At 48.8% G+C, this 72089-nt stretch overlaps 1 protein-coding gene across 1 annotated transcript; it reads right to left on the bottom strand.

Moving 5' to 3' along the window:
- Positions 1-13370: 13370 nt before the first annotated feature.
- On the bottom strand, positions 13371-54959 carry cebpg (CCAAT enhancer binding protein gamma). The gene is made up of 2 exons (XM_072517758.1): positions 54857-54959; positions 13371-15869 (listed from the first exon to the last, which is right to left on the bottom strand). Exon 2 carries the CDS (start codon positions 15743-15745, stop codon positions 15275-15277), a length of 471 nt encoding a protein of 156 aa, XP_072373859.1. The 5' UTR covers positions 15746-15869; positions 54857-54959; the 3' UTR covers positions 13371-15274.
- Between the last annotated feature and the right edge of the window lie 17130 nt (positions 54960-72089).

The raw sequence follows: 72089 nt of genomic DNA, 5'->3' as shown, positions 1-72089 counted from the left end.
ACCACTCGCTGTCTTCTTTCGGCCAGCCAATTCTGTATCCAGACAACCAAATTTCCCCGTATCCCATGCCCTCTAACTTTCTGAATGAGCCTACCATGGGGAACCTTATCAAATGCCTTACTGAAATCCATATACACCACATCCACTGCCCGACGGTCATCAATGTGTCTCGCCACATCCTCAAAGAATTCAATGAGGCTTGTGAGGCATGACCTGCCCCTCACAAAGCCATGCTGACTATCTTCAATCAAACTATGTTTTCTAAATAACCATAAATCCTATCTCTCAGAATCCTTTCCAATATTTTGCTCACCACAGACGTATGACTGATGGGTCTGTCATTCGAAGGGATTTCCCTATTCCCTTTCTTGAACAGGAGAACAACATTCGCCTCCCTCCAATCATCCGGTGCTACTCCAGTGGAGAGTGAGGACGCAAAGATCATCGCCAACGGAGCAGCAATCTCCTCCCTCGCTTCCCGTAGTAACCTTGGGTACATCCCGTCAGGCCCAGGGGACTGATCTATCCTGATGCTTTTCAAAATTTCCTGCACATCCTCCTTCTTAATATCAACCTGTTCGAGTCTATTAACCTGGTTCACGCTGTTCTCATGGGCAACAAGGTCCCTCTCTCTAGTGAATACTGAAGCAAAGTATTTATTTAGGGCCTCCCCCATCTCCTCAGACTCTAGGCACAAGTTCCCTCCGCTATCCCTGATCGGCCCTGATGTGTTATGTACTCTGGGATAACACAGGCTGCAACTGGATGCAGCTTTAACCAAAAGATACTCCAGACTTTGAAGTTAGTTCAATCTGATTTATTGAACCAGTAGCACAGTTAGCACAGTTCTCTATGAGTTCGACTCTCTGCTAACCTAAGTTGGTTACTCTGTCTGACTGAACCAGACTAGCTCTTAGCCACGTGCTGGAGGTGTGATACTGTACATACACCCTGACTCACTCTGTAGATGTTCATCAGTGGAAAGAGGCAGAGTGTGAGTGCCTCGTGCCTTTTATAGTGAGATACCACCGCTGAGTGTCCTGCCTGCTCATTGGTCATGTCCTGTTCTCTGTGTTCATTAGCTGCCTGTCTGCATATCATTATCTGCATGTCTGCATAGCATGACAGGCCCTACTCTCTCTGATCACCCTCTTATTTCTCAAATAAGTGTAGAATGCCTTGGGGTTTTCCCTAATCCTTCCCGCCAGGGCTTTCCTCAGTTCATTTTTGAGTTCCTTCCTGGCTACCTTGTAACCCGCTAGAGCCGAGTCAGATCCTTGCTTCCTCAACCTTATGTAAGCTTCCGTCTTCCTCTTGACTAGAAGTTCCACTTCTCTTGTCATCCAAGGCTCCTTCACCTTACCATTCCTTCCTCGTCTCAGTGGGACAAAACTATCCAGCACTCGCAGCAAGCGCTCCTTAAACAACCCCCACATTACTGTTGTGCATTTCCCTGAGAACAATTGTTCCCACTTTATGCTCCTCAGCTCCTGTCTAATAGCAGTATAATTTCCCCTGCCGCAATTAAATACCTTATCATACTGTGTGTTCCTATCCCTCTCCATGACTATGGTAAAGGTCAAGGAGTTGTGGTCACTGTCACCGAAATGCTCTCCCACCGAGACATCTGACACCTGGCCTGGTTCGTTGCCGAGCACCAAGTCCAATATGGCCTCCCCCTAATCGGCCTATCTACATATTGAGTCAGGAATCCTTCCTGTACACACCTGACAAAATCTGCTCCATCCAAACCATTTGCACTAAGGAGGTTCCAGTCAATATTACAGAAGTTGAAGTCACCCATGACAACAACTCTGTTACTTCTGCACTTTTCCAAGATCTGCCGCCCAATCTGTTCCTCCATCTCTCTGCTGCTATTGGGGGGTCTATAGAAAACTCCCAATAAAGTGACTGCTCCTTTCTTGTTTCTGGCTTCCAACCCACACTGACTCAGTCGACAAACCCTCCTCGACTACCTCCTTTTCTGCAGCTGTGTTCTTGATTCATAAGGGGATCAGGGATTTGGGGAGAAGGCAGGAGAATGGGGATGAGGAACATTTCAGGCATGATCGAATGGTGGAGCAGAGTCGATGGGATATAATGTGAATAAGTGTGGTTACTCCAAAGGAATGTGCGTGCTTGGTTGTGAGTCACTAAAAGCGAGCATGCAGGTGCAGCAAGCAAGTGGGAAGGTAAAAGACATGTTGGCCTTCATCCCGAGAGCAATGAAAACACGAGTAAGGATGTCTCGCTGCAGTAATACAAAGCCTTGGTGAGACTGCACCTGGAGTATGCACTGTTTTGGTTTCCTTATCGTGTACTTACCATAGACAGAGTCCATCAGAGGTTCACCAGACTAATCCCTGGGATTGTCCTATGAGGAGAGATTGAAGTGGTTGAGCCTATATTCTCTAGAGTTTTGACCTATGTACCACCTCCTGTGTGATGGTAAATTGGGGAACGGGGTGGACAGCAACGTTCTGTGGGGTGTAGATAATTTATGAGAGAGTGTGTTTATTCCAGCTCAGCACAACATGGGACATCTTAGTGGGATGCAGATGATGTAATTAATGGGAGGAGCCAGGTCTGTGTAATTTTGACGTCTGGTATAGGATTTTAAATTGAACAGCAATTTGCCATAGGATTTGAGTCTGACAAGACAGAAGGAATTTCAGGTTGTTACCGAAAGAGTCGGTCTCTCTCCAAAGGTCTGCACAGATAAGCAAGTAACCCCGATTGCTAACTTTATTTATAAGTGACATTTGAACTGTATTGGGGTGCCCGGTCAGAAGATTTACAGTGAAGGTGTAAGGCATAAGTTAGTTTGTCCTTTTATTTAAGAAATATTTAACGGTTAATTGTAAAGCTGTTTCTTTGATGTGGTTAATACTGTGTTTAAATTAAAGTTTGTTTGAACATAAAATATTCCTATTGGTCAGAGTCATTACTGCTGGGGTGAAGTATCCTTTCCTCAGTTTTACAAATTGAAAATTATTTTGGGTTCTCATCTGGAATCTAAACAGAAGTTAGGGTCTGCTCCGGTATCCGAACAAGTTGCATTGGAGGTAGTACAGTGAAGGTTCACTAGATTGGTTCCTTGGATGTGGGGGTGTCCCACGATGAGAGGCTGAGCAAATTGGGTCTATTTACTCTGGGTTTAGAAGAAACATACAAAATTCCGAAAGGTGGGCACAGAGATTGTTTCTGCTGGTCGGGGAATCTCGAACACGGGAGCGCAGTCTCAGCATTAGAGGCCAATCATTCAGAACTTCGATGAGTAGAATTTTCTTCACACAAATGACTGTGAATCTTTGGAATTCTCTATCCCAGAGAATATAGTGAAGGTCGCGGTAGACGTTTTTATCATCTCAGGTAATTAAGGACCCCAGGGAGTGGGGGGAAAATAAAATTGAAACCCAAGATATTGAATGGCAGAGCAGGCTCGATGGGCCGAATGGCCCACTCTTGATCCTATTTCTCGTGTCCTTGTGACCGGTCCATGCCAATGTTTATACTTCGCACATTCCTCTTCCTACCCCTCTTCATCCAACTTTATTAGAAAATCCTTCCATTTTTTTCCCTGATATGTTAATCCAGCTTCAAATTAAATACATCAATTTACCTCACCCACTCTTAGAATAGAATCATGGAATCTGACAGTGCAGGAGGCAATTCGGCCCATCGAGTCTGCATCGGCCCTCTGAGAGAACACTCTACCTGTACCCACTCCCCTGCCCCATCACCGTAACCCACCTAACCTTTTGAACACTAAGGGCAATTTATCATGGCCAATCCACCTAACCTGCACATCGTTGGACTGTGGAAGGAAACCGGAGCACCCGGAGGAAACCCACGCACACACGGGGAGAAATTCAATCATCCTCACTCAGCCGTTGAGGTCATGTGCAATCCTGTCACTTCTGGGATCTCACCATAACTTAGCCCATTCCCCACATCAAGAACACTCTTACCTCACACTCTCAAAAAACCTCATCCAGCTTTATAATTACCTCAAGGAATAACTTCTTGAAATTCCCCTTGTTGACCTTCCAACCTCCATTCTTCACAAACCTTGGGAATGACATTTCTGCAACTCAAAGTCCTTTCCTGGACCTAATTTTGAAGTCTTTTCCTCCGTCTCCCCATTCCAACTTACCCAAAAAGTCGACTCCCAGGTCGTTACCCCATTTGTATTGAGTAATCTCCAGGGTCACATCACGCAGATTACCCGTGTGGTACCCCAAAACCTTCCTTCACCATTGAAGACAAAATTCAGTCATTCTCTTCCTGTCCTTCTGAAACTCTCTTCCAAATTCACCGATGCCTTGCTCCCTCTCACCAGCAATCAGAGCCTCTTACAAATCTCAGCTCCTGGGCTGTGTCTTCAAACTTCTTATTCTATTCCTTTGCTTCTTGATGTTCACATGTCTCTGTAACGGGTTCCGAGAGTTATTGTGCTGGAGGAATAATATATAATTGCAGCTCCTTTCCTAAACAGAAATGCAGCACCGAATTCTTCACATTCTTCAGATTGTTTTTCTGAACAAGTAGAAGTTTGTGATTTTAATATCCAGATTACACCATATTGCAAAGAACAACACTGAACAGGAACAGGCCCTACGGCCTTCCAAGTCTGTACCGGCCATGATACCAACCATGGCCAAATCCCTCAGCATTTCCTTGTGCCGTATCCCTCGATACCCGTCCTATCCATGTGTTTGTCGAGATGCCTTTTGAACGCCGTTAATGTATCTGCTTCCACAGCCTCCCCTGGCAACGCGTTCCAGGCACTCACCACCCTCTGTGTAAAAAAACCTGCCTCGCACATCTCCTCTAAACTTTGCCCCACGGACCTTACACCTACGCCCCCTGGTGACTGACCCCTCCACCCTGGGAAAGAGTGCCTGCCCATCCACTCTATCCATGCCCCTCATAATCTTGTAGACCTTTATCAGGTCTCCCCATAACCTCCATTGTTCTAACAAAACAGTTTGAGCCTCTCCACATAGCTAACACCCTCCAGTCCAGGCAACATCCTCTGCACCTTCTCCAAAGCCTCCACATCCTTCTGGTAGTGTGGTGACCAGAATTGTGCGCAATATTCCAAGTGTGGCCTTACCAAGGTTCTATACAACTGCAGCATGATTTGCCAATTTTTATACTCAATGCCCCTTCCAATGAAGGCAAGCATTCCGTATGCTTTCTTGATTACCTTGTCCACTTGTGTTGCCACTTTCAAAGATCTGTGGACCTGCACGCCCAGATCTCTCTGACTATCGATATTCCTCAGAGTTTTGCCATTTACGGTATATTTCCCCTCTATGTTAGACCTACTAAAATGCATTACCTCACATTTGTCTGAATTAAACTCCATTTGCCATTTCTCTGCCCAAGTCTCCAATCTATGTCCTGCTGTATCCTCTGACAATCCTCAACACTATCTGCCACACCACCAACCTTGGTGTCATCCGCAAATTTACTAATCAGACCAGCTACATTTTGCTCCAAATCACTTATGTACAAACAACAGAGGCCCCAGCACAGATCCCTGTGGAACACCACTAGTCACAACCTTCCATTCAGAGAACACCCTTCTACTGCGACCCGCTGTCTTCTGTGACCAAGTCAGTTCTGTATCTGTATTGTAAACAAATCAAGACGTTTATGATGGCACCCAGGAGGTTCCTCAATCTGGCATCTCTATCAGCTTGGGGCAAAATAACTCAAATCCCTCTGCAAAACGTATAGAGCGGAGACTCCCAAGTGATGTCTCATCCTCGAATAGTATTGATAGGGTTGGAGCAAGCCAGGAGGCGTGGGTTAAAATTCCATCAAAGCTGTGGAACTGAGTTCAGTTTTCTAGTGATTTGTGGGATAGTATCTGATAAAGTGGATTGTAATGGAAAGCCCAATGGTTCCTAAATGGCCCCGGGGGTCAGGAATACCCAGTCTCACCCCTAGTTCCTCCCAATCTCCCCATGGCTACTCAGGATGGGTAATTAATGTTGGCTTGTCCACATTCCATGTCAGACAATAAAAACTCCTGATTATTTGTTGCCTGTGGATAATTCAATAAGATGGGTTCACCCACCCTGACTGATACTTTCACCCAATCAGATTTGAGGCAAGGGTGGCTATCTTGTTCATGCAGTGACCTCCCAGTCATGTACGCTGCCACTAAACCTACTCTCCAAACTCCAAGACTCCAATGTTCTCCCAGCCAGTCTCCCATCCTCTGTAAACCAGCCCACAAACACCAGGTCCCATTCACCCACCACACATCTGTAGCCTCCTTCATTAGCGCAGTGGTTAGCACTGTTGCTTCACAGCGCCAGGATCCCGGGTTCGATTCCCAGCTTGGGTCACTGTCTGTGTGGAGTCTGCACCTTCTCCCCGTGTCTGCCTGGGTTTCCTCCGGGTGCTCCGGTTTCCTCTCACAAGTCCCAAAAGACGTGCTTGTTAGGTGAATTGGACATTCTGAATTCTCCCTGTGTACCCAAACAGGCGCTGGAATGTGGCAACTAGGGGCTTTTCCAGTTAACTTCATTCAGTGTTAATGTAAGTTTACTTGTGACACTAATAAAGACCATAATCATTTTTTTAAGATCTCTGCGCTCTTGGGGAAATATGGCCTCTTGGGGAACCCCTAATTTCATCGCTTCACCGTTACTGGCCTGGGCTCCTGGATCTGACATTCCCTCCTTAAACATTTCCAACCTCCTTAAAACCACCTACTTCACCAAGCGTTTGGTCACCTGTCCAATGTCTCATTATGTGGCTCCATGTGAAATTTAGATTTGACTCACTCCCATCTATCACTTTAGCAGTTACTATATTATAGGGCAGCACGGTGACGCAGTGGTTAGCATTGCTGCTTCACGGCGCCGAGGTCCCAGGTTCGATCCCGGCTCTGGATTACTGTCAGTGTGGAGTTTGCACATTGTAGCCACCTGAGTTGGCCAACTCCCGATGTAAAATGGAGAACAGCAAAGGCTGAAGGGAAATTCAGCCAACACAGGCAGAAACCAGCAGGTGCAAGTTTACTGTGTATTTAACTCTGCAAAAGCCCAGACAGCATCGATACAAGCAGCCATCTGCATAATAATGTAGCAGCCATCTACATAGTAATGTGCGATCCCCGTAAACAATCGCAACATTTGGGATAAACAAAGCTAAGCCAGACTCCCCGGCGCCAGCAGGAATCAACACAAAAGAGGTTAACGGACACCTCAAGACCGCCCATCGATCAGGGAACCGCTCCAGTATTGGAGAAATCGAACCAAGTGATTGGAACAAAGTCCAATCACCTGGAACCAGGTACAGGGGCCGCCCCGAAAGGCGGGAAGCCCCTGGGGACTATAAAGTTAAGCCCCCAAGCTCAAATTGTTCTTCTTGACCGGGTCACTCAGCAACGCGAAGCAACCCCTGAGAGTGAACGGTCCAAGCTGCCGCATCACTGAAGTAAGTCTCAAGTCGACGCTCGCTACGAGATAGGCGCTCCTAGCTACCAGTCCATACCGGCTTTGAATCCCGCAGTTTCAGAATCCGAACGAAAGGCCATTTGTTCCCCTGACCGGGTGGGCCAGTCCAAAGCTAAGTATAGGCCTGTTAGTTGTAGAAGTAGCTTAGACGTAGAATTTATGCATGAGTAGCGATTTACTGTGTATAATAAATGTGCTTTGATTTGAATCTTACTAACTGGTGTGTTGAGTTATTGATCATTACTTGAACTTGAACCTCGTGGCCGTATCATAAAGATACCTGGCGACTCGAGAGCAAAGGTTATAAAACAGAGCCAATTGAACCAACCAAAAGTTAGCAACAACATTCTCCCCTTTTGCATGGGTTTCGTTCCCACAACCCAAAGATGTGAAGAGTAGGTGGATTGGCCACGCTAAATTGCCGCTGAATTGGAAAATAAATAAATTAGGTACTCTAAATTTATTTTTTAAAAGTTACTACATCATAGGTGGTATCTGAATATAAATTATTGTTGCAGACACCGTTGGTAGTGGCCACTGGTTTAGATGCCAGTACTTTGGATCATAATGCAATGTGTTAGCACAACCACACCATAAACAGCATCTGGCATACACCAAGCACAATACAATTGTGAAAGAATTCATATTTTAATCTCCATTCTTACAACTAAAGACTGCAGTATTGGCTTTTATGAGCACACAGTGTATAAAATAGAGTGTAAAGAGATTTAAATGTTTCAACATCAAATATCCTGAGCAGTTCATCCTAGTATTTAATATCACACATTGAAATTTCTGATTTTGATTGGGAGCCATTTACACAGCAAAGCATTTGGTTCTAACACAAGGTTTAAAACAACCCTCTTTTAAAAGGAGCACTTCCTGACTTCATTAAATAGGAAAGGATATCAGAGATTATCCTCACGAGGGAAGGGATAATTTAATAAAATGTTATATACAATTTGTTTTAGGTAGTACTGCCATAAGACTATTCCTGGGCGGCTGGGGGAGTTCAGAATGTTTATCAGAACTGAGATGAGTGAAATATTCATCATGATGGCCAAATAACCAGTAATGAGAAAATGTCATTTATTGAAAGAATCTAGCCTTGGTTTGACAATCCAGAGCTGGAATTTCTGGAGAATTCGGAGCAGATTAAATTGCTAGCTGGAATCGGTGATAGCAGAGCACCCAGGAGCCATGAGAGAAGCAGATTTGATGTCGTTAATGACTATCTCGGTCATCACTTGGTTGTTAGGTTGAATTGCTTCATTGACAAACTGGGACATCATCTTCCCCGTGGAATGGTGATTTTTATAGAATATGTAACATGCCCAGCAGTGTGTGAGGCAACATTTCTATCATCCGGGTAGGAAACTCCCTTCCGAGCTCCAATCCAAACTGGCTTACCTGTCCACAAAAAGGATACGTTGACATATTCAGGGCACTTTGACATGTTCAGGGCACATTCTCCTCCTCTGTCACTTCTGAATACTGCATTCTGGGGTTGGGAAATTCCTCTTGTAAAGCACTTAGCTCCAAACACAAAGTTTATCTGTTGTTCCTTACTACCCACATAACATGACCCTCTTCTTAACTTGACCTCCTCCTCTTTCCGCCTGTCCTGCTGATCACTGCGCCCTCCCTCTGCTTGCACCTGTTGTCCAATGCCCTCAACCCACAGGCTCAGTAGCTGTCAGGTACAGAGAGACGTACAAATTAAGGCTAACAGACCAGCAGACGGCAGGCAGGATTCAACCCCAGTGAACTGCAAGGACAGAAAGGAATCCAGTCACAGTCCATCAGTCACACTCTCTGGAGCCCAGCGCAGTGTGGACATGGCTAATGGCAGGGAGTGTTCAGTATTTTAAGATGCAGAAGCATTGTTAGTACAGTGAAGGCTGTCCAAAATTTGCAAACATCTTCAGAGTCCTTTTACCGTGAGCGTTAACTGCAACTGTCAAGCGTGTTTTTTCGGGAGTATCTGCTTCTACAAGTTTCACTCTACTCGCAGACATAATTGAACAAATCTCAGGTGTTCCTTCACAAAACAATTTTATAATATAATACAATTCGACAGCCCACATCTAGATTGACTAAAATCTATCACCAATCTGGATGTAGACAGGACATTTATAAAATATAAAATTAGCATTCAACAATTCTCTGTACAAAATATCATTCAACAACCACAACATAACCCCTCTTCAAATGCAGCAGAAATTATACAGATGTCTTTTCAACTAAAGTTTAAAAACCCTTTCAAAATATAGCAACATAATTTTATCACAGGGCCCCGTACAGAAGCATTTCATCTACACGTTATAAAGCTCATCATTCTCTCATTATAGACAAAATGTGCTCATTCCTAAAACTGAACTAAGAAGGATACAAAGTGCAGCAGTTTCACTGCTCATTCAGTAACAGATTGATTGAATCTGAATGCATTTACGCACAGTGGCTTGTTCAAACAAGGCCTCGGGATTTTAACTCTTTTGAGGTTCCAATGTCCTCTGCTGCTTTGACCACGTGAATTCACAAACATTCTGGAAAAATAGCACGCTGTAGATTTTTAAACTGACTTATTCCTGAAATGAACTATCCTCAATCTCTATTTTCCCTCTGCTCACCCCTAGCTATTGTCTTGTAGAGTTTTCTCGAATTGAGAATTATTCCGTTCAATTGGAAAATTGCACATGTCACTGTTACTGAAAAAGTGAGAGATTGAAACCAAGGAGATAGACAGGTGCTTCCCAACATCAGCTCTCCGGGGATTACACCCGTCTATTGGTGAAGCACAGGGCGACTGAACATCTGAGCTGATCACAGAGCCAGCACGGATTTGTAAAGGTGAGTTCATAACTGTCGAATTGGATTCTATTTGAAGAGGTCACTAAGGTAACAGATAGGTGAATGTCTGTGGATATTACCAATATTGATAAGGCATTTGATAAAGTCCCTCATAAGAGACTGTTCACCAAAATTGAAAGTCATGGGGTTAAAGGCAAATGATTCAACCGTTTGGGAAATTGGCTGAGAGGCAGGAGACAGGGAGTAGGGATAATGGGCAGGGATTCTCATTGGCTGGATGTGTCCTGCAAGGATCTAGGTCGAGACCGTGACTATTCACTGTATTCATTAACCATTTCGATTATAAAAAACAACAAATGCAAATTACCAATGACAGAAAGATGGGTGAGATTGTAGCTGAAAGTATAAAGTTATTGAAAAAGCGAATGGTCAAAATTGTAGCAAATGGATTCCAGTGTCGGCAAATGTGAGGTCCCCCACTTTGGATCTAAATGGCCAAATCAGAGAATTTTCATAATGGTGAAAGGCAGAGGGGGTGAGGGTCAAAAGGGGGCAACCCAGAGATATAAATCATTAAATTGTCATGTACAAGTACAAAGAGGTGAATAGAATGATTACCTTTATATCAAGAGACTAGAATACAAGAGGGTAAAATGCTTCAGCGACACAAAGCCCGGGTTAGGCCACAGCTGGAGTTACTGTGAGCAGTTTTGGGCACCAAACCTTCAGCAAGATATATTGGCCTTGGAGGGAGTGAGGAGAGAGAGAGCGAGAGAGAATCTATTCCCACTGGCTGAGGGTCTGGGGGGGGGGGGGGGGGGGGGGGGGAATTAGAGAGAGAAAAGGTCTCCAGACATGGTAGAAGTTTGGAACTCTGTTCAGCAAACAGTAATTGATGTTAAATCAGCTGTTGATTTAAAACTGAGCTAGTTTAATCTGTCCAAAGGGAGGATGCGGGGCAAAGGTGATATCTGTGAGTTATCAGCTCTGATTTCACCGCGTGCCGGTCCAGCTCAAGGAACTGCATTGCATCTTGCTGTTCCTGCTGGAGGGCAGGGTCTGTGACCCCTGGACCTTAGCAAAGTCAAGGTTACGGCCCCCCACACTTCAGATTGAGGCCAATTAACTCAACCCCAAAGCTGCTGAGCTCAGCAGAGACCAGCAATCAAACCCCGAGCCTTGCAGTCTGTGGATCGATGCTCTGTAACTAGGGCATCGGGCTGCCCACATTGCCCCAAATAATCACCGTCTCAAAAGGGTTAATATGCCGGTACCTGAGCCATGTTAGTGTTTACCGTCATATCCATAGGTTTATTACACCTTGGGTCAGTATTGTCACTGGAGGGGGGAAAATAGTTAATCAGGCAGCACTGTTACCTCGGAGTCAGGTAGATTCACTCCCCATTCAGTTGAACCTATGGTCCACATAATCTCCCAGCGCAGGAGTGCTGCACTGCCACCAGCTTTCAGATAAGGCATTAACAACAGGTTTGGCCTGTTTCACAGGCGACTGTGTAAGATTTTATTGTTCTATTCACAGAAAAGCAGGAAATGTGCCCGTCATCACTCAACCAAAACAGCTCATTCATCTGATTGTTGTTTGCGGGATCTCTCTGTGCTCAGTTGAGTATAATATAAATTGTTGTGTGTGTATGAAGTGCTTAGGAATCTGTCTGAGAGACGTATGAGCAAGTGCTTTTTGTGAGGTTTATCAGGGGGAAATGAGTGAGGATCTGATGCAGTTCCACAGCCTGAGTGCTTCAATGCTCGTTACCCACCCAGAGAGCTTCATCAATGCTGCTTCACACATCAAACAGCTGCAAAGCCACCATGGTGTAAACACTGGGGAGGGGGCTGCAAACTGGGAGGGGGGGGGATGCAAACTGGGGAGGGGGATGCAAACTGGGGAGGGGGCTGCAAACTGGGGGGGGGGGGATGCAAACTGGGGAGGGGGCTGCAAACTGGGGAGGGGGCTGCAAACTGGGGGGGGGGGGGGGTGCAAACTGGGGAGGGGGCTGCAAACTGGGGAGGGGGCCGAGACGGTTTTCATTCTTTTCCTGGCACGTGGTGCCATTGACAGTCAGTATTTGTTGCCCTTCGCTAATTACCCAAGGCCATTTCAGAGGGGTGCAGAATCAACCACATTGCTGTGGGTCTGGAGTCACGTGTAGGCCAGACCGGGTAAGGACGGCAGTTTTCCTTCCCTGAAGGACATTAGTGAACCCGATGGGTTTTTACGATGATCACGGACCGTTTCTTGGTCACCATTATGGAGAGCTGCCTTGGTGGGAGTTGAAGCCAGGCCCCATGAGCCTCCCTCTGGAATAGCCCAGTGAATATACCCCCTCTCCCGAGCAGTGGGTATACCACCCTCTCCCAGGCAGTATATATCCCCTTCTCCCAAGCAGTGAGTATACCCCCCTCTTCCGGGCAGTGAGTATACCCCCCCTCTCCCGGGCAGTGAGTATACCCCCCGCCCCCGAGCAGTCAGTATACCACCCTCTCCCGAGCAGTGTGTCTACCCCCCTCTCCTGGGCAGTGTGTATACTCCCCTCTCACGAGCAGTGAGTATACCCCTCTCCCGGGCAGTGAGTATACCCCCCTCTCCCGAGCAGTCAGTATAGCCCCCTCTCCCGGGCAGTGAGTATACCCCCCTCTCCCAGACAGTGAGTATACCACCCTCTCCCGAGCAGTCAGTATACCACCCTCTCCCGAGCAGTGAGTATACCCCCCTTCTCCCGGCAGTGAGTATACCCCCCTCTCCCGGGCAGTGAGTATACCCCCCGCTCCCGAGCAGTCAGTATAGCCCCCTCTCCAGAGCAGTGAGTATACCCCCCTCTCCCGGGCAGTGAGTATACCCCCCTCTCCCGAGCAGTCAGTATAGCCCCCTCTCCCGAGCAGTGAGTATACCCCCCTCTCCAGAGCAGTGAGTATACCCCTCTCTCCCGAGCAGTGAGTATACCCCCTCTCCCGAGCAGTGAGTATACCCCCCTCTCCCGAGCAGTGAGTATACCCCCCTCTCCCGGGCAGTGAGTATACCCCCCTCTCCCGAGCAGTCAGTATAGCCCCCTCTCCCGAGCAGTCAGTATAGCCCCCTCTCTAGAGCAGTGAGTATACCCCCCTCTCCCGAGCAGTGAGTATACCCCCCTCTCCCGAGCAGTGAGTATACCCCCTTCTCCCGGGCAGTGAGTATACCACCCTCTCCCAAGCAGTCAGTATACCCCCCTCTCCCGGGCAGTGAGTATACCACCCTCTCCCGAGCAGTCAGTATAGCCCCCTCTCCCGAGCAGTGAGTATACCACCCTCTCCCGGGCAGTGAGTATACCACCCTCTCCCGGGCAGTGAGTATACCCCCCTCTCCCGAGCAGTCAGTATACCATCCTCTCCCGGGCAGTGTGTATACCCCCCTCTCCCGGGCAGTGTGTATACCCCCCTCTCCCGGGCAGTGTGTGTACCCCCCTCTCCCGGGCAGTGTGTATACCACCCTCTCCCGAGCAGTGAGTGTACCACCCTCTCCCGAGCAGTGAGTATACCACCCTCTCCCGAGCAGTGAGTATACCCCCCTCTCCCGGGCAGTGTGTATACCCCCCTCTCCCGGGCAGTGAGTATACCACCCTCTCCCGGGCAGTGAGTATACCCCCCTCTCCCGAGCAGTCAGTATACCACCCTCTCCCGGGCAGTGTGTATACCCCCCTCTCCCGGGCAGTGAGTATACCACCCTCTCCCGGGCAGTGAGTATACCCCCCTCTCCCGGGCAGTGTGTATACCCCCCTCTCCCGGGCAGTGAGTATACCACCCTCTCCCGAGCAGTGAGTGTACCACCCTCTCCCGAGCAGTTTATCAAGGGGGCTGGCGAGAGTTAGCAGTTGCAGCCCACCTCCAAGTGGCTGCACAATTGGGATTCAGGCTGTGATCAGATGGGTTCTCACTTATTGTCATTGCCTCATCCATGGCCATGGATGAGAACTGAAAGCAGAAGGTGAAGTGGGTGAGAAATGGAGGCAGAGATTCCCAATGACAAAGAGAATGGAGACGGTAGAAGATGATAGACAGAAAATGAAAGCAAACGATTTCTGACCGCGAGACGCTGCGATTAGTAACGGCGATAAATGCCAGAATGATGATCTCTGGATACAAGCAGGTTGTGGACAGGCCCAACGAGGAGGTAGTGCTGCCTCCAAACTACTTCACTTGCGCAACTACCAACTTTTATTTCTAAACTGTCCTCAGCTGTCCTGATGAGATTTGAACTGTGCACACACACACACACACACACACACACACACACAGAAAATGATAGACAGTTTAGTGTTTCAAACCCAAGACCCCCACCCCAGTGGCAGACCCACATTACAGCTACAAGGCAAATTGGCTGTTCTTAGTCGCAGGGCCAGAGTGCTCAGCTTGTGATGAAGGGACTGTCCACTTTGTCTGCTTCAGATATTGTCTGGACTACTGTGTCAGTCTAATTATCCCTTCGAAAGGCAATAGCCCAATATTCAGTGTCAGACCCCGGCCTCGAGCTTACAATCTGCTCCCCCAATATAAGTAATGGGTGAAACTGCAGCCTTGCTAGCTTAGCACTGGAAACTCACAGCCCCAGGCACATCATCACAGCCCCACGCACATCATCACAGCCACACGCACATCATCACAGCCCCACGCACATCATCACAGCCCCAAAAGAATAGAGGGAAATGGGAGAGAGGTTGGGTGGGGTGGGGCAGGTGGCAGATACCAAGCAGCAAGCGTAATCCTGCGACAAATGGATGCCTTCCATGACTGTTGAGTGTGCTGTTACGTTTCTACACAGTCCATTTTGCCAACTGCTGCTTTTCTCAGTCCATCAGATATCCAGACACAGAGCACAGGACAGCAGAAATATACACTTTAAAAAACATTAAATTAAAATAGACAATTCAAAGCAAAACCCCGTTCAATAAAGTTTCCCTGGTGTTGATACTGGCAGCCCCTGCTCCCTCCTATTGCCCCATGTTGTTTGACTCCTGGCTAGAGCCAGTGTTTTCAGTGAACGGTGTGTGGCCGTTATCTGAGAAAGTATGCGCGTGCTCAAGAAACAAATCCTTTAAAACGCTCAGCTCCTTGCTGAGCAGTTTGATTTTTGCTTCCAGACGCTCATTCTCCTCTTTCAGCTCGTTGACTCTCTGCTGCGTGTCCTGCGCTTTCTGTTTGCTCTTTAATCGGCTTTTCCTCACTGCCATGTTGTTGCGCTCCCGCCGCTGTCGGTACTCATCGCTCTCCTTGCTGTAGCCCCCGTTTTTCTTGCTTTGTTTACTCGGAGCCATGGTCTTGCCAGCCCCAGAGGGGCTGAGTGGACGGAGCTGTGGGACTTGCTGCGTGCCGATGCTGATGGTCTGGAGCTGCACTCTGCTCACTCCATCCTGATCTGCGCTCTCTTTGGGATGACAGGAAATGACAGACCGTGCACTCATTTGGGTCAACGATCCCCTTGGTGGTCTGGATTCTCTTCCCGTTTGGTTTATGAAACGCCCAGTATTACAAAGTGGGAGAAACGTCCCCCAGGAGTGACAGTGCCGAACAGGCGATCCGCACAACCTAAAAACAAGAGAAGAGAAGTGACTGCACAGAAACTGACAAAAACCTGACTTACAAACATACAAAAAGGGAGAAATAGTCCACTCGGCCCCTCGAGACTACTCCACAAGACCATGGCTGGCCTGTTCGTGTTTCAAGTTCTACATTCACATCTACCTTTGATAATCTTTGATCCCTTTGCCCAACAAGAATCTGTCCACCTCCGCCTCAAATATATTCAGTGACCCCGCCTCCACCGCCTTCTGAGGTCGAGAATTCCAAATCTCACAACCCTCAGAAAAACATTCCCTCATCTCTGGCCTAAAAGGGCGCCACTTAATTTTAAAACTGTGCCCCTAGTTCTGTGCTCACCCACAAGAGGAAACATCCTTTCCACATCCACCTTGTCAACAGGATTCAGGATCTCATAGAATTAAATCAACTCATCCCTCATTCTCCTGAACTCCAGGGAAGCAAGCCCAGTCTGTCCAACCTTTCATTGAATCGTCTACAGTGCAGAAGGAGGCCATTCGGCCCATCAGGTCTGCACCGACCCTCTGAAAGAGCACCCTACCCAGGCCCAATCCCCCACCCTATCCACATAATCCCACCTAGGGGCAACTTAGCGTGGCCAATCCACCTAACCTGCACATCTTTAGACTGTGGGAGGAAACCGGAGCACCCGGAGGAAATCCACGCAGACACGGGGAGAATGTCCTCATTAGACAACCCCCTCATTCCAGGTATCAATTTAGTAAACCTCCGGGCGGCGTGTGGCGCAGTGGTTAGCACTGGGTCTGCGGTGCTGAGGACCCGGGTTCAATCCGGCCCTGGGTCACTGTCCGTGTGGAGTTTGCACATTCTCCCCGTGTCTGCGCGAGTCTCACCCCCACAACCCAAAGATGTGCCGTGTAGGTGGATTGGCCATGCTAAATTGCCCCTTAATTGGAAAGAAAAATAATTGGCTACTCTAAATTTATAAAAAATAAATTCATTCATTAAAATATTTAGTGAACCTCCTCTGAACCTCCTCCAACGCATTTACATCTTCCCTTAAATAACGAGACCAAAACTGCTCAGTATTCGAGATGGGCGCTCACCAATGCCCTGTATAACTGAGGCAGAACAAAGATATTTAGAGGACAGGTAGTGTTGAGGAGGCAGGGGGGCTGCAGAAGGACTTGGACAGGCTAGGAGAGTGGGCAATGACGTGGTTGATGGAATACAATGTGGAAAAGTGTGAGGTTATGCACTTTGGAAGGAGGAATTTACGCATAGACTATTTTCTAAATGGGGAAATGCTTCGGAAATCAGAAGCACAAAGGGACTTGGGAGTCCTTGTTCACGATTCTCTTAAGGTTAATGTGCAGGTACAGTCGGCAGTTAGGAAGGCAAATGCAATGTTAGCATTCATGTCGAGAGGGCTAGAATACAAGAGCAAGGATGTACTTCTGAGGCTGTATAAGGCTCTGGTCAGACCCCATTTGGAGTATTGTGAGCAGTTTTGGGCCCCGTATCTAAGGAAGGATGTGGCCTTGGAAAGGGTCCAGAGGAGGTTCACAAGAATGATCCCTGGAATGAAGAACATGTCGTATGAGGAACGGTGAGTCAGTCCCTGCCCCTGCTTCCTCAATACTACCTGTCCCTTTACATATCTTTGTTATGCTTCAGTTATACAGGGCAGACATTGGTTGAGGACTCTGGATCTGTACTCGTTGAAGTTTAGAAAGATATGGGGGGGGGGGAAATTTCATTGAAACTTACAGAATACTGAGAGGCCTGGATAGAGTGGACGTAGAGAGGATGTTCTACTTGTAGGAAAAACTAGAAGCAGAGGACACAGCCTCAGACTGAAGGGACAATCTTTTAAAACAGAGATTATGAGGAATTTCTTCAGCCAGAGGGTGGTGAATCTGTGGAACTCTTTGCCGCAGAAGGCTGTGGAGGCCAAATCACTGAGTGTCTTTAAGACAGAGATAGATAGGTTCTTGATCAATAAGAGGATTGGGGTGATGGGGAGAAGGCAGGAGAATGGGGATGTGAAAAATATCAGCCGTGATTGAATGGCGGAGCAGATTCGATGGGCCGAGTGGCCTAATTCTGCTCCTATGTCTTATGGTCTTATAACATCCTTACTTTAATGTTCATTTCCTCATAATAAATGATAGCATTCCATGAGCCTTTTTAATTACTTGCTTTACCTGCAAACGTATTGTGACTCATGCACTAGGACATCCAGATCCCTCTGCATCTCAGACTTCTGCAGCTGTTCTCTATATAAAACTCGACTTTTTTATTCCTCCTGCCAAAGTGAACGTCACATTTTCCCAAATTACACTCCATCTGCCAGATTCTCTCAACCTACCTTATGCGTCTGCAATCTCATGTCTTCTTCACAACATACTTTCCTACCTATCTGTGTGTCACCTGTACATTTAGCTACCGTACCTTCACTCCCCTCATCTAAACCATTGTAAAAAGTTGATGTCCCAGCACAGACCCCTGTGGTACTCCACTCGTCACATCCTGCCTATCAGGAAAAGCCCCATTTATACCTACAGTTTCCTGCCTTCCAGTCAATCCTCAATCCATGTTAATATCTAACCCCCTACATCACGAGCTTTTATTTTTTGCAATAACCTTTGATGTGGCACCTTATCAAATCATAGAATTTAATGCAGGAGGAGGTCATTCGGCCCATCGAGTTTGCATCGGCCCTTGGAAAGAGTACTCTACTCAAGCCCATGCCTTCACCCTATCCCCGTAACCCAGTAACCCCACTTAACCTTTTTGGACACTAAGGGCAATTTTTGCATGGCCAGTCCACCTAACCCGCACATCTTTGGACAGTGGGAGGAAACCGGAGCACCCGGAGGAAACCCACGGAGACACGGGGAGAACGAGCAGCGCCAGGGACCCAGGTTCGATTCCCGGCTTGGGTCACTGTCTGTGCGGAGTCTGCACGTTCTCCCCGTGTCTGCGGGGGTTTCCTCCAGGTGCTCCGGTTTCTTCCCGCAAGTCCAGAAAGACGTGCTTGTTAGGTGAATTGGACATTCTGAATTCTCCCTCGGTGTACCCGAACAGGCGCCGGAATGTGGTGACTAGGGGATTTTCACAGTAACTTCATTGCAGTGTTAGTGTAAACCTACTTGTGACAATAATAAAGATATATATATATATATATATTATAGGAGGCTGACAAGCTGCAGCCACACTTCACTCCCCACAAACACCACCCCAGCCAACAAGGTGGCAGCGAAGAGAGAAGCCCTGAGATTTACAGAAGCAGAGCTGGAGATCCTCTTGGACGCGGTGGAAGAGAGGCAGGCGACCCTGTACCCCGGCTCGGGAAGGAGGCTGCCAGTCGCTGTCATTCACCGTGCCTGGGCACAGGTGGCAGAGGCAGTCAGCGGCACCAGCAACACCATCCGGACTGGCCAGCAGTGCCGGAAAAAACTGCACAACCTCCTCAGAGCAGTCTGAGCCAAGGACCTGAGACTCAGGACACCCCGGAGTTCGAGTCCGAGGATGACACTGACTTCATGTCACAGAGTCTCCAACACCCTCCACCATCCCAGAGACACTCACCTCGGATGAGCACTTTATTGAAGAAGCTCCTGGGACACTCTCTAGTGCGCACCACACACGTGCTGCAGTACAACAGGTGACGGTAGAAACTCCCGAGGGGGTGGAGGGCAGGCCGACTCCAGGGACTAGCTGCCGTCCAGACGGGTTTTGGGCCTCTGGAACGGACAATCCCACTGATCGTGGAGATGCAGTTAGAGAGCCAGGGACTACATGAGGGGTTGTCGGCAAGCATCCAGCACCTGGAGGTGCAATTGGAGGAGTCCAACCACGTGCGGCAGCAGGAGGTGGCGCCGACCATGCGTGCCACCCAGACCAATGCTGTTTGGGTGGCGTCCGCATTGGGGCCGAGGGTTGCGGCTATGGATCAGCATGTCTAAGGCCTGGGTCATTCTGTACAGGCGCTGGCCGAGGCCCAGGACAGGGCTGCCCTCTCACACCGTCACCCCAGTGATTCAATGGGACCGTGTGATGGAATGGCCAGCTCGCATGTAGGCATCACCCAGGTAGACGGTGGAAAGTGCTACCGTGAGCAGGAGTCCGACATTGTCAAACGATGTGGAGCACGGAGCTCATCGCAGAGCGGGTTGTCATCATCCTCCATCCCATGGACCAGACCTGCTGTTACTGCCAACCCAGGGCCCCCACCCCATGGTGTGGCAGGTATGTATCACAGTGGGGGTTGCAGTGTATATGCCCCTGGTCAATTTTTCTTCCTCCCCCATTCCCCCAGTCGGTGAACCTGGAGGCGTTCAGCACGTTGGCCCCGGCGCACATGTCGTGCGGCCGCCCGTGCCTGCCTGGGCCCCATGTCCGGCCCAATCTTCCCCTCCCCACATCGTCCTCATCGGATGAGGCCTGGCGTTCTTCCTCCTCCACCACATTGTCCCTCTGCTGTGCAATGTTGTGAAGGATGCAGCAGGCAGTCACGATGCGGGCAACCCTCTCAGCATTATACTGGAGGGCCTGTCCAGAGTGACCCAGGCTCCTGAACCGAATCATCAGGAGGCCGCAGCACCGCTCATTCACACTCCTGGTTGCTGCATGGGCATCGTTGTGGTGGGTCTCTGTGTCGGTCTGTGGCCTCTGGATAGGTGTAATTAACCACGACCACAGCGAATAACCCGTCGCCCAGGAGCCAATCCCTCAACTGGAGGGGCATCTCGAACATTTCAGGAATCGTCGGCTGTGCCAGGATGGAGGCGCTGTGCACACTGTCCGTGTCTCAGGCGCAGACGTGTACGATGCGCAGCTGATGGTCACATATCAGTTGCATGTTCATCGAGTGGAACCCCTTTCGACGGGCATCCCATCAATGGCGACGAAGCCCCCTGCCTGGCATCCTGGTGGGCTCGGTCCAACATTGAAATGGATGTATTGTGCCAACTGGGCAGAAAGGGCCTCCATGACGGCACGGATGCACCTGTGCACCAAGCTCTGAGAGATCCCGGACAGGTCCCCACTCGGTGCATGGAAGGGCCCCGTGGTGTAAAGGTCCACGGCGACCGTCACCTTGTCGGCCACTGGGAGCAGGTGTCCTCCCCCATTACCCCATGGTGCCAGGTGTGCTATGATTTGGCAGATGAGCCGCACTGTCTCCCTGGTCAGCCGGAATCTTCGATGGCATGCCCGGTCCGGCAGGTCCTCGAATGACAGGCGCTCGTCCCTGAGGTACCATCAGCTGGCGCTGACGTTGCCAGCGGTATGCCACACGGCCCCTATCTGGGCCAGAGTGAGCCTTGCTCTTGTGTGGCCGGCATGATGCCCCCACTTGACGATATTGAGTACTTCCTGCCCTCAGTCTGGTCTCAGTCAAAGGCTGAGTCGGATTTATAAACATTCCTTTGTTTTATTTTAAATAGCTTGCAAGCTAGATTCACTCTGATAACCCAGGACCAACACTGTTCCTGAGATCCCCAGAGCAAGTGAGTGAAAACAAAGCACACAACATCTTATACACATGAACATAGAATCAAGTTTCATACACGACCAAATAAGGTAAGATGGCAAATGCAAGATTCTCATAGGTCTTTCTCACACATACCTTGACCTGGCCATATAAGCCGACCCTGGGGCCCCTTTCACCCAGCATTCTCTGCAGCATCCTCTGCACAAAGAACCGGTCCTAATGGCTGCCCATCCCCCTTCTTCCTCTCTTGAATCCCACTTGCAGGCTGCACATTAAGATTTTACTCCTAACTTGGCCTAACTACCCATCATGCCTTTCTGTTCATTTCCTCACACTGGCAGGGTGGGAGCTGGGGTGCAGGGGCACCCATACGGCCGGTGTCACTCTGCAGTCGCCAAGGTGGTCGGCCAGTGGGGTGTGCAGCAAGATGGTTGCCTTGCAGACTGCGGCAATGGCGGTCCGTGCCTAGATACTCTGGTCCTGTGGGGGGTAACCCTGGCCACTCGGCCCGTTCCCCCCCCCACCCCAGCCAGCCAGACCAGAGTCCAGCCCAGCAGCCCGCGATCATGCCTCTCCAGGCCCTACCTCCTCTCTTTCCTCATCAGCCACGACGTCGGTTTCACGATTTTTAAAAGCACAAGTGAACCATGCCATCGGGAACTCTGCCCATCGGAGGCGGAGAATCACGGAGACCCCAGAGAATACCTGGTCGGGCCCGCTAATAACATGTAAACGGTGTTTACCGTACGTGTATTCCGGAACACATTATCGTCACTGTCAAGGCGACGGAGAATTGTGATTTGGCGTCAAATCGGCCACCGCCGTGGTTTCGGCATTGGAACTGATTCTCCGCCCACAGTTCAGGTGTAGACCATCCCAACGGCACAGCCCCCACTTCCCCCAGTATTGATGCCAGTGCTCCATGAACCAAAACCCATTCTCCCACGTCAGTCTTTGAGCAACACATTCATCTCTCTGATCTTACTCGCCCTATGCCAATTTACCTTTGAGGTTCTGATTTTTAATTTAAGACCTATCTCCTCATAATGATTATGTAGAACCTCTTTTCTTGTCCTGTCTATATCATTGATATCAACATGGACCATGACAACCAGATCCTGTCCCTCCCACTGCAAATCCCTCCCCAGCTATGAGCAGACATCCTGAATCTTGGCAGCCACGAAGACTCTGATGGTTTTCTGCAGAAAACAGTGTCACTCACCACCCTGACTTGGAAATATACCACCGTTCCTTCACTGTCACTGGGTCAAAATCCTGGAACCTCTTCTCTAACAGCACAGTGGGTGTACCTACACCTCAAGGACTGCAGCGGTTCAAGAAGGCAGCCCACCACCACCTTCTGAAGGACAACTAGGGATGGGCTGTAAATGCTGGGCCTAACCAGCCACGCTCACATCCTGCAAATTAGTGTTAAAAACTTCTGCTAAACACACCTCGTCCAGTAACTGGCCAGGAGAAAATTAAAGCTTTGAGCACACATTTGGTTTAATACTGCTGTTTCAGAAACAAACATTATGCAGTTACTGCAGCACGTGACATACTAGTCTGTACAGTAAGAGACTAATAATAGTCAATATGCACTCTGCTAATCAATGTTAAATCAGGTTGTCAGTGACTGTATCATAAAACAGTTTTGTTTGTTAAAGTGATTCTAATATCTCTCCAAGTCAAACAACTCTGTCCATGGCACTGCTTTCAATTAATTGAGTTATGAGTTACTCTTCAGACCATTGTTCCGCGGCTGTAATGTGGGGTCTGCAGGCAATGCACCTTCTAGATCAGGGTTTTTCAAACTGGGGGTCGTGACATGCGGTAGGGTCGCACGCAGGTGTCGGGAGGGTCACGGAACAATCAGTCGCAGCATTCCCGATCCTGGGAGAAGCGCCTAATAGCCGTGACAGGCCTTTAAATAGGAACGATAGATTCTTCCCGGCAGAAGTGGCAGCAGAGAGCAGATCACGCACCCGGCACATACACTGATGTCACGCACCCGGCACATACACTGATGTCACGCACCCGGCACATACACTGATGTCACGCACCCGGCACATACACTGATGTCACGCACCCGGCACATACACTGATGTCACGCACCCGGCACATACACTGATGTCACGCACCCGGCACATACACTGATGTCACGCACCCGGCACATACACTCATGTCACGCACCCGGCACAGACACTGATGTCACGCACCCGGCACATACACTGATGTCACGCACCCGGCACATACACTGATGTCACGCACCCGGCACATACACTGATGTCACGCACCCGGCACATACACTGATGTCACGCACCCGGCACAGACACTGATGTCACGCACCCGGCACATCCACTGATGTCACGCACCCGGCACAGACACTGATGTCACGCACCCGGCACATCCACTGATGTCACGCACCCGGCACATACACTGATGTCAGGCACCCGGCACAGATACTGATGTCACGCACCCGGCACATCCACTGATGTCACGCACCCGGCACATCCACTGATGTCACGCACCCGGCACATACACTGATGTCACGCACCCGGCACATACACTGATGTCACGCACCCGGCACAGACACTGATGTCACGCACCCGGCACAGACAGTGATGTCACGGGCCCGGCACAGACACTGATGTCACGCGCCCGGCACATACACTGATGTCACGCGCCCGGCACATACACTGATGTCACGCGCCCGGCACATACACTGATGTCACGCGCCCGGCACATACACTGATGTCACGCGCCCGGCACATACACTGATGTCACGCGCCCGGCACATACACTGATGTCACGGGCCCGGCACATACACTGATGTCACGGGCCCGGCACATACACTGATGTCACGGGCCCGGCACATACACTGATGTCACGGGCCCGGCACATACACTGATGTCACGCACCCGGCATATACACTGATGTCACGGGCCCGGCACAGACACTGATGTCACGCACCCGGCACAGACACTGATGTCACGCACCCGGCACATCCACTGATGTCACGCACCCGGCACATCCACTGATGTCACGCACCCGGCACAGATACTGATGTCACGCACCCGGCACATCCACTGATGTCACGCACCCGGCACATCCACTGATGTCACGCACCCGGCACATACACTGATGTCACGCACCCGGCACATACACTGATGTCACGCACCCGGCACATACACTGATGTCACGCACCCGGCACAGACAGTGATGTCACGCACCCGGCACATACACTGATGTCACGCACCCGGCACAGACAGTGATGTCACGGGCCCGGCACAGACACTGATGTCACGCACCCGGCACAGACACTGATGTCACGCACCCGGCACATACACCGATGTCACGGGCCCGGCACATACACTGATGTCACGGGCCCGGCACATACACTGATGTCACGGGCCCGGCACATACACTGATGTCACGGGCCCGGCACATACACTGATGTCACGCACCCGGCATATACACTGATGTCACGGGCCCGGCACATACACTGATGTCACGCACCCGGCACAGACACTGATGTCACGCACCCGGCACAGACACTGATGTCACGCACCCGGCACATACACTGATGTCACGCACCCGGCACAGACACTGATGTCACGCACCCGGCACATACACTGATGTCACGGGCCCGGCACAGACACTGATGTCACGCACCCGGCACATACACTGATGTCACGGGCCCGGCACAGACACTGATGTCACGGGCCCGGCAGACACTGATGTCACGCACCTGGCACAGACACTGATGTCACGCACCCTGTACGTCCATGCTTTGGGTGCAAAATCACTGAGGAGAGACTCCTCCATGTTGCAGATGCGATCAAGCCAGCAACCGGACTGTGAAGAGCTGAAGGTGGGTCATTTTGTAATAAGGAAGAGAGGGCCAGAGACACAAACAGGCCTGGGTCTCACAACTGAATCTGCTGGAGAGAGCTTATCAGGTAGGACAAAGCAGTGCTAGTGTAAGCCGTATACAGAGCTCCAGGCATCTGGTGAACAACCCATTAAGAAGAAACTGAAATCGGGAACAAAGCAGTATTAAGATGATTTCTTGAGGTATGGCTTTGTTAATTGTGCTGCTGCAAAGCCCATGTGTGTTATTAACAGGTAAGCACTGGCAAATGAGAGTTGGATGCTAACTATATCTTACCTTGTAGAGATCATTTAAATTCTAAATGAACTGGACCTCAATTTGCAAGGAAAAGATGATGGTTGCTTTCGGCACTGTGAAGGAATAGATGCTTTCCAAAGTAATTGAAAACTTGGCAAGTACGAGTACAAAGCCAGAACTACATGTTCCCCACATTGCCACGACACTTCGAAGAAAACAAGTTAGTAAGGGAACTGTCAATAGACGAGCAAGCTTTATTCAGCCACACCTGGCTGCACTGATCAACAGTTTTTGTCAGAGGATAAGGTTCAGATTTTGAGAGAAGAGGTGGGTGGAAAATCCTTTTGAGTTTGAGACCCCAGAGTCAATTATTAACTTACAGCTGACTCCAAATGAAGAGACTGAACTTCTGTGCCTCACGTGTGACAGCACATTAAAAAGAAGCCACAAGTCCATGAGGCTGTCAGCATTCTAGAGTAACATCTCCTGAGGAGCATCCAGTGCTGAGTAAAACAAGCATTTTGCTGCTTTTGCCGTTCTCAATGACCGAGGTGTGCAAGGTTGGAATTTCCGCCCTCAAAGATGAAGATGGGACTAAGGAACTGGGTGAAGTCTGCACTTGATTATGTGCACTGTCCTCTCCTCCTGTGAACCTGATTGGATTGCGATCGTGAGAATCAAGCAGGTTCACCTGTGGCATTAAAGGTAAGCACAAAGGGTGTGTTGTGAAGGTTGGCCGGTTGGTAAAAGGGGGTCCCGGGGTTAAAAGTTTGAAAAACACTCTTCTAGGCTCTAGGCAGCACTCTCGAGCTTCTCGATTCATTGACTGGAATTTTTAAACAATGTTTCAACTATTGCTTTTACAGTATTGAGGGACGGGTATCTTCAATAATCAAAACAAATCATTCAAACCGCAGGCAAGCTAGGAGGGAGATTACTGCTCCGATAGCGAGGCAGGCCCCAGCAAGCAATGAGACAAGTGAGGAGGAATTACCAAGTCAGGGAAACAAACAAGAACAAAACATCCCTCACATTCAACTTTCCTCATTTTCCTGCCAATTCTTTTCCCTCCTCTGCTGCAGACCAACTTGGCGCCGGGATATGGCCCCCACCCCCTTGCTGGGTTAAAGACGAGCCCCATCTCGCCACTGAGGGAGTGCTGCACTGTCAGAGGGTCAGTACTGAGGTAGTGCCGCACTGTCAGAGGGTCAGTACTGAGGTAGTGCCGCACTGTCAGAGGGTCAGTACTGAGGGAGTGCCGCACTGTCAGAGGGTCAGTACTGAGGTAGTGCCGCACTATCAGAGGGTCAGTACTGAGGGAGTGCTGCACTGTCAGAGGGTCAACAAAGAACAAAGAACAAAGAAATGTACAGCACAGGAACAGGCCCTTCGGCCCTCCAAGCCCGTGCCGACCATACTGCCCGACTAAACTACAATCTTCTACACTTCCTGGGTCCGTATCCTTCTATTCCCATCCTATTCATATATTTGTCAAGATGCCCCTTAAATGTCCCTATCGTCCCTGCCTCCACTACCTCCTCCGGTAGTGAGTTCCAGGCACCCACTACCCTCTGCGTAAAAAACTTGCCTCGTACATCTACTCTAAACTTTGCCCCTCTCACCTTAAACCTATGCCCCCTAGTAATTGACCCCTCTACCCTGGGGAAAAGCCTCTGACTATCCACTCTGTCTATGCCCCTCATAATTTTGTATACCTCTATCAGGTCGCCCCTCAACCTCCTTCGTTCCAGTGAGAACAAACCGAGTTTATTCAATCGCTCCTCATAGCTTATGCCCTCCATACCAGGCAACATTCTGGTAAATCTCTTCTGCACCCTCTCTAAAGCCTCCACATCCTTCTGGTAGTGTGGCGACCAGAATTGAACACTATACTCCAAGTGTGGCCTAACTAAGGTTCTATACAGCTGCAACATGACTTGCCAATTCTTATACTCAATGCCCCGGCCAATGAAGGCAAGCATGCCGTATGCCTTCTTGACTACCTTCTCCACCTGTGTAGCCCCTTTCAGTGATCTGTGGACCTGTACTCCTAGATCTCTTTGACTTTCAATACTCTTGAGGGTTCTACCATTCACTGTATATTCCCTACCTGCATTAGCCCTTCCAAAATGCATTACCTCCATTACCTCAGTACTGAGGTAGTGCCGCACTATCAGAGGGTCAGTGCTGAGGGAGTGCTGCACTGTCAGAGGGTCAGTACTGAGGGAGTGCCGCACTGTCAGAGAGTCAGTGCTGAGGGAGTGCTGCACTATCAGAGGGTCAGTGCTGAGGGAGTGCTGCACTGTCAGAGGGTCAGTACTGAGGGAGTGCCGCACTGTCAGAGGGTCAGTACTGAGGGAGTGCTGCACTGTCAGAGGGTCAGTACTGAGGGAGTGCCGCACTGTCAGAGAGTCAGTGCTGAGGGAGCGCTGCAATGTCAGAGGGTCAGTACTAAGGGAGTGCTGCACTGTCAGAGGGTCAGTACTGAGGGAGTGCTGCACTGTCAGAGGGCCAGTACTGAGGGAGTGCTGCACTGTCAGAGGGTCAGTACTGAGGGAGTGCTGCACTGTCAGAGGGTCAGTACTGAGGGAGTGCCGCACTGTCAGAGGGTCAGTACTGAGGGAGAGCTGCACTGTCAGAGGGTCAGTACTGAGGGAGTGCTGCACTGTTAGAGGGTCAGTACTGAGGGAGTGCTGCACTGTCAGAGGGTCAGTACTGAGGGAGTGCTGCACACTCAGAGGGTCAGTACTGATGGAGTGCCGCACTGTCAGAGGGTCAGTACTGATGGAGTGCCGCACTGTCAGAGGGTCAGTACTGAGGGAGTGCTGCACTGTCAAAGGGTCAGCACTGTCAGAGATGCTGTCTATTGCACAGGATATTGAAGCAAAGTCAGATTTGCCCTCAGGTCACAAGGAACAGAACGAACAGCAGGGCTTCCCCATAATATCGGGAGCAATATTTATCCTTTCACAAAACTGAAACAGATCTGGTCATTTATCTCCGAGCTGTGTGTGGGAGCTTGCTGTTGCAAATTCCCTGCCATGTTTCCTAAATTACAGCAGTACCCACACTTCTAATGCAGTGCACCTGCTGTAAGTGACTCTCTGACATCCTGAGCTCAAGAAAGAGTTGTACAGAAATGAGAGTATGTATTACTGGGGCTTGTGACTGTGTTCTGAATGCAGAGGGCACCGCTTATCCTGTTAGTTTCTCTGTTCGTGTTGTTTTTCCTGTTTAGTCCAAGTTCACCACCGACATACTGTTCCACCTAGTTTAACCTCAAGATGTTGAAATCAAGGTTCCAACTTGCTCCTTCCCAAGACCTCAAAATGCTCCCCTCCCTCCATCACCATTCCTCCCACAGTGTTTAAAACCCCAAGCTAGGCGTCACCTTGTCACTGCCTATCTGCTGGTCACGTCTTAGCGTTTATTCTAGTCAATCATAGCGTCAGGCTCTGGGCCTACACCATTCAGGTGGATTACTCAATCTCACTGTGAAATACTCTCCACCCTGTCGCAGTGAAGTGCAAGGTGGGACAGCAACATTGCAGAGTGAATCTGACAACTGGCACCAAGCCACGACAGCCATCGCTTCACTATTGGTGACTGTGCTTCCAGCTACCAGGACCCTGAGCTCTGCAATTCCCTCCCTAAACCTCTCTGCTGCTCTCTCCTTCTCCGAGACACTCCACAGAATCTACCTCTTTGCCCGGGCTTCCAGCCAGCTGCCCTCACACTTCCCCAATTGGCTCAGTGACAGTTTTGGTCTTTGAATAATGTTCCTGTCTGACACCATTCGATGGTTTACGGCATTCAAGATGTTATATCAGAGAGAAGCAATATCACAGCTTAAACTTGGCTGCTGTTCTCTGGGATTTCACTGGCAGCGTTCTCCAATAGGGAAGGAGTCGCCGAGTTTCAGTGTCGTTTCCTGCCGAGACTTGAACACTTGATGGCTGCACAGCCTAAGTCAGAGTGTAAAATGGATCTGGAACAAGTATTTCACACACGGTCCATTACTGCACCTTATCAAAACAGCCGAGGAAGCAGCGGGAACCCCAGTTAGAATCTCACAAGCTCGTCATTAGCCGAAATCACTCCTGCTGCTCCTATTGGCCGTGAGCTCTGCTTCCAATGAACCTCTTCAAGGCCACATGCTTCCCCCTCCACAATACTGGTCCTCTCATTACTGCCTCAGCCATCCACACTCACCTCCAGACTGACATTTGTAATCTTCGCCCTGCCCCAGCCTCACACCCTGCCTCTCCTATGAACTGGAGTGCGTACAAAACTGTTGCCTCTAACCTAACCCACAGTAAGTGTTGTTTACTCATCACCTTCTGCTCACTGCTCCACATTCACTGCCAGTCCAGCAAGTGTTCACAGTAATCCTTGTGTTCACATCCCTCCGTGGACTCGTCCCCTCCCCATCTCTGTAACCTCTTGAACACGAGGATGAGAACCGTACTAACCTGACACACAATCACTAAGACAGCAGCCGAGCAGCACCACACACCATTACACTGACCCCACAATCTTCTTCTTCCAGATCATTCAAACCCACACCAACAATGAGAACCATCAGTCAGTAGGGTTCTCAACCTCAAGGGCTGTGTGCATTCAATAAAATTAAAGCAATTGTTGCAACCCCAGTATTCCCTTTACGAGGTGAAATGAGAACAACAACTTGCATTTATATAGCATCTTTAATAATTTTTTGAAAAAATATTTTTTATTCTCTTTTTTCACATTTTCTCCCAAATTTACAGCCACCAACAATAAACAATAATCAGTAACAAATACGTCAATCCCCATATCAATAACAACGATCCCATCCTCCCACCAAACCCCCAAACATCAGTCCGCATGTTCACACAAACAAATGACAAAAAGGAATTAGGGATCACCCATAGTCACCATTAACACACACAGCCCCCCTCCCCCCCAACCCTCCCAGCCCCCAACCCCCCTAATGTTCGATGTGATCCAGTTCTTGAAAGTGCATGATGAATATTGCCCATGAATTGTAGAACCCCTCCAACCTCCCCTCAGTTCAAACTTAACCTTCTCAAGAGTCAGGAATTCCAGCAGGTCCCCCCGCCACGCCAGGGCACAGAGTGGAGAGGTTGCTCTCCAACTTATCAGGATCCGCGTTCGAGAGATCAACGAGGCAAAGGCTACATCTGCCTCCGCACCCGTTTCCAACCCTGGCTGGTCCGACACCCCGAATATGGCCTCCCGGGGGGCCGGGTCCACTTTAGAAATTACCCTAAAAACCTCCTTCCAGTAATCCTCTAACTTTGGACAGGACCAAAACATATGAACGTGATTAGCGGGGCCCCCCGGCAAAGTTCACACACATCTTCTACTCCTTCTAAGAATCGGCTCATCCTCGCCCTCGTGAGGTGTGCTCTGTACACCACCTTCAGCTGTAGCAGCCCCAACCTCGCACACGAGGTGGAGGCGTTCACTCTCCGGAGCACCTCACACCAGACCCCCTCCTCTATATCCTCTCCCAACTCTTCCTCCCACTTTGCTTTGATCCCTTACAGTGGTGCCTTCTCCTCTTCCAAAATAGCTCCGTAAACCGCCGACACTACCCCCTTCTCCAGTCCCCCTGTCGTCAGCACCTCCTCCAGCAATGTGGAGGCCGGCTCCCCCGGGAAGCTCTGTATCTTCTTTCTGGCAAAATCTCAAACCTGCATGTATCTAAACATTTCCCCCTGCTCCCGCCCATACTTCACTTCCAGCTCCTTCAATCCTGCAAACCGACCCCCAAGAAACAAATCTTTTAGTGTCTTAATCCCCTTCTCTTCCCATTTCCGAAAATTTCCATCCCACTTCCCTGGCTCAAATCTGTGGTTCCCCCGAGTCGGCATTTCCCATGAGCATCTTTAATAATAATCATAACATTTATTATTGTCACAAGTAGACTTACATTAACACTGCAATGAAGTTACTGTGAAAATCCCCTAGTCGCCACATTCCGCCGCCTGTTCGGGTACACGGAGGGAGAATTCAGAATATCCAATTCACCTAACAGCACGTATTTCAGGACTTGTGGGAGGAAACCGGAGCACCCGGAGGAATCCCACGCAGACACGGGGAGAACGTGCAGACTCCGCACAGACAGTGACCCAAGCCGGGAATCGAACCGGGGACCCTGGCGCTGTGAAGCAATTGTGCTAACCACTGTGGTACCGTGCAACATGGAAGATGCCCTTGGGTGCTGCACAGGCGTGTCAAATACCTGTCTGGTTACAATGAGCACAATCTGACTTGTAACAATGAGATAAATGATGAGTTAATCTGTTTTTATTGCTCTTTATCTGCGGGATTCATACTGGCCAAGACAGCATGACCATTCTTCTGCTTTATTTTGACTGTCCTTGTGGGATCTCGATCATCCCCCAGAAATGTCGGCCCCTCGCCACTGCTACATGCCGCCGGCCCATCACCACTGCTCCGTGCCGCCAGCCACTCGCCACCGCTACGTGCCGCCAGCCACTCGCCACCGCTACGTGCCGCCAGCCACTCGCCACCGCTACGTGCCGCCAGCCGCTCGCCACAGCTGCTCGCCTCCAGCAACTAACCACTGCTCCGTGCCGCCAGCCACTCGCCACAGCCGCTCACCGCTAACTCTCCGCTAACCTCCCTCCACAGCCGCACGCCACCAACCCCTCACCACAGCCTTGGACGCCAGTCCCCCATTGTTCTCCCACCCCAGCCTTGCACGCCGACCCCCCCCCCCCCCCGTCATAGCCTGGCACAGCGGCCCTGCGTGGCAATCTGTGCACTGCTGTTCACAACAGGCAAGATACAGACCATACCAGCCCGCACTTGCAAAACCCAGTTTCCAACATTAAATGTGATTCCGCGATTAGACAAAATTTGCTAAATAATCCTCAAGTGTGCTAAAAATTGCACTGACAACCAATTTATGATTGTCAGTCAGGCTCACAGTGACAGCTTGTGCTAGAAGCCAGAAGCAACACATATTAAGACAAAGGACCCTGTTCTTTGCTGAAACAAATAACACGTGCACACATTGCACCTGTTTCAGTGAAATAAAATAATTGATTGCCCTTTGCTGGTTCATTCCTCAGGGCAATGCATCAGTAAGCTGCCTGGTTTAAATTTCAAACAATGTTTGGCATTTAACTGTCAGTCAACATCAACTGGTGCAACCTCCGTTGCAACGTGCTTTAGACACGGACACACATTACAACGTGCATTAGATGCGGACACGTGACATTGCAACATGCATTAGACGCGGACACACAACCTTGTTACGTGCTTTAGACGTGGACAGTCAACCTTGCAAAGTGCATTAGACACGGACACACAACATTGTAACATGTGTTAAACATGGACACGTGACATTGTAATATGTATTGGATATGAACCGCGACATTGCAATGAACTGGTTTTAGAACATAGAACATCGAACATTACAGCGCAGTACAGGCCCTTCGGCCCTCAATGTTGCGCCGACCTGTGAAACCATTCTAAAGCCCATCTACACTATTCCCTTATCACCATATGTCTATCCAATGACCATTTGAATGCCCTTAGTGTTGGCGAGTCCACTACTGTTGCAGGCAGGGCGTTCCACGCCCTTACTACTCTCTGAGTAAAGAACCTACCTCTGACATCTGTCCTATATCTATCTCCCCTCAATTTAAAGCTATGTCCCCTCGTGCTAGACATCACCATCCGAGGAAAAAGGCTCTCAATGTCCACCCTATTCAATCCTCTGATCATCTTATATGCCTCAATTAAGTCACCTCTTAACCTTCTCTCTAACGAAAACAGCCTCAAGTCCCTCTACCTTTCCTCATAGGATCTTCCTTCCATACCAGGCAACATTCTGGTAAATCTCCTCTGCACCCTTTCCAATGCTTCCACATCCTTCCTATAATGTGGCGACCAGAATTGCACGCAATACTCCAAATGCGGCCGCACCAGAGTTTTGTACAGCTGCAACATGGCCTCATGGCTCCGAAACTCAATCACTCTACCAATAAAAGCTAACACACCGTACGCCTTCTTAACAACCCTCTCAACCTGGGTGGCAACTTTCAGGGATCTATGTACATGGACACCGAGATCTCTCTGCTCATCCACACTGCCAAGAATCTTACCATTAGCCCAGTACTCTGTCTTCCTGTTATTTTGATGTTAGATCAACGCAGTTGAACTGTGCAATTCATAGAATCCCTACAGTGCAGAAGGCCGCCATTTGGCTCATGGAGTCTGCACCCCACCTGGGCCCATTTCCCTACCCCATCCCCGTAACCCCACCTAACCTTTAGACACTAAGGGGCAGTTTATCACGGCCAATCCATCTAACCTGAACACCTTTTGATTGTGGGAGGAAACCCGTGTACTCCGAGGAAACCCACACAGATGTGGGTGAACGTGCAAACTCCACACAGTTACCCAAGGTCGGAATCGAACCCGGGTCCTTGGTGCTGTGAGGCAGCAGCGCTAACCACTGTGTCACCGGAGCAAATTGCTTTCAGAGCTCAATGGGGAGAAGAGAATGTGAACCTCACATGAGAATATTCCCCCCACTGCACCAATCACATTAACGGTTAAGTTAAAAACTTACCAGATGGCATAAAGACTTGGAAACTTTAAAAAACCTGACCCTACAAAATATTTACCAGCCTTTGGCAACACTTAAATTTAACCATTTCCTGCAGCTCGTCAAGTAAAGTTCATCACTCTAGCTTTACTTAAATAACTAACGTTTTTAATGAACATCTCTTAACTATTCCAGCATACCATGTAGAGCAACAAACTCAATACTGATGCACACAAACACAACTTTAAAATGTCCTTCCTCATGAATCATAAAAGCTTCATTTCTGAGGCTATATACAATGTTCAGAATTTAACCTGAAGAAAACTTGTATCACGAAAGTTATTGAACTTCCTCAGGAACCCAGAAACAGGATTTAGATCACGATGCTCGTGAGAATAACATCAAGTTGTTCATGACCTAGTAACTCAGGCAGTAAATAATTCTGCTAGCCTGCAATTTTTACACCAGTATGATGTAGAAAGCAGGTTGCTATTAAACCCTGGACAGTATACAATGCATGAATCACCTCAAATAGATGGTGAAATCAATGCCAAAGAGACATAGGCTGGTCTGAAACTCCCATAATTCCTTGTCTATCCAGGACAGTCACAAATCAGACAACACAGCGGCCACTTAACAGTCATAGTGTAACGGGCCAGAAGAACCGGCTTTAAGGAAGCTTATTGAACTGGACAGACTGGGATGGTTCTTGACCTATAAATGATCCTAAAGTTGCTGATGATTTTGGCCGATGTCGAGCTGTGAGGTGTCCACAATGTCAGTTGATTAGACCTGCAGTGCATTAGATATAGTTGGGCTGTCATGTATTGGACATGAGGGAGCGGAGATGGGCTGTCTACCAGGCAAAATAATAGACCTATACAATGGTGGTTAATTTTGTCAGGAAGGTCAAAATAAGGCACACGGGAAACATGATAAAATTCTTCACTAGGATGGAAAGTGATGACCTGAAACTAGGGTCCTAAATCAAGGTGTGAGTTGGCCAAGGGTGGTTGGGGAATTTCATTGAAAGGCACGATGGTGGATAGACAACGGCTAATATTGAAGGAACGAATGTATACATTGCAACATTCTAGAACACAAGAAAGGCATTCCAACTATGGCTTACAAAAGAAATTAGGACAGTATTAGATCCAAGGAGGAGTTACTAGAAATAGTAGCAAACCCGAGGATTGGGATCAGTTTAAAATTCAGCAAAGGAGGACAAAGATTGACAAAGGGTGGAAAATAGAGCGAGAGTAAATTTACAAGTAACATAAAAGTAAACTGTAGAAGTTTCTAAAGATTAGTGAAGACAAATGTTGGTCCCTTACAGTCCAAAGAATTGAGAAATTATAATAGAGAACAAGGAAATGGCAGAGGAATTAAACAGCTACTTTAGTTCTATCTTCACAGATGAAGATACAAATAACTTCCCAGAAATGCTAAGGTCTAATGAGGGGGAATTTAAGGAAATTAGTATTACTAGAGAAATAGTGCTGAAGAAATTAATGGGACTGAAAGCCAATAAATCCCCAAGGCCTGATCATCAACAAACCAGGAGGTGGCCATGGAAATAGTGACGTGTTGGTTGTCATTTTCCAAACCTCTGTAAATTCTGGAACAGTTCCAGTAGGTTGGAGAGTGGCAAATGTGGCAGGCAATGACTAGTGAGGTATCACAGGGATCAGTGCTCGGGCCCCAGCTAGTCACAAGGTATATTAATCATAGAATTTACAGTGCATGATTTAGATGAGGGAATCAAAACTAATATTTCTAAGTTTGCTGATGACACAAAACTGGGTGGGAATTTGAGTGGTGAGGGGATGTTAAGGGGCTTCAAAAGTGATTTGGACAAGTTGAGTGAGTGGGCAAATACGTGGCAGATGCAGTATAACGTGGATATATGTGAAGTTATTCATTTCAGACAGGGAAACAGAATAGCAGCACATTGTTTAAATGGGGATAGATTGGGAAATGTTGATGTACAAAGGAACCTGCGTGTCCTTGTACAGCAGTCACTGAAAGCAAGCATGCAGATACAGCAAGCAGTTCGGAAGGCAAATGGCACGTTGGCTTCATTGCAAGAGGATTTGAGCACAGGAGCTAGGATGTCTTACTGCAGCTGTACAGGGTCTTGGTGAGACCACATCTGGAGTACTGTGTGAAATTTTGGTGTCCTTATCTAAGAAAGAACATCCCTGTCATAGAGGGAGCCATCCCCTATGGACAAGCTCTCCGTATACACAGGATCTGCTCAGACGAGGAGGAGCGTAACAGACATCTACAGACGTTGAAAGATGCCCTCGTACGAACGGGATATGGCGCTCGACTCATCGATCGACAGTTCCAACGCGCCACAGCAAAAAACCGCACCGACCTCCTCAGAAGACAAACATGGGACACAACCGACAGAATACCCTTCGTCGTCCAGTACTTTCCCGGAGCGGAGAAACTACGACATCTTCTTCACAGCCTTCAACACGTCATCGATGAAGATGAACATCTTGCCAAGGTCATCCCCACACCCCCACTACTTGCCTTCAAACAACCGCGCAACCTCAAACAAACCATTGTTTGGAGCAAACTACCCAGCCTTCAGAACAGCGACCACGACACCACACAACCCTGCCATGGCAATCTCTGCAAGACGTGCCAGATCATCGACATGGATACCACCATTACACGTGAGAACACCACCCACCAGGTACGCGGTACATACTCGTGCGACTCGGCCAACGTTGTCTACCTCATACGCTGCAGGAAAGGATGTCCCGAAGCGTGGTACATTGGCGAGACCATGCAACCGGGACCTGGGATTCATGTCGCATTACATTCATCCCCCACCATCTGGCCTGCGAAATCCTACCAACTGTCCTGGCTTGACACAATTCACACCTCTTTAATCTGAGGTTACCCCATCTCTGGATCTGTAAAGATTTAATCACCTGCTAATGCTCGCATTCCAAGCATTGTCTGGCATCCCTGAATCTGTCTATATATATGTTTCTGGAACATACCTCTTCATTTACCTGAGGAAGGAGCAGCGCTCCGAAAGCTAGTGACATCGAAACAAACCTGTTGGACTTTAACCTGGTGCTGTAAAACTTCTTAGTGTGCTCACCCCAGTCCAACGCCGGCATCTCCACATCATGGCTACCATCGACACCGCAAACTGCCGGCTCAAAGTGGAGAGGATCTCCAGGAAGATCGCGCATATAGACACTGACATTAAGTTTCTACAAAGATGCAAGAAAGCAGACAAGATCCCGAAAGGGCTACAGATCACAAACCCACTCAAGTCGACCTACAACACAGACTACGCTGAGAGACTCTGCCGTCGCACCTCTCTCACACTCCTCAACCACCTTGTACGCCAGCTCTACAGCAGACGACGCAACCTGGAAACCAAGATAGAGGCCATATTCTCAACTTGCGCTCAGGACGCGGCAGACCAGCTGCGGAACACCGCCAAACAGATGAGACAACAATACTATGCCACCTATATGCATACTAAGAACAGAAAGCTTGAGAAACTCGGCATCACCAACAGCAGCAACCAAGCCACCCCCGGTACCACAGTAGAAAACAATACAGGGAAATCTATTGTCAACTTGTCAGACTACACCCTTCAACCAGACAAAATCGAAGTCCTCAACAGAGGGCTCAATTTCTGCACCACCAGCAAAATGGACCCCATCAGTCTTGCGGCAGACACGGAGGAATTCATCAGGCGAATGAGGCTCCGGGAATTCTTCCACAGACCCCAAGAGGCCAACAGCGAACCCAAGCAGACTATCAATGAACCAGAACAGCAGGCCGAGAGATCTGCGGTGCGGCAACCGAAGAGGAAAGAGTCGAATTGGACCCCTCCGGAAGGCCGCTGCCCTAGACGCGACATGTATGCTCAAGCCGTCAGGAGTCGCGTCAATGGCAGATTCATCAGTCGCATTCACAAGACAGCCCCGAACGTCACCCAAGCACAACGCAATGCCATCCGCGCTCTCAAGACCAACTGCAGCATCGTCATCAAACCAGCAGACAAAGGGGGGGCCACTGTCGTACTGAACAGAACGGACTACTGCAAAGAAGTATACGACAACTGAACAACCAAGAACACTACAGACAGTTACTCGCAGATCCGACCAAGGAACACATCCGCCAACTTAACAGACTGATCAAGACCTTGGATCCAGATCTTCAGAGCACCCTACGTGCTCTCATCCCACGTACTCCCCGCATTGGAGATCTCTACTGCCTACCGAAAATACACAAGGCCAACACACCAGGCCGTCCTATCGTTTCAGGCAATGGGACCCTGTGTGAGAACCTCTCTGGCTACATCGAGGGCATCTTGAAACCCATCGTACAAGGTATGCCCAGCTTCTGTCGCGACATGACGGACTTCCTACAGAAACTCAGCACCCATGGACCAGTTGAACTAGGAACATTCCTCGTCACAATGGACGTCTCGGCACTCTATACCAGCATCCCCCATGACGACAGCATTGCTGCAACAGCCTCAGTACTCAACACCGACAACTGCCAATCTCCAGACGCAATTCTGCAACTCATCCGCTTCATTCTGGATCACAACGTCTTCACCTTCGACAACAAGTTCTTCATCCAGACGCCGGAACAGCCATGGGGACCAAATTCGCACCCCAATACGCCAACATCTTCATGCACAAGTTTGAACAAGACCTACTCATTGCACAGGACCTTCAACCGACGTTATACACCAGATACATCGATGACATTTTTTTCCTTTGGACCCACGGCGAAGAATCACTGAAACGACTACACGATGACATCAATATGTTCCATCCATCCATCAGACTCACCATGGACTACTCTCCAAAATCAGTTGCATTCTTGGACGCACTCGTCTCCATCAAGGACGGCCACCTCAGCACTTCGCTTTACCGCAAACCCACGGATAACCTCACGATGCTCCACTTCTCCAGCTTCCACCCTAAACACATTAAAGAAGCCATCCTCTATGGACAAGCTCTCCGTATACACAGGATCTGCTCAGACGAGAAGGAGCGTAAAGACATCTACAGGCGTTGAAAGATGCCCTCGTACAAACGGGATATGGCGCTCGACTCATCGATTGACAGTTCCAACGCGCCACAGCAAAAAAACGCACAGACCTCCTCAGAAGACAAACATGGGACACAACCGACAGAATACCCTTCGTCGTCCAGTACTTTCCCGGAGCGGAGAAACTACGACATCTTCTTCACAGCCTTCAACACGTCATCAATGAAGATGAACATCTTGCCAAGGTCATTCCCACACCCCCACTACTTGCCTTCAAACAACCGCGCAACCTCAAACAAACCATTGTTTGCAGCAAACTACCCAGCCTTCAGAACCGTAATCCACGACACCACACAACCCAGCCATGGCAATCTCTGCAAGACGTGCCAGATCATCGACATTGATACCACCATTACACGTGAGAACACCACCCACCAGGTACACGGTACATACTCGTGTGACTCGGCCAACGTTGTCTACCTCATACGCTGCAGGCAGGGATGTCCCGAAGCGTGGTACATTGGCGAGACCATGCAGACGCTGCGACAACGAATGAACGGACATCGCGCAACAATCACCAGGCAGGAATGTTCCCTTCCAGTCGGGGAACACTTCAGCAGTCAAGGGCATTCAGCCTCTGATCTCCGGGTAAGCGTTCTCCAAGGCGGCCTTCAGGACCCGCGACAACGCAGAATCGCCGAGCAGAAACTTATAGCCAAGTTCCGCACACATGAGTGCGGCCTCAACCGGGACCTGGGATTCATGTCGCATTACATTCATCCCCCACCATCTGGCCTGGGAAATCCTACCAACTGTCCTGGCTTGACACAATTCACACCTCTTTAACCTGGGGTTACCTCATCTCTGGATCTGTAAAGATTTAATCACCTGCTAATGCTCGCATTCCAAGCATTGTCTGGCATCCTTGAATCTGTCTATATATATGTTTCTGGAACATACCTCTTCATTCACCTGAGGAAGGAGCAGCGCTCCGAAAGCTAGTGACATCGAAACAAACCTGTTGGACTTTAACCTGGTGTTGTAAGACTTCTTACTGTGCTCACCCCAGTCCAACGCCGGCATCTCCACATCATAGAGGGAGCGCAGCGAAGGTTCACCAGGCTGATTCCTGGGATGCAGGATTGTTGTACGAGGAAAGATTGGGTCAAGTGGGTCTGTGTTCTCTGGAGTTTAGAAGAATGAGAGGATCTAATCAAAATGCATAGACTTCTGACCGGGCTGGGCAGACTGGATTCAGGGATGTTGTTTCCTCTGCTGGGGCGGGGGTCGAGAACAATGGGCCACAGTCTCAGGGTGCGGGGTGGCCCATTTAGGACTGAGAGGAGGAGAAACGTCTTCAATCAGAGGGTGGTGAATCTGTGGAATTCTCTACCACAGAAAGCTGTGGAGCTCAAGTCACTGAATATATTCAAGAAAATAAATTTCTGGACTCTAAAGGCACCAAGAGGTATGGGGAGATTCCGGGAGTATGGTGTAGATAGAGGGTCAGCCATGATCATATTGAATGGGCTACTCCTATTTTCCATGTTTCTAATAGCTTGTGTTTGATGTGTTTGACAAGTGGAGCCAGTCAGAGGACAGGCAGTTTTGAGAATGAACTTTTGCGAAGACAATGGGATGTTCACCCAGACCCCAGAGGGGAATGACAGTGATAGTGCAGGGAGGCCTTGAGAGATGGTGAGGTTGAGAGGGCTTCGGAGGATGTGAATGGGAAGTTTATAGTTCTGCACCCAAGTGACAATTATTCAGGTATGAGCTTCAGCAATAATTGTCACTGTCCCAAGGGACTATTAGCCAAGCCCAATCCGGAGAGATCTCCACACTGGGAAGTCATGAGGATCGTTTCTGGAACATTGAGGCAACTCAGCTCAACTGGCTTCCTGTGCTTGCACACATTGAACCCCCTGCTGTCCCCATTGAAAACATCCTCCTCAAAGAACACCATCGCTGGCAACTAATGAGCCACTCCCATATACACTGTACCTCAAATAAACTGAGTTCCCGTGGCCTTGACTGGAACACACTCCACACCGCGATGCCAGCCCCACCACGCGCTGGACATTTCCTGGTTAATTGCATCGTCCACAACCTGGTCACTGACTCGAGTGGTCACAGGTATCAACATTCCAGAAAATCTGGGCAATTCTCAACCACTTATATTCAGGCCAGGGAAGATGTGGCCATTATCAGTATCCATAGAAACGCTACAAAAGGTTGCAAAGATTTTGTTCAGCCTTAGCGAGAGAGTGGGCTGCCATCATGGCCACTTTGGCCTGCCTGGTGTTCAGCTGAAGAATATTTGAGTTGAAGGTCAGAGATGGGGGAGGCAGGGGTGTAGTGGTATTGTCACTGGACCCGTAATCCAGAGACCCTGCATAATGTTCCAGGAGCCCCTGTTGAAATACTGCCATGGCAGATGGTGAAATTTGAATTCAGTAAAAACATCTGTAATTGAAAGTCGAGCAATGATCACAAAACTATTGTTGTAATATATCATTAAGGTTCAGTTAGGGCGCTCGAGAGTTACAAGTTAGCTAGGAAGGACCTAAAGAGAAAGCTAAGAAGAGCCAGGAGGGGACATGAGAAGTCTTTGGCAGGTAGGATCAAGGATAACCCTAAAGCTTTCTATAGATATGTCAGGAATAAAAGAATGACTCGGGTAAGAGTAGGGCCAGTCAAGGACAGTAGTGGGAAGTTGTGCTTGGAGACCGAGGAGATAGGAGAGGTGCTAAATGAATATTTTTCATCAGTATTCACACAGGAAAAAGACAATGTTGTCGAGGAGAATACTGAGATTCAGGCTACTAGACTAGAAGGGCTTGAGGTTCATAAGGAGGAGGTGTCAGCAATTCTGGAAAGTGTGAAAATAGATAAGTCCCCTGGACCGGATGGGATTTATCCTAGGATTCTCTGGGAAGCTAGGGAGGAGATTGCTGAGCCTTTGGTTTTGATCTTTAACTCATCTTTGTCTACAGGAATAGTGCCAGAAGACTGGAGGATAGCAAATATTGTCCCCTTGTTCAAGGAGGGGAGTAGAGACAACCCCGGTAACTATAGACCAGTGAGCCTTACTTCTGTTGTGGGCAAAACCTTGGAAAGGTTTATAAGAGATAGGGTGTATAATCATCTGGAAAGGAATAATTTGATTAGAGATAGTCAACACGGTTTTGTGAAGGGTAGGTCGTGCCTCACAAACCTTATTGAGTTCTTTGAGCAGGTGACCAAACAGGTGGATGAGGGTAAAGCAGTTGATGTGGTGTATATGGATTTCAGTAAAGCATTTGAAAAGGTTCCCCACGGTAGGCTACTGCAGAAAATACAGAGGCATGGGATTCAGGGTGATTTAGCAGTTTGGATCAGAAATTGGCTAGCTGGAAGAAGACATAGATAAGCTGCAGCGCTGGGCTGAGAGGTGGCAAATGGAGTTTAATGCAGGAAAGTGTGAGGTGATTCATTTTGGAAGGAATAACAGGAAGTACTGGGCTAATGGAAAGATTCTTGGCAGTGTGGATGAGCAGAGAGATCTCGGTGTCCATGTACACAGATCCCTGAAAGTTGCCACCCAGGTTGAGAGGGTTGTTAAGAAGGTGTACGGTGTGTTAGCTTTTATTGGTAGAGGGATTGAGTTTCGGAGCCATGAGGTCATGTTGCCATGAGGAAGTTGGGGACCAAGGGCAATGTGTCCAAGTTTGCAGACGACGCTAAGATGAGTGGTAAAGCAAACAGTGCAGAGGATACTGGAAGTCTGCAGAGGGATTTGGATAGGCTAAGTGAATGGGCTAGGGTCTGGAATACAATGTTGACAAATGTGAGGTTACCCATTTTGGTGGGAATAACAGGAAAAGGGATTATTATTTAAATGATAAAATATTAAAACATGCTGCTGTGCAGAGAGACCTGGGTGTGCTAGTGCATGAGTCGCAAAAAGTTGGTTTACAGGTGCAACAGGTGATTAAGAAGGCGAATGGAATTTTGTCCTTCATTGCTAGAGGGATGGAGTTTAAGACAAGGGAGGTTATGCTGCAATTGTATAAGGTGTTAGTGAGGCCACACCTGGAGTATTGTGTTCAGTTTTGGTCTCCTTACTTGAGAAAGGACGTACTGGCACTGGAGGGTGTGCAGAGGAGATTCACTAGGTTAATCCCAGAACTGAAGGGATTGGATTACGAGGAGAGGTTGAGTAGACTGGGACTGTACTCGTTGGAATTCAGAAGGATGTGGGGGGATCTTATAGAAACATATAAAATTATGAAGGGAATAGATAGGATAGATGCGGGCAGGTTGTTTCCACTGGCTGGTGAAAGCAGAACTAGGGGGCATAGCCTCAAAATAAGGGAAAGTAGATTTAGGACTGAGTTTAGGAGGAACTTCTTCACCCAAAGGGTTGTGAATCTATGGAATTCCTTGCCCAGTGAAGCAGTTGAGGCTCCTTCATTAAATGTTTTTAAGATAAAGATAGATCGTTTTTTGAAGAATAAAGGGATTAAGGGTTATGGTGTTCGGGCCGGAAAGTGGAGCTGAGTCCACAAAAGATCAGCCATGATCTCATTGAATGGCGGAGCAGGCTCGAGGGGCCAGATGGCCTACTCCTGCTCCTAGTTCTTATGAACCCTTGATGTACTTCAGCAGTGACACTGTGAGAGCTGGAGATGCAGCATCAAACAACCAAATGTGCGTGTTTGCAGTGCAAAAGGTCAGACCTTGGTGCTTGCAAGGCTGCAATCTTACCTTACTTTCCTGACGATTATAAAATGCATTTTATGATATAATCTGGGTCCTTTGATGCAAGTTTTCCCATTAATCCTGTGTCCTGAAGATATCCAGTACTACTGGCACAAAACATTGAAGGTCCCACATGGCAGACTGGTACAAAAACTAAAATCACATGGGATTCGGGGTGGGCTGGCTCGATGGATACAGAACTGGCTTGGTTATAGAAGAGAGAGGGTAGTGATGGAAGAGCGTTTTTCAGAATAGAGATCTGTAGTTAGTGCTGTTCCGCAGGGATCAGTGCTGGGACCTCTGCTGTTTGTGGCATATATAAATGGTCTGGGGGAAAACGTGGATGGGTGACTCATAAGTTTGCGGGTGACACGAAGAATTGCAGAGTTGTTGATAGTGCCGAGGATTGTCAGAGAATACAACTGGATATAGATAGATTGGATACTTGGGCCCAGAAATGGCAGATGGAGTTTAATTCGGACAAATGCGAGGTGCTGCATTTTGGAGGATCAAATCTAGATTTGATTATACTGGAAATGGCAGAACCCTCAGGAGCATTAACATACAGAGGGATCTGGGCGTGCAGGTCCACAGTTCCCTAAATGTGGCAACACAGGTGGCCAAGGTGATTAAGAAGGCATACGGCACGCTTGCCTTAATCAGCCGGGGCACTGAGTACAGGAGTTGGGAAATCATGTTGCAGCTGTATAAAACCTTGGTTAGGCCGCATTTGGAGTGTTGTGTGCAGTTCTGATAACCACATTATCAGAAGGACATGGAGGCTTTGGAGAGAGTGCAAGGAAGGTTCACCAGAATATACTTTTCACTGTACCTCGGTACATGTGGCAATAAACAAATCCAATCCAGAATGTTTCCTGGTCTTGAGAGTGTTGGCTATGAGGAGGTTGAATAAATTAGGATTATTTTCACTGGGAAGATGTAGGCTGAGGGGAGATCTGATACAGGTCTACAAAATTATGAGAGGCATAGACAGGGTGGATAGTCAGAGGCTTTTTCCAAGGGTGGAAGTGTCAATTACAGGGGGCACAGGTTCAAGGTGAGAGGGGGAAAGTTTAAGGGAGATTTGCAGGGTACGTTTTTCACACAGAGAGTGGTGGGTGTCTGGAACGCGCTGCCAGAGGATGTGTTGGAAGCAGGCACATTAGCAACATTTAAGAACCATCTGGATGGCTACATGAATTGGGAGGAAGAGGAATATGGATCGTGTAAGGGCAGAAGGCTTTGGCTTTAGTTCGGGCATCATGATCGGCACGGGCTTGGAGGGCCGAAGGGCCTGTTCCTGTGCTGTACTTTTCTTTGTTCTTATTTCCAATCAACTTATTGACTGAAAACCACTGGCTCAGTGCAATGAGTGCTTTCAAACTGCAGTTGCATTGAGAGAGAGCATTCTGGGTTTATAAATGGCAATATTGCAACTAATATGATATCAAGAGTAACAAAAACAAACAAAACAAAAGCAGACTAAACTCACTGATACAGTTCACTATATTTCACTCACTTCAAATTGATCCCATCAGTAATGGTCCTGAAAGCATCAGCACCTCACTCTAACCATCCTCTCCAGACACTCAATTTCAGCAAAAAGTGCAAACTGCAATGTTTCTTTGTGAAATTAAAATGTGACATACTCAATCTGGTAACAGCACACGATCAAACTCAGCCATAGATCTAACTGTTCAGGATATCCAACTCATCGAGAGTTTAAGACCCACGCACTGAATGTTAGATACGGCACTTCTTTCACATAGCACTCAAGACCATGAGTTCTGGGTTGGGATGCAAACTCACAGCCTTAATCATAGACTCCCTGCTGTGCAGAAGGAGGCCATTGGGCCCATCGAGTCTGCACCGATCCTCTGAAAGAGCCCCACCCTAACCTTCTGTTCCAGAAGTCGGAGCCCTACATCCGAGCCAAACTGACCTGAAAAATTATGGAATGTGTGTATTGCATGTGTGTCATTGCTGTGGGAGTGATGTTACATAATGCAAGACAGTGGTATAGTGGTACTGTCACTGGGCTAGTAATCCAGAGAGCCAGAGTAATGCTCCGGGAACCCAGGTTCAAATCCCACCAGGGCAGATGGTGAAATATGAATTCAATAAAAATCTGGAATTAAAAGTCTAATGATGTCCATTGTTGATTGTTGTGAAAACTGTAGCCATCTGGGATGGCCACTTACAACAAGAAACATGGACGTTCGCAAAGCCTAAAGGGAAATGTGGACAATGTAAGATGCAGGCAGGCACAGAGCCTGAATGTATATTCGTGAGCAGAGAATCCAGACAGCATCCAAACCCCCAGCCGATTAGCATTTACTGGCCCATCTCCGTAAGACAAAGGACTGATACTCAGGTAACCGATACAAGTCCAGGCACATCGGCGCCACTCCCTTTACTCAGGGAGCATAAACAGCAAGGTCAATGACCGCTTAGGACACTCCCAGCCATCAAGGCACCCGCCCCTTTATTGGCTCAGATCGAAGGCAGTGATCGAGAACTGCCCAATTGATTGGGTCCAAACCTAAGGACCGTCCAAAAGAGCGCGAACCTCCCCAAGGATAAAGAGAGACACGGCCATGTGTTCCATCTCTTTTGGACCTGGCGCTCCGGCAACGTCCATCTCCAATCGCAGCACCACGACCAGAAACAAGGTCAAGTTCAACGCTCGCTACCAGACGGATGAGCCCAGCTGAACCGCAGTTACTTCTCCAGACCCGGCAGATCCAGATTCGAACAAAGGCCACTGTTCCTCTGACCTAAGCCGGGTGCCTGAAGTACAGGTTGTCATAGTTGTTAGGTGTAGTTTAGCTCGTAGTGTTTATGTTGCATGTATAAGTTAATCTAGTGTGTAAATAAAGTATTATCGAACTTGAACTAACTAACTGGTTGTTGGGTCTTTGATCGATATCTGGTTGAACCTTGTGGTGGTATCATTGATGCCTGGCGACTCTGAAAGCAATATAATATCAATATCGAGACAAAAGGGGCAACCTTGTTGACTGCCATATTTATAGCGAGTAAATATAGCAACAAAACCCATCTGGTTCCTTTTGGGGAAGGAAATCTGCAGTCCTTGCCCGGCCAAATGTAACTCCACAGCAATGTGGTCGACTCCTACAAGCCACTTGAAGCCAAGGGTAATTAGGGATGGGCAACAAATGCTGGCTTTGCCTGTGAAGCACACATCCAATGGATCAAAGCACATTAAAGTAAGCAATTGGTTGAAGGTGTAATGATAAGTTAGTGAGCACACTGCACAGACTGATGATACCACTGTCCAGGTACCCAATGTCAGCAGACCAATCACTTTCTCATTAAACATCCAGTAACGATGCAACAACCATTAATTGTTTTCGTCAGCAAGCATCAATGATACAGAAGCACTCACAGTTCCGAGATAAACCCAACTACCCCCCCCAGCTTTCCTCTCCTTGCTCGACACCGATCACTTCAAGGCTTCCAATCTAATCTCAGGACAAGTTAAAAAATGCAGTAACATCATTCAGAAGAATTTGACGTCATTTGAACTTCTCAAACACACAACAGGTTTGAATCACTCCCATACACTCTTCTCTGGATTAGATATCTAAACTGCTCTTTCTTCAATCAATTAATGTTCATCACTCAATAAATCGCAGGAACCAACTAGTTCCAGTTCACCATGGTAACCGCAGCCCTTCGGCTCAAACTGGTCCATTTAACCAAAAAGCCCATCGAAGCTGACCCCATTTGCCTGCATTTGGCCCATATCCCTCTAAACCTTTCCTAACAGAATCTACAGCACGGAGACAGGCCCTTCGGCATGGAGCGGGCCCTATCATTTTGTTTGTTTTCCTAATTGCTTGCTGCGCCGACGTTAACTTTCAAGGAAATCCAAATCCCTTTGACGACTCTCATTTTCTTCTCTCTTCCATTTCAAAAAATATTCTGTTTTTCCATTCTTTGCAGCAGAGAATTCCACACTTACCCACCTCATACTCCAGCAGCCTTCTTGCACAATCAGTAAAGCTGTCTAGACCCGAGAACCTCAAAACATAATCAACTCAAACACAGATTCCTAATGTGCAATAAACATATTAGTCATTATAATAAACCATATTTGTTTCCTCCCACAGTCCAAAGATGTGCAGGTTAGGTGGATTGGCCATGATAAATTGCCCTTAGTGTCCAAAATTGCCCTTAGTGTTGGGTAGGTTACTGGGTTATGGGGATAGGGTGGAGGTGTGGGCTTGGGTAGGGTGCTCTTTCAAAGAGCCGGTGCAGACTCGATGGGCCGAATGGCCTCCTTCTGCACTGTAAATTCTATGATTCTATGATATACACTTTCTCTCAGATATCCTTCAAATAGTGCAGGAGAATCCTGTACATAGTATAATAATCCATATTATTGTCACAAGTAGGTTTACATTAACACTGCAATGAAGTTACTGTGAAAAGCCCCTAGTCGCCACATTCCAGTGCCTGTTCGGGTACACAGAGAGAGAATTCAGAATGTCCAATTCACCTAACAAGCACGTCTTTCGGGATTTGTGGGAAGAAACCGGAGGAAACCCACGCAGACACGGGGAGAAGGTGCAGACTCTGCACAGACAGTGACCCAAGCCGGGAATGGAACCCGGGATCCTGGCGCTGTGAAGTAAGTGCTAACCACTGTGCTACCGTGCCGCCCTATCGGAGGGGGAAGAGTTTAATGTCACACGCAAAAGAAGTTGCCTGGGATAGTGAAGCACTGCTTCATTGCCACACTGGAGTGCCAGCCAAGTCTCTGCCGTGGGTCTTGAATCCACAACCTTGATCCAGAGGCAGTACTAGCCACTGAAGATGCTGACGCTATAATGTTCTAGGTTCCTAAATATAGTACTTAAGAACCCACATGCTTCTAAAGACTTGAGAGTCCCAACAGTGAAGAAGACCATTCGGCCCATTGAGCCAGCACCAACCCTCCGAAAGAGCACTTTACCTGGGCCCACTCCCCTGTCCTATCCCCGCACATTGATCATGGCCAATCCTCCTAACCTGCAGATCTTTGGACTGTGGGAGGAAACCCCCACACAGGCACAGGGAGAAAGTGCAAACTCCACACAGTCACCCGAGGCCGGAATTGAACCCAGGTCCCTGCAGCTGAGAGGCAGCAGTGCTAACCACTGTGCCAGTGCACCGTATAGGACACAAATTCAAAATGATACAAAACCGGGAAATATTGTGAACTGTGAAGATAGCAATAGACTTCAAGGGGACAGATTCAGGCTGTAGGAATGGATGGAAACATGGCAGATGAAATTTAACACAGAAAAGTAAAAAGTGATCATTTCAAGAATGAAGAAGGGCAATATAAAATAATTATATATAAAATAATGGGGACAATTCTAAAGGAGGTGCAGGAGTAGAGGGACCTGGGGATATATGTGCACAAATTGAAAGTGCGGGTCAGATTGAGGAAGAAATTAAACAGTCTGCTGGAATTCTGGGCATTTTGATTAGTGCTACAGAGTACAAGAGCACGATGGTTATGACGACTCTAAAACACTGGTTCAACCGCAACTGAAGGATTGCATCTAAGTTTAGGAGCTGCATTATCGGAATGCTGTGAAGGGGCTAGAGAGAGAGAGCAGAAAAGATTCACGGTAAAGAATTCCTGGGATGAGGAACTTCAGCTATGAAGATGGATTTGAGAAGTTTGGATTGGAGAAGTTAGGATTTTGAGAAAAGAAAGCGGAGAGAAAATTTGATGGAAGAATTAAAACTCCTGAGGAGTCTGGGAATGTTTTCAAATTCATTTTTACAGATCTGGGCTTCGCTGGCTAGGCCAGCATTTGTTGCCCATCCCTAATGGTCCTCGAGCAAAGGTGAGTTGCTTTCTTGAACGGCTGCAGTGCATACGGTGTAGGTGCACCCACAGTGCTGTTAGGGAGAGTTCTCCAGGATTTTAGCCCCAGTGACAGCGAAGGAACGGCGATATATTTCCAAGTCAGGGCGGTGAGTGACTTGGAGGGGAACCTCCAGGTCGTGGGGTTCCCAGGTATCTGCTGCTCTTGTCCTTCTAGATGGTAGTGGTCATGGGGTTGGAAGATCCTGCCCACGGAACCTTGGTGAGCTCCTGCAGTGCATCTTGCAGATGGTACACACGGCTGCCACTGTGCGTCGGTGGTGGAGGGTTTGAATCTTTGTGGAAGGGGAGCAATCAAGTGGGGCTGCTTTGTCCGATGGTGTCGAGCTTCTTGAGTGTTGTTGGAGCTGCACTCATCCAGGCAAGTGGAGAGTATCCATTACACTCCTGACTTGTGCTTCGTTGGTGGTGGATGGACTTTGGGGAGTCAAGCACAGAAACGTACATAGAAAATAGATGCCCTTCGAGCCTGCTCTGCCATTCATTACGACCACGGCTGATCATCAAGTTCAATACCCCTGATCCACCTCCTCCCAACCCCCCACCCCCTCCCCCATAACACTTCAGCCCCAAGAGCTGTATCTAATTCCTTCTTGAAATTACACAACGTTTTGGCCTCAGCTACTTTCTGTGGTAGAGAATTCCACAGATTCACCGCTCTCTGGGTGAAGAAATTTCTCCTCACCTCAGTCCTAAAAGGTTTACCCCTTATCCTCAAAGTCAGGACGTTACTCCAATGGATTCCTAGCCTCTGCCTGCCCTAGTAACCACAGTATTAATATGGCTACTCCAGTTCATTTCCAGGCCAATGGCAACCCCCAAGATGTTGATAGTAGGGATTCAGTGATTATAATGGGGCGATGGTCTGTCATGGGGCGATGGTCTGATACTCTCTTGTTTGGAGATGATCACGCCTGGCACTTGTCAGCCCAAGCCAGGATGTTGTCCAGGTGTTGTTGCATTTGCACGTGGACTGCTTCAGTGTCTGAGAAGTCAGGAATGGTGCTGAACATTGTTTGCAGATGACTGCACATTCCCACATCTGACTTTAGGTCATTGAAACAGCTCAAGGATGGTTGGGCCTAGGACGCTACCCTGAGGAACTCCTGCAGTGATGTCCCAGAGATGAGGTGACTGACTGCCAACGACCATCTTCCTTTGTGCAGGGTATGACTCCAACCAGCGGAGAGTTTCCCCCCGATTCCCATTGACTCCAGTTTAGCTCGGGCTCTCTGATGCCATACTCAGTCAAATGCTGCCTTGATGTCAAGGGCAGTCACTCTCACCTCACCTCTGGCATTCAGCTCTTTAGTCCATGTTTGAACCAAGGCTGGAATGAGGTCAGGAGCTGAGTGACCCTGGCGGAGCCGAAACTGAGCATCAGTGAGCAGGTTATTGCTGAGTAAGTGCCACTTGATGACACTGTTGATGATTCCTTCCATCACGTTGCTGATGATGGAGAGTGGATTGATTGGGCGGTAATTGGCTGGTTTGGATTTGTCCTGTTTCTTGCGTACAGGACACACTTGTACAGATTGCCCATAGCCTTTGCAGTATCCAGTGCCTCCAACCATTTCTTGATACCATGTAGAATGAATTGTATTGGTGATGCAATTCTGGCTGAAGATTACTGCAAATGCTTCAGCCTTGTCTTTGTCACAGATGTTCTGGGCTCCTCCATCATTGAGGATGGGGATACTTCCTCCTCCAGTGAGTTAATTGTCCACCACCATGCACGGCTGGATGTGGCAGGACTGCAGAGCTTAGATCTGAACCTTTGGTTGTGGAATCGCCTAGCTCTGTCCATTACTTGCTGCTTATACCGTTTGGCATACAAGTAGTCCTGTGTTGCAGTTTCACCAGGTTGGCAGCTCATTAATAAAAAGCAAATTACTGCGGCTGCTGGAATCTGAAACCAAAGAGAAACTGCTGGAAAATCTCAGTAGGTTTGGCAACAACAGAAGGGGGAAGAAAAGAGCTAATGTTTCGAGTTCAGATGACCATTTGACAAAGGTAATCTGGACTCGAAACGTTAGCTCTTTTCTCTCCCTACAGCTGCTGCCAGGCCTGCTGAGATTTTCCAGCATTTTCTCTTTGGTACCTCATTTTTCGGTCTGCCTGGTGCTGCTCCTGGTATGGTCTCCTGCACTCTTCATTGAACCAGGATGATCCCCTGGCTTGGTGGTAATGGTGGGGATAGATAATGGCTGAATGCAATTCTGCTGATGGCGCACAGCACCTCATGGATGCCCAGTCTGGATATGCCCACTCTGTTTAAAATCTATCCCATTTAGCACAGTGGTAATGACAAACAACACGATGGAGGGGATCCTCATTGTCGAGACGGGACTTTGTCTCCACAAGGACGGTGCGGTGGTCACACCCGATACTCTCATGGACAGATGCATCTGTGGCAGGCAGATGGGTGAGGATGAGGTCAAGTAGGTTTCTCTCCCTTGTTGCTTCCCTCACCACCTGCTGCAGTCCCAGTCCAGCAGCTATGTCCTTTCGCACCCGACCAGCAGCGGTTTGGGATGTGTGTGGTTGGTTTTGGGGAGGGAGGGAGGTATGATTGGTTTCGGGGGGGGGGGGGGGGGGGGGTATGGTTGCTTGGGGGGGGGGGTTACAGTTGGTTTGGGAGAGTTTCCAGTTGGTTTGGAGGGGTTACGGTTGGTTTGATGGGGGGGTTACGGTTGGTTTGATGGGGGGTTACGGTTGGTTTGATGGGGGGGTTACGGTTGGTTTGATGGGGGGGGGGGTTACGGTTGGTTTGATGGGGGGGGGGGTTACGGTTGGTTTGATGGGGGGGGGTTACGGTTGGTTTGATGGGGGGGGGTTACGGTTGGTTTGATGGGGGGGGGTTACGGTTGGTTTGATGGGGGGGGGTTACGGTTGGTTTGATGGGGGGGGGTTACGGTTGGTTTGATGGGGGGGGGGGGTTACGGTTGGTTTGATGGGGGGGGTTACGGTTGGTTTGATGGGGGGGTTACGGTTGGTTTGATGGGGGGGGTTACGGTTGGTTTGATGGGGGGGGTTACGGTTGGTTTGATGGGGGGGTTACGGTTGGTTTGATGGGGGGGGTTACGGTTGGTTTGATGGGGGGGGTTACGGTTGGTTTGATGGGGGGGGTTACGGTTGGTTTGATGGGGGGGGGTTACGGTTGGTTTGATGGGGGGGGTTACGGTTGGTTTGATGGGGGGGGTTACGGTTGGTTTGATGGGGGGGTTACGGTTGGTTTGATGGGGGGGTTACGGTTGGTTTGATGGGGGGGGTTACGGTTGGTTTGATGGGGGGGGTTACGGTTGGTTTGATGGGGGGGGGTTACGGTTGGTTTGATGGGGGGGGTTACGGTTGGTTTGATGGGGGGGGTTACGGTTGGTTTGGGGGGGGTTATGGCTGGTTTGGGGGTGAGTTATGGTTAGTTGGAGGGGTTATGGTTGGTTTGATGGGGGGGTTACGGTTGGTTTGATGGGGGGGTTACGGTTGGTTTGATGGGGGGGTTACGGTTGGTTTGATGGGGGGGTTACGGTTGGTTTGATGGGGGGGGGTTACGGTTGGTTTGATGGGGGGGGTTACGGTTGGTTTGATGGGGGGGGTTACGGTTGGTTTGATGGGGGGGTTACGGTTGGTTTGATGGGGGGGTTACGGTTGGTTTGATGGGGGGGGTTACGGTTGGTTTGATGGGGGGGGGTTACGGTTGGTTTGATGGGGGGGGGTTACGGTTGGTTTGATGGGGGGGGTTACGGTTGGTTTGATGGGGGGGGTTACGGTTGGTTTGGGGGGGGTTATGGTTAGTTGGAGGGGTTATGGTTGGTTTGATGGGGGGGGTTACGGTTGGTTTGATGGGGGGGGGTTACGGTTGGTTTGATGGGGGGGGGTTACGGTTGGTTTGATGGGGGGGGTTACGGTTGGTTTGGGGGGGGTTATGGCTGGTTTGGGGGTGAGTTATGGTTAGTTGGAGGGGTTATGGTTGGTTTGATGGGGGGGTTACGGTTGGTTTGATGGGGGGGTTACGGTTGGTTTGATGGGGGGGTTACGGTTGGTTTGATGGGGGGGTTACGGTTGGTTTGATGGGGGGGGGTTACGGTTGGTTTGATGGGGGGGGTTACGGTTGGTTTGATGGGGGGGGTTACGGTTGGTTTGATGGGGGGGTTACGGTTGGTTTGATGGGGGGGTTACGGTTGGTTTGATGGGGGGGGTTACGGTTGGTTTGATGGGGGGGGGTTACGGTTGGTTTGATGGGGGGGGGTTACGGTTGGTTTGATGGGGGGGGTTACGGTTGGTTTGATGGGGGGGGTTACGGTTGGTTTGGGGGGGGTTATGGTTAGTTGGAGGGGTTATGGTTGGTTTGATGGGGGGGGTTACGGTTGGTTTGATGGGGGGGTTACGGTTGGTTTGATGGGGGGGGTTACGGTTGGTTTGATGGGGGGGTTACGGTTGGTTTGATGGGGGTTATGGTTGGTTTGATGGGGGTTACGGTTGGTTTGATGGGGGTTACGGTTGGTTTGATGGGGGGGTTACGGTTGGTTTGATGGGGGGGGTTACGGTTGGTTTGATGGGGGGGTTACGGTTGGTTTGATGGGGGGGGTTACGGTTGGTTTGATGGGGGTTATGGTTGGTTTGATGGGGGTTATGGCTGGTTTGATGGGGGTTATGGTTGGTTTGATGGGGGTTATGGCTGGTTTGATGGGGGTTATGGCTGGTTTGATGGGGGTTATGGCTGGTTTGGGGTGAGTTATGAATAGTTGGGGGGGTTAAGGTTGATGGGGGGGGGGGGGGGGGGGGCGGATACGACCCCAGTATTTGTCCGGTCCCCTGACCTGGAACTAGGCTCAGCGCCGGGGCCTCTCCTACCGGCCTCCCGGTGGGAGCTCTTCCCCGCGCCCTCAGGCCCGGCCTCCCCTCCCCCCCGGTCCCGGGTCCCCCCGGTCCCCCCGGTCCCCCCGGTCCCGGGTCTCCCGGTCTCTCCTCCCCCCGGTCCCGGTCCTCCCGGTCCCCCTCCCCCCGGGTCTCCCCTCCCCCCGGTCTCCCCTCCCCCCGGTCTCCTCCCCCCGGTCTCCCCTCCTCCCGGTCCCCCTCCCCCCGGTTCTCTTACCCGCTCCGGACGGTTTCTTCGGGATTTTCGGTTTTTATTTTTTTTCCGGCGCTCGCGGCCCGGCGGTCCCGCCCACGTCATTCACCCGGGCAACCGGCCAATCACAGCCCGGGATTCCCGGTATGACGCAATCTCCTGGCTGATTGATAGCGGCTGTAGCCATTCAACGCTCCGTTCTCAGCGATGATGTAATCTCGGCCACTGATTGACGGCCGACGAACCAATAAGAGCTCGGGGCTGTGTCCGACCAATAGGAGCGCGCGGTCCTCGCGTTAGACCCGCCTCCAACTGATTGACGGTCCGGCTAACAAATCAGAATGTGGACTCACCGGATCAGCCCTCCGGATAGGTGAATGCGGCAGCCAATCAGAGCTGGCGCGGTGTCCCGCCATTCGGCATGACGCACTCTGCCGCGAGCGGCAAAGGACGACCTACATTTCTATAGCGCCTCCCATCTCCTCAGGATGTCCCAAAGTGCTTTATGGCCAATGAAGCCGCTTGGAAGTACAGTCACTGTTGTGATGGAGGAAACGCAGGAGCCACATTGTGCGCAGCAAACTCCCACGGGCCATTCCCGTACCAGCCTCCCCGAACAGGCGCCGGAATGTGGTGACTAGGGGCTTTTCACAGTAACTTCATTTGAAGCCTACTTGTGACACTAAGCGATTTTCATTTCATTCACAGGAAAACCCCATCGCGTGTTGGCCGAAGGATAAACAGTGGGCAGGAGGCCGGGGAGAACTCTCCCCCACCCGCCCGGATCATTAACACCCACATCAGAGGGTAAATGAGGTCTCGGAGTATGGGGACGGTACCGCTGACAGTACCGCACTCCCATGGTACCGCACCGGACCGCCACCAGCCGGCATGACCACCTTGGAAGAATGACCATAGCAACATTGCTGAATAAATTTGTCTCCTTTAGATTATTTGTCTGAAGATCAAAACAACTACATAAAGACTGTGAGTGCACAGACCCGATGTACGATTGTAATATGGATGGTGGGAGAATCTGGGAGATGCTGCTGAAGAAACGGTGAGTTGCCACAGAGCACCCACCACAACTTGCAATTATGCATTGGCATTGTGAAACACGCCAAAGGGCTTACCAGGAGTGTATTGAAACAAGAGTTGACCCTCAAGGAATAGTAGAATCCCGACAGTACAAGTGTAGGCCATTGAGTCTGCACCGACCCTCCGAGGGAGCACCCTACCTAGGCCCACTCTGCTGCCCCACCTAACCTGTACACATAGGGGCAATTTAGCATGGCCAATCCACCTAACCTGCACATATCTGGACTGTGGGAGGACTCCTGAGCACCCAGAGGAAATCCACGCAGTCACGGGGAGAAAATGCAAACGCCACACAGTCACCCGAGGCTGGAATCGAACCCGGGTCCCTGGCGTTGTGAGGTAGCAGTTCTAACCACTGTGCCGCCTTGGAGCCCAATAGAAGGACAGCTGGCCAAAAGCTTCAACAATTAAGTAGATTTTAGACAGTGTCATAAAGGATGAGAAGGAGGCAGAGAGCCAGAGGTTTAGGAAGGGATTCGAGAGCCCAGGCACCTGAAAATACAGCCATGAGTGCTGGAGTGTTTAAAATCAGAACATACCAGAACTGGAGGATTGTGGATATCTCAAATACATGTAGGGCTGGAGGAGGTTACAGAAATAGGGAAGGTAAAGGAAAGGGAGCGATTTAACACAGGAAAAGAATTGTAAATTAAATGTGCTGTCAGACCAATGGCTAAAATAGATCAACGCATACAGGGATGATGGACGAACAGGTCCTAATATCAGCTGGGATTCAGGCAACAGAGTTTGAATATGCTCAAGATTATGGAGGGTGGAAGATGGGAGGCCAGAAGAGCATTAATTAGAATAGTCAAGTCTAGAAGCACAGAATCGTAGAATCCCTACAGTGCAGAAGGAGGCCATTCAGCCCATCGGGTCTGCACCGACCTTCTGCTGGAGCACTCCACTGGAGCGCACCAATCCCAATAACCCCTTAACCTAACCTGCACATCTCTGGACACTAAGGGACAATTTATAGCATTTGTTTTAGATTGGGTTGGAGAATTCAGCAATATTTTCACATTTAAAAGAACAGAAGCAATCTAAAACGCTATCGGCAGGAATATAAAATCTTTCTGCCCGACGGTCTCGTTTACCAGTGTCTGAACGGGGCTGATCTGCCGGTTAGTTTGTTACACATTAAAGTAGTTGACCAAACAGCATCCGAATTGTCGATTTATTTACAACTGATTTGTATCCGATTGGCGTGGAAGCGGATTTCACGGCCAATCCGCCTAACCTGCACATCTTTGGACTGTGGGAGGAAACCGGAACAAACTTCACAAGGACAGTGACCCGGGGCCGGGAATTGAAGCCGGGTACCTGGCGCTGTGAGGCAGCAGTGCTAACCACTGTGCCACTGTGCACAGGCATGGATGAGGGTTTGAGCAGCTAATGGAGCTGTGGCAGGGTCATGTCACGTAACATTATTGTCATATAATTATACTGATTTCTGAGGAGCTGCACTGAACACTGTACGATGACATGTGCTTAACGGCATGGAGGTGACGTCACCGGATACTGGATGGCACTCTTCAAAGATTGGAGGAATGCAGACTGAAGCAAGGACAAGTGTAAATTCTTCCAATCTTCATTTGAATATTTGGGACATGCGATAGACACCACGAGCCTTCACAAATGTCCTTCGAAGGTCAAGGCTGTTACAGAGGCATCTGCATCTCAGAATGTTAACCAGTTACCATCCTTCGTAGGATTGTTCAACTATATTAAGGAAGATTCGTTCCAAATTTGGCAACCATTTTACAACCACTACATAAGCTGCTGTGCCAAAACAAGAAGTGGAAGCGGGGCAGCACGGTGGCACAGTGGTTAGCCCAGCTGCCTCACAGTTCGATCCCGGCCCTAGGTCACTGCCCATGTGGAGTTTGCACATTCTCCCCGTGTTTGCGTGGGTCTCACCCCCACAACCCAAAGATGTGCAGGGTAGGTGGATTGGCCACACTAAATTGCCCCTTAACTGGAAAAAAGTAATTTGGTACTGTAAAAAAAAAATTTTTCAATCAAGAACCTATCTATCTCTGTCTTAAAGACACTCAGTGATTTGGCCTCCACAGCCTTCTGCGGAAAGAGTTTGACAGATTCACCAACCTCTGGCTGAAGAAATTCCTCCTCATTTCTGTTTCAAAGGATCATCCCTTTAGACTGAGATGGTGTCCTCTGCTTCTAGTTTCTCCTACAGGTGAAACATCCTCTCCACATCCACTCTATCCAGGCCACGCAGTATCCTGTAAGTTTCAATAAGATCCCCCCTCATCCTTCTGAACTCCAACGACTACAGACCCAGAGTCCTCAACCGTTCCTATTACGACAAGCTCTTCATTCCAGCTATCATTCTTGTGAACCTCCTCTGGACCCTTTCGAAGGTCAGCACATCCATCCTTAGATACGGGGCCCAAAACTGCTCATAATACTCCAAATGGGGTCTGAACAGAGCCTTATACAGCCTCAGAAGCACATCCCTGGTCTTGTATTCTAGCCCTCTCGACATGAATGCTAATATTGCATTTGCCTTCTTAACAGACGACTGAACCTGCACGTTAACCTTAAGAGAATCTGGAACAAGGACGCCCAAGTCCCTTTGTGCTTCTGCTTTCCGAAGCACCTCCCCATTTAGAAAATAGTCTATGCCTCCATTCCTTCTTCCAAAGTGCATAACCTAATAATAATCACTTATTGTCACAAGTAGGTTTCAATGAAGTTACTGTGAAAAGCCCCTATGTATGTCCACATTGTATTGCATCTGCCACTTCTTTGCCCACTCTCCTGGCTGTCCAAATTCTTCTGCAGCCCCCTTGCTTCCTCAATAGTGCCTGTCCCTCTACAGATCTTTGTATTGTCTGCAAACTTAGCAACAGTGCCTTCAGTACCTTCTTCCGTTTCATTAATGTATATTGTAAAAAGTTGTGGTCCCAGCACAGACCACTGAGGCACACCACTAGTCACCGGCTGCCATCCTGAAAAAGACCCCTTTATCTCCACTCTTTGCCTTCTGCCAATCAGCCAATCCTCTCTCCATGCCAGGATCTTACCCTTCACACCATGAGCTCTGAACTTATTAAACAGTCTCCTATGCGGCACTTTGTCAAAGGCAGCATTTGACCGAGTGTGGCATCAAGGAGCCCGAGCTAAACTGGGGTCAATGGGAATCAGAGGTGAAAACTCTCCGCTGGTTGGAGTCATACCCGGCACAAATGAAGATGGTTGGAGGTCAATCATCTCTACTGCAGCATATCACTGCAGGAGTTCCTCAGGGTAGTGTCCTCGGCCCAATCATCTTCAGCTGCTTCATCAATGACCTGCCCTCCATCATAAGGTCAGAAATGGGTATGTTTGCGATGACTGCACAATGTTTAGCACCATTTGCGATTCTTCAGATAATGAAGCAGTTCATGTCCAAATGCAGCAAGACCGGGACAATATCCAGGCTCGGGCTGACAACTGGCAAGTTATATTCGTGCCACACAAGTGCCAGGCAATGACCATCTCCTACAAGAGAGGCTTTAACCATCACCCCATGACATTCAATGGCATTACTATTGCTGAATCCCCCACAATCAACATCCTGGGGGTTACCATTGATCAGAAACTGAACTGCACTAGCCACATTAATACTGTGGCTACCAGGGTAGGTCAAAGACTCGGAATCCTACAGCAAATAACTCACCTCCTAACCCCCCCCCTCAAAGGCTGTCTGCCATCTACAAGGCATAAGTCGGGAGTGTAATGGAATACTCTCCACCTGCCTGCATGAGTGCAGCTCCAACAACACTCAAGAAGCTCAATACCATCCTGGACAAAGAAGCCCACTTGATTGCTTCCCCTTCGACAAACATTCAAACCCTCCACCACCGACGAACAGTAGCAGCTGTGTGTCATGAAGCACATCAACTCCATACTCTCAAGATGCCTAGAACCATTGCAATTCGCATACCGCTGCAACCGGTCCACAGCAAACACCATTTCCCTGGCCCTGTACTCATCCCTGGAGCATCTTGACAACAAGGACTCCTACATCAGACTCCTATTTATTGACTACAACACCACCTTCAGCACCATAATCCCAGCCAAGCTCATATCAAAGCTCCAAAACTTAGGACTGTTGCTCTCTTTGGTTACCTCTTAATTTGGCTCTTTAATTACGTTTGCTCAAGAGTCGCCAGGAAGCTTTCGACACCGCCACAAGGTTCAGAACCGAATACTGATCACAGACTCGATACACCAGTTAGTAAGTTCAAAAGCAATGCTCATTTATTTACACACGGTATCTACTCATGCATAAACTCTACAAACTAAACTACCACTATTACTAAAGCCTATACTTAGCTTTGGGTGCCCACTCAGTCAGAGGAACAATGGCCGTTGCTCGGTTCTGAGGCTGCTGGGTTGAGCTGTTTACAGGGTAGCAACTAGGAACGTCTATCTCATAGCGTGTGTTGACTTGGGACTTACTTGGTCTGCTGTAGCTGCTAGGCTGGTCTCTCTCTTCGCTGAGAGCCAAAGCCAAAGAAGGAAGATTCTCCCTTGGGGAATATCTTTTATACTAAAAAGGGCTTTGTGCGCTTTTGGGCGGGCCTTGAACTTGGCCTCAACTAATAAGTCGTATCGATCTTCCTCCAATAGAGGGGTGGTTCCCTGATTGCTGGGCGTGTCCTAGTGACCGTTGGTCTGCTTTGTCTTCGCCTCTTCTGGCGCTGGGGTGTCTGCCTTAACATTGTTTATCTAAATGTTTCCCTTTTATCCCCGGAGATGGCTCATTAGTATGTAGATTGCTTGGCAGTTTCTGTCCTGTCTGAGAGTTTAAGGTTCTAATCAACAGACAGAGCTTGCACCTGTTTGTTTTTTAGTATTGTCCAATTTTCCCTGCATTCTTTGCAAGTGTCTATTTTGTAATCGGGACGTGGCCATCCCAGATGGCTACACCCCCTCCTTGTGATCCTCAACGCAAAGCGTGAAGGATCACACTACTATGTCGTCTTCATCCTCTGACCAACCGGGGCACCTATACTTAGGCTCTACACTGTCCTATCCTATGCAACACAATTTTACCTAAACCATTTTAAATACATTCATTGTCATAAAATTCTAGAGGGCACTATGACATTAATACATGCATTCCAGAAAAATAAGAAAACTGGAACCTCTAACTATTCTCAATAAACTATCCTCATTCGAACAATCCAAAAATACAAACAATCCAAAAATAATCTATACATTGTACTAAATAGCAGCACACAAACTTCTCTGGCCTGGCAGTCAGACACAGAGGTTTACACCTCTTTATTTCACAGAATGCATTAAACAAAATGGATGCTCTTTAATCAGTCCCAATGGGTTCGGGGGTCTAGTGAAATCCAAAAATGGGGGACGTAAACCTGTATACCGGGGTGCGAGAGCGATATGCTCTCTTTCGTCATTTCCTAACTCTAAATGTTTGACGACACTGCAAAGTATCACCAGCACTAAGAGTGCTTTGACTACATATGGGAGTGAGTACCAGGTGATAAACTTATCACACCAGGCCGGGGTATTGCTAGCTGTCGTGGGGCTAGTTATCTCGGGGTTCTGTGTATTGCAGGGGTGGGAATAATTTACGGTTAGTGTGGTAGGGGTCAGGGGGGTAGCGTCCGTGCGCAACTGAAGGGATCCCACTCAGATCCATGTGAACACGAAGGCTGTCTTCATCTTTGTCGGTCTTCCTCTTTGTCTTCCTCTGGGGTTCCTGGGGTTTCGGAGTTCTGTGAACACAAGCATAATTTCTGTTATTATCTTGCTTAAGATCTCGTATGCCTGTTTGTCCTTTGTTGCCAATTTACCTTTATAATTGGTCACCATCTGTGACTTCCTCATTTAAAAAAAAAACGAATATTGGGACAAGACATCTAAGAATAACACTGCCATACTGCGAGCCGTCTCGCAGCCTGTGTGATTTCCAATCCCAGTGTTTGAGGATGTAAATAGCAGAGGGAAGCAACCTAAGGGTTGCCAAAACCAAACAAAAGAATTTTGAATGTAATGAGCCACAAAATGGGATGCCTATGGGCCGCGGTGGGTAAGAAATGGATGGAATCCCCGGGTAGGACGGTGATCAATGCTGTATGTGCTCTACCCGAGCGTAGCTGACCAGAGGGGGGTCCTCAGGCAGGGCGGGGACCAATGCCGTTTCTCCACTGCCTGAGCAACTGGCAAGAACGGGTAAGAATGTGGTCGTCGTGGGGGACTGCCTCTCGAATTAGGAGAGCAACTATGAGTCGGGTTCTGTCGACAAACTAGTTCCTCTGAACTATTGTCTGGGGACAAACTTGTACCTTTAACAAGTTTCTGGGGACAAACTAGTTCCTCTAACAGCCAGGGGGCGTCAAAGGAGTGGTGACGTGGGGCCGTGAAAACTTTCGAGTTTACGAACAACACTTAACGTTAACACTAACGAACAAACATTCAACAAACATGGTGCAGGTTCCATCAGAAAGGACACCGTATCTCTCCATCGGTTCCTTTTTTCTCCATCATCTGGACACCTCACTGCTCAATAGCGAACAGGGTCGCAAAGGGATTTGTTTGGTGGGAGTCAGACTCTAAGTCATCATCTTCTCCCGGCTGCCAAACTCTTGACTGTAGTAACCGTGCTAAAGCTGCTTGGGGCAAATTGGAGTCCATCTCATCATTCCGGATGAGCCTGAATGAATTGTCTCGGTGCCAGAATCATGTGTCGAGGTTGGAGCTACTAGTTTTCAATCCATAATCGTCGGGCGGTGGGTCTGGGTCAGGGGCTTTGATATAAGTGATCTCAAATGGGTAAGTGGAATCATGCTCAGATTCGCTGGGAGTGGGGCCTGGTGCAGGGGTATAGTTGTAACGTGGTGTGTGTGGCTATCGTCATTGTGATCGCTGTCACTGTCGCTGTCGCTGCTGGTTGAGGGAAGGGAGAGGCGGAGTTGTGCCTCTGGGGGCGGAGTTGAAGTCATGTCTGAGGGCGGGCTGGAGTGGTTGGGGGAGGGTAGGAATACGTCATCTGTGGGCGGGGCGTGATCGGCTGCGAGCAGGATGTGGTGTGTGTGGTTATTCTGTGAGCCGTAAGCCTTGAGCTGGTTCATATGAAACCACGCAGACTTACCATTGGGATAGGTTATTTTGTATACTGAGGGGCTGACTTTGTCCGAAATGGAGTGCGGTCCGGAAAGTTTTGGGGAGAGGAATGAACTGGGATTGTAAAGGGAAAGCAGAACTTGTTGCCCTACTGTAAACTCAGTGGCGTGTATTTTATAAATTACCTGGAGGAGGGCGTAGAAGGATGGGTGAAAAAATTTGCAGATGACACTAAAGTCGGTGGAGTTGTGGACAGTGAGGAAGGATGTTACAAGTTACAGAGGGACATAGATAAGCTGCAGCGCTGGGCTGAGAGGTGGCAAATGGAGTTTAATGCAGAAAAGTGTGAGGTGATTCATTTTGGAAGGAATAACAGGATGACTGAGTACTGGGCTAATGGTAAGATTCTTGGCAGTGTGGATGAGCAGAGAGATCTCGGTGTCCATATACATAGATCCCTGAAAGTTGCCACCAGGTTGAGAGGGTTGTTAAGAAGGCGTACGGTGTGTTAGCTTTTATTGGTAGAGGGATTGAGTTTAGGAGCCATGAGGTCACGTTGCAGCTATACAACACTCTGGTGCGGCCGCATTTGGAGTATTGCGTGCAATTCTGGTCGCCGCATTATAGGAAGGATGTGGAAGCATTGGAAAGGGTGCAGAGGAGATTTACCAGACTGTTGCCTGGTATGGAGGGAAGATCTTATGAGGGAAGGCTGAGGGACTTGAGGCTGTTTTCGTTAGAGAGAAGAAGGTTAAGAGGTGACTTAATTGAGGCATACAAGATGATCAGAGGATTGGATAAGGTGGTCAGTGAGAGCCTTTTTCCTCGGATGGTGATGTCTAGCACGAGGGGACATAGCTTTAAATGGAGGGGAGATAGATATAAGACAGATGTCAGAGGTAGGTTCTTTACTCAGAGAGTAGTAAGGGCGTGGAATGCCCTGCCTGCAACAGTAGTGGACTCGCCAACACTAAGGGCATTCAAATGGTCATTGGATAGACATATGGACAATAAGGGAATAGTGTAGATGGGCTTTAGATTGGTTTCACAGGTTGGCGCAACATCGAGGGCCGAAGGGCCTGTACTGCGCTGAAATGTTCTATGTTCTATATATGTACTGTTTTGCCGAAACAAGCCTTGCTCTGTTTCTTCCTGGTTCCAAGTCTCACTGCTGCTGCGAGTTGGGCTGCCTTTATGTTCTGTACCAGTTGTGTAGCCGCATTTTCATGCGTGAGGGCTATAACTGCGGGGCTGGCCAAATCCAGTCCTAGTAAATACTCAGTGCCTTTCATGGGGCGTCCGGTCATGAGGGTGTGGGGGGTGTAGCCTGTGGACGTGGATACTGTGTTTCTTAAAAACATTAAAGCAAATGGGAGAACTGAATCCCAGGTGCGGGTATTCTGTTGCACCATTTTCCTGAGGGTGGCTTTCAATGTCCTATTCATCCGCTCTACAATACCACTTGACTGGGGGTGGTATGCGATATGGAACTTTTGTCTAATGCCGAAAATCGTGAGGATGTTTTTCATTACACGTCCTGTGAAATGGGAGCCTTGATCGGATTCTATTCTGCATGGGAGGCCCCACCTTGTAAAGATGTGGTGTGTTAATATTTTAGCCATTGTCTTGGCTGTATTAGTTTGTGATGGAAATGCTTCACCCATTTTGTGAAGGTGTCTATGACCACCAACACATACTTGTAACCATTTCTGCATGGGGGTAGGGGTTCTATATAATCTATCTGGAGATTTGTCCAGGGTCCATTAACGGGGCGGGTATGACTAAGTTGAGCCTTTTAAGCATATCTGTCCGGATTGTTCTGGGCACAGATTAAGCAATTCTCTATGTAGTGCGTTACATCGGTTTTTAAATCAGGCCACCAGTAGAGCGGCCTGAGGTGGGCTAGGGTGGGTTCAATTCCTTAGTGTCCATGATTGTCATGGAACTGACAAATGATCTGGTTCCTGTCCTGGCTGGGAACTATATACATGCCATCCTTTAAAATCACACCGCCATGTGTGGTAATTGCGTTTCTGTATTTATCATGCGGGGCTGGGAAGGTTCCCTTTAAAACTTCCCTTAGTTTCTCGTCCTCTTTCTGGGCCTTCGCTAAATCCTGAATGTTGGTCTATGAGACCTGAAATGCGTGTACTGGGGTGCTTTCGGAGGGGTTCCAAAAATAATCATGCCTGGAGCCTGCCTTCGCTAGGGCGTCTGCTTTAACGTTACCAGCGGGGGAAGAACGGTGATGACTGTGAACCTTAATTATTCCGTATTTCCTATCCTTCGCTGTCTCTAAGATATGGCGGAGTAATGGGGCTGAGGGTAGGGGTTTACCATCCGCGGAAACAAATCCTCTTGTTTCCCACAGGGGTAGGAATTCTGTCAAACTATTACAGACATACAAGCCGTCCGAATAGATGTCTTCTGGGGTCGGGAACGAATCTGGGTGGTCTACAATATATGCAATCGCTGCCAGCTCTGCTGCCTGCGAGCCTAAATGTCCTGGCAACTTTAAGGAAATTTCATTTAGTGCGCGTCCTCTACATATATACCGCAACCGGTAATTCTCTCTCCATGTCACACTGTGGATGAGCCATCCACATAAATCTTCAGGGGTGTACACGTGTCTGTGGGCTGGGGTCTCTGGGGTGTACTACCTGTTTTCCTGGGAGGTGTCTTGGGAATAAATGGGCCTGTGTTCTGTTTCGTGGTGATGATCTCACATTCATGAGGGGTGCCTGCATACTGCAAATTATTGGCAAGGAAGGTGTGGGTCTTGGTTCTTTTTACTGTGATGTCCCGTCCCTGTAAAAGAAGGGTCCAACGGGTTGCGCGGATTTGGATGACTGTGCCATCTTTAAGTCGGCCGTCTAACAATAGCTGCGTTGGGGTGTGTTCTGTGAGGATGGTGATGGGGTTGAGTCCTAGGCGAAGTATTGTACTGCCCAAAAGACTGCGAGCAGGTGCCTTTCACAGGCAGAAAATCCTTGCTCTACGGGGTCTAACACGTGTGAGGCGAATGCTACAAAGCGTAATTGGTCGTGGAGTTCCTGGAGGAGCACGGCCGAAAGGGTTCGGTCGGTGCTTGCTACTTCGATAGCGTACGGGGAATGTGGATCTGGGACCTGTAGTGCGGGGGCTGTGCTGAGTGCTCTTTTTAAAGCGTTCTCGGCATCTATATGCTGTGGAAGCCATTCCCAAGGTGCCTGCTTCTTGAGAAGGTCGGATAGGGCTGCTTTAGTGGCAAAACCGTCAATATGGTTTCGGCAGTAGCCAACCAGTCCTAAAAATGACTGGAGGGCTGAAACATTGTGGGGAAGGGGCAATTTGACAATCGAGTCAGTTCTCTTTTGCTCGATCTCGCGTTTACCATGAGTGATCACTGTTCCCAAGTAAATCAGTTTTTCCTTCAGATCCTGGGCCTTCTTGGGGTTGACTTTACAACCAATTTCTTTTCGGAGTGCTAGGAGCTCGGTGAGAAGCAAAATGTGCTCTCTCTTTGTGTCTGTCTGTAGTAACAAGTCGTCTACATACTGGACCAGACAATCGGAGCGGGAAAATTTTGCTAAACCATTTGCCAGCTGTCGGTGGAAAATGGAGGGGGAGTTGTGGAAGGCACGTCCACGTGTATTGTTGCCCTTGGAATGTGAAGGCGAATTTGTACTGGCACGCTTTAGCCAATGGAATGGACCAAAAGCCATTACTAATGTCCAAAACCGAAAAAAACTTGACTCGAGTCCCTGTTTGAGCATGGTCTCGGGACTCATGGCTACGGTGGGGGCTGCTGCTGGGGTTACTTTGTTCAGTTCCCGGTAATCAATGGTCAGTCGCCATGATCCATCCGGTTTCCTGATGGGCCAAATCGGTGCGTTGTTTGTGGAGGCTACTGATCTGAGTACGCCTTGATCCAACAAACTCTCTACGACTGTGGAGATTTCTTTCTCTGCTTGCTGGGGAAATCCGTACTGCTTCTGGGGTTTAGGGTCGGGACCTGTAATGTTCACAAAGCCAGTCAAATTGCCACAGTCGTGCTTGTGCTGTACAAATGCTGCTTTATGTTCCTGCAGGACTGCCCTAACCTATTTGTCTGCACTAATGGCTCGAGGGTCGAACCAGAAGTCTCCTACTGAGCTAATCTTATTTACGTATTCTCCTACTGTGAGCGTGGCGGGGGCTCGTGCTGCCTTTGCCATTTTCCAAACACACTTATTCACTGGGTCAAAATAAAGGTTATGGGAGCTCATGAAATCGATCCCAAGGATATGTTCTGCTGTCTGGGGCAGATCAACCAAAACTACAGGGTGCTTAGTTGTGATGTTCCCTATCTGTATTGCTACAGGGGCTGTGATGCGTCCCTGTTGTAAATGGCCTGTAAAACCGCTGAGTGTGATGGTGTCTGTTGTGGGCCACATGTCTCGCTGAAACATCGTGGAGGAATTGAGTGTGGTGCGGGACCTTCCTGTGTCCCAAAAAAATTCTGCGGGTTGTCCCCGGACTTTGCCTGCTAGTACCGGTCTACCGGACTTATCCCAAAGGGTGTCGCAGACCCAGGTTGGGGAGCCCGAACGCCGTCAGTCGGTGCCGTTCATGTCTGCATTCTTTGAACGGGCGCTAACGCTATGGATCGGCTTTGCCCTATTCCTGTTTAGGGTGCCTGTCTGTTGGTTTCTCTGCTGCTTCTGGGGCACGTTGCACTCTCGTGCAAAGTGTCCTAGCTGTCCACAGTTGTAACATTCCTGAGTTTTGGGCTGGGGTGGGCTGTTCCTGCACTCATTTACCCATGCGGGGTTCTGGTGTGCTTTAACTGGGTTCATTTCTGCCTGCTCTTCATCGGGTGTTATAAATGCGGTTTTGCCTGCAATTGATTGCTCCCAAGTGCAGGACAATCTCTTCAAAACCCATTTTTCATTGTGGGCCTCATCTGATGGGTCATAATTTGCGCAAGATTTTCGTCCTGCTTCTGTGGCGTGGGAGACTAGAATTCGGGTCCATTTGGCCATATTATCTGGGGACAAATGGGCGCGGGCTAACTCTCCAAAAACTGCGGTAAAGTGAATCCACAAACGTCCAGCAAACGCTGTGGGGTGCTCTGTCTTCTTTTGCCGACACTTATTTAGGCCTTCTACGGGGTCTCCTCTGTTAAAGCCGATCGCATCAAGGATCGCTGTGTGCATCTCTTGGAGTGTGCCTCCTCCTACATTCTGTGGGTCGGGAAGGGCTGCTTCGACTGAAGGGTCGAGGCTTAAAACTGAGCTTCACTTGCTCCTTTCCGTCCAGGCCGTACATGGTAGTCTGTTGTTTGACTTTCGCGAAAAATTGGTGGGAGTCTGATGTGGGAAGGAATGGTGTAATTTTTCCGCACCCGTAATTGGGTCACGGTTAACGGGGTTGTATAAAGGAAGTCTGCTTCTCCTTCTCCTGTGGCCCTGCGGTGTGTGGTTACAGGATTCATGGGGGTGTGTTCTGCCTGTTCGGTTGTGGGTTGGGGCGCTTTCCTTTTCTGGGTTTTTTCCTGCGTACATGTCCCATGTACGTATCTATGGGCAGTCTCGTTTAATTCCTGCCAGTCGGGACTGTTTTCTTGATCTAATTGGGGTCCGAATGTACTTTGAAATCCATTTTGAACAGAAAGCAGAGATTGCAATTCTGCAATTTGCTTCCGGCACTTTGCGTGGTCTACGGAGCTCTGCCTTTGTTCCGTTGTGGAAGTATGGGGTGCTCATAGGGCTGCTTTTAAATCATTGCATTGTTTCTGCAATTTCTCAACTTGCTGTTCTGTTTCTTGTCTTACCAAGACCGCACGTTGCGTGTCCTGGTCGGCCTTATCATATTGCGTCTGAAAACTGTTCAAATGCGCGAGACAAGACTGATGTGCCCACTTGGCATCATCCACCTCTCTGTCCCTTCCTGCTACATGCTCTTTTAAATCTCGATTCTCCTTCTCTACCTCACGCACGTCTACCTCACTACTTCTATCTCTCTACGGAGCGTCCTAACGACCTTCTCTGTGCCTCGCAATTGTGTCAAACGACACAATTGCCATCGGCTTGCGAGCTTTTCCCAAGCTCTTCTTGTGGATCTCTGACAGGTTCTCCCACCAAGTATGTCCTATACTCCCGGGTCCTGTTTCCTCATTATTGCAGAATTCACTCCAAAGGGGCCATCCTTTCCCTCTGAGATATTTCCTGATCTCATCTTCCCAAACGGGACACTGTCCTACTCTACTGGTCGCTGCGACCTCGAATTCCTGGGGGTTCATAAGGCGTTCCATTGCCTTCATTGCCATTTTCTCTATCTAGGTTCGCTACTGAATTTGGAACAGGGGGTGATAAAGTGGTGATGTAAACACGGGTACGGCTTACGCTAATTTCCAGCCTACAAAACTCCCGACAGTTTTACGCAACAAAATCTCTCAGGTTTACCTTCTATCCCTGTTAGTACGCATGCATTAACACACTTCCGAATCTCAGAGGCTTAATCAGTACTGTTTTGACGCTTGTGGTTTTTCTGTTTCCAATTGGATTCTCAATTCAAATTTTGGGTTCTCTCGGAGTGGTTAGGCCACTTCTAAGTCGAGTCCCGTCAGATGTCGCCCGTAAATGTTGCTCTCTTTGGTTGGCTCTTAATTTGGCTCTGTTTAATTACGTTTGCTCAAGAGTCGCCAGGTATCTTTCGACACCGCCATAAGGTTCAGAACCAAATACTGATCAATGACTCGATACACCAGTTAGTAAGTTCAAAAGCAATGCTCATTATTTACACACAGTCAAATCTACTCATGCATAAACTCTACAAACTAAACTATCATTATTACTAAAGCCTATACTTAGCTTCGGGTGCCCACTCAGTCAGAGGAACAATGGCCGTTGCTCGGTTCTCAGGCTGCTGGGTTGAGCTGTTTACAGGGTAGCAACTAGGAGCGTCTATCTCGGAGCGTGCGTTGACTTGGAACTTACTTGGTCTGCTGCAGCTGCTAGGCTGGTCTCTCTTCGCTGAGAGCCAAAGCCAAAGAAGAAAGATTCTCCCTTGGGGAATATCTTTTATACTAAAAAGGGCTTCGCGCGCTTTTGGGCGGGCCTTGAACTTGGCCTTAACTAATTGGGTCTTTCCCAATCAGTCGTATCGATCTTCCTCCAATAGAGGGGTAGTTCCCTGATCGCTGGGCGTGTCCTTGGTGACTGTCAGTCTGCTTTGTCTTAGTCTCTTCTGGCGCCGGGGTGTCTGCCTTAACATTGTTTATCTAAATGTTTCCCTTTTATCCCCGGAGATGGCTCATTAGTATGTAGATTGCTTGGCAGTTTCTGTCCTGTCTGAGAGTTTAAGGTTCTAATCAACAGACGGAGCTTGCACCTGCTTGTTTCTTAGCATTGTCCAATTTTCCCTGCATTCTTTGCAAGTGTCCATTTTGTAATCGGGACGTGGCCATCCCAGATGGCTACTGGACTTGGCTCTTCACTCTGCAACTGGATCCACGACTTTCTGACCCACAGACCACAATCAGTAAGAATAAACAACAATCCGTTCGGAGGAGGAGGAGCAGTCTCTGTGTGAGTATAAAAACCTAACGGTAACTTCCTGTTTTCCACTTCTTTTTTCAAAAGTGACGTCAGAGGGAAGCTGTGATCTGATTGGTTGATAGCAAATCTGCCCCAAATTTAAAAAAAAACACAGCTTAACTCGTAAACTTAAATTAAACTAATTAATTAATCAGAGATGGCTGGTCAGGTGATGTGCTTGAACTGCTTGATGTGGGAGCTGGCAGATCCCATTGCGAGCTGCAGCGACCACATCTGCAGTAAGTGAAGGCTGCTCGAAGAGCTCCGGCTCAGAGTTGATGAGCTGGAGTCTGAGCTTCAAACACTGAGGCACATCCGGGAGGGGTGACTTACCTGGACACTGTGTTTCAGGAGTCTGCAAGTCAAGAAGGTAAAGGGAACCAGCAGTCAGGAACTCAGGAGCCTCAGCCCTTGGCCCTGTCCAACGGTTATGAGGCACTTGCTCCCTGTGTGGATGGCGAACAGAGCTGCAGGAAGGATGAGTCAGCTGGCCAAGGCACCATGGTTCAGCAGGCCATTCAAGGGGAGGGAGTAAATAGGCAAGTTGTAGTTGTAGGGGATTCTATTATCAGGGGGATAGATAGTATCCTTTGTGAGCAGGATAAAGAGTCCCGCATGGTATGTTGCCTGCCCGGTGCTAGGGTGCGGGACATCTCTGACCGGCTTGAAAGGATACTGGAGAGGGAGGGGGAGGATCCAGTTGTTGTGGTCCATGTCAGTACCCACAACATAGGCAAAGAGGACCTGTTTAGAGATTATAAAGAGCTAGGATTCAAATTAAGAAACAGGTCCTCAAGGGTCATAATCTCTGGATTACTGCCCGAGCCACGTGCAAATTGGCTTAGGGAGGCAAGAATAAGGGAAGTTAACACGTGGCTGAAAGAGTGGTATGGGAAAGAGGGGTTCCTTTTCATGGGACACTGGCATCAGTTTTGGGACAGGGGGACCTATACCGTTGGGATGGTCTCCACCTGAACCAAGCTGGGACCAGTGTTCTGGCGAAAAGAGTAAATAGGGTGGTCAATAGGACTTTAAACTAGAGATTGGGGGGGAAGAGAAAGTCAGGGAACCAAGAGGTGAAGTAATCAGTGGGAAGCGTAGCTGCTTCGGAATACAAAAAAGCACGAAAAGACAGAACTCAGGAGAGGTTACGATAGTCCCCATCTCACAAAATATGACACAGTGTATGGAAAGGCTCAGTAAACCAAGGTCCACCACACTAAGAAAACAAAAAGGGACGGTTAATAGAGAATTAAAGGTGCTATATTTAAATGCGCGCAGTGTACGGAACAAGGTAGATGAGCTTGTAGCCCAGATTGTGACTGGCAGGTATGATGTGGTAGGCATCACAGAGACGTAGTTGCAGGGGGTTCAGGACTGACATTTAAACATCCAGGGATTCACAACCTATCGAAAAGACAGAGAGGTGGGCAGAGGGGGCGGGGTTGCCTTGTTAATTAGGAATGAAATTAAATCAATAGCACTAAACGACATAG

Source organism: Scyliorhinus torazame, chromosome 10 (assembly GCF_047496885.1).
Source record: "Scyliorhinus torazame isolate Kashiwa2021f chromosome 10, sScyTor2.1, whole genome shotgun sequence".
NCBI classification, from domain to species: domain Eukaryota; kingdom Metazoa; phylum Chordata; class Chondrichthyes; order Carcharhiniformes; family Scyliorhinidae; genus Scyliorhinus; species Scyliorhinus torazame.
This window is presented reverse-complemented; position numbering and strand designations above follow the sequence as displayed.

What these genes read in the sequence shown, in the direction of transcription:
- cebpg (XM_072517758.1), bottom strand. Translation starts at nt 15,745, where the DNA reads ATGAGTGCACGGTCTGTCATTTCCTGTCATCCCAAAGAGAGCGCAGAT.